Source organism: Crocodylus siamensis, chromosome 7 (genome assembly GCF_052110815.1).
Source record: "Crocodylus siamensis isolate JL-2025a chromosome 7, ASM5211081v1, whole genome shotgun sequence".
In the NCBI taxonomy this organism is placed as follows: Eukaryota; Metazoa; Chordata; order Crocodylia; family Crocodylidae; genus Crocodylus; species Crocodylus siamensis.
Window position 1 is genome coordinate 4,408,009 of NC_143401.1, and position 68,368 is coordinate 4,476,376.

Consider the following 68,368-nt stretch of genomic DNA (forward strand, 5'->3'; position numbering starts at 1 on the left):
CAAAGTTGAAGTCATTCACCAACACCCTTATTTGTGCAGTTCTGGGTTAAAGGCTGGACATCAGCCCCCATTCATTCCAGTGCTCAGTACCTACAGAATCCTGCATTACTATCCAGGGGCACTGACAAGGGGATCTTGCATGGAGTACTGCTCAACAGTCACCTGCCCTGACAGCTGTGCTCAACCTTCCTGCCCCATGGGCTGGATGAGTGGCATGGGGCCGCATTCAATCCTGTGTGTGGAACTATAGCACTACCCACCACAGGCCTGAGTATTTGGTGTGAGGGATCGGTGGCAAGTACTGCCACTGCTCCCCCACCACTTTTCTGAACGGGTAGGGAGCCCTGCCAGCCAGATGACACAGCCCAATGGGCAGGAAGCTGAGCACCACTCTGGTGTAAGTGCCTTAAGTTAGCACAGCTGTGTCGAGCAAGTACAACCATGAGGCATTCCTCTTCAGGTAAGTAAAGCTGCTACCAGTTATCATAACCTTTTTTCTACTTTCCCATCAACAGCTTTCAGTAACTAAGCACACATTTTAAATGGAGTCACAGAACTGCCCATACCGTGTCCCAGATCACAGGCAGGCACAGCCGTGCAGGGAGTTACAGCAGGGAAGGATATAAGAACGATCAATGATATCTGCCATAGGTTTATTAAGAAAAAAAAAATTGCCAGAGTTAGAAAGTTGTGCCTAGAACAATACTAGGTCTCCAGCTTTCTGGCTTCTGACATGGAGAAGAGGTTCCAGAGAAGCCAATAAAACTCTGTTTACAAACACAGTGCTTTGAATACTTTCCACCAACCCCAACTACATAATCATGGATCTTCACATTTACTTAGGTATTAAAGAATCCAGCATCACCCACACACCCTTATTAGCTTTTCTCAGACGTTAGGTTTTCTGGGAATTCAGGGAGAAGCAGATTCTCAAGAGGCAGTCTTTAGCTTGCCATTCCCTTATCCTCAGTACAGTCGAATACCACATCAAGTCATTATTAGGCTCAAACTCCACCCCCCACACACCCTTGTAAAGTAGCAGGGACAGGTAACGGGGCTGTTCCACTGCTGACGAATCTTGAAGATTAGGCCATTATAGCAAGAGCCTCAAAATATTCTTTGGACAATCAGAAGAGCAAGTAATATCAGGCCACTAGATCGCCCCTCTGCCTAAGTGCCAAGATCCAAGGCCAGATCCTAGTCAGGTTCTTCAAGACACTGCATATGGTTGCCCTTATCAACTAACTCTCTGCAGAGACTCCATTCTGCTCTCCAAGACAGACACCACAAAATAAAGCTATTTCAACTCTCAAGAGCCCCCCCAAGAATCTGTTTTCTTCCGACTCAGTCCATCAACTCTATATATGGATACCCACAGCCTTTGGGAGGGTTGACAATGCTGTTAGGAAATGAAGTGGGTCTGTGGCATGATCTGTTCAAGTTTGTGATCAGCTGGGTTGGCTGATGCTTCATAATTGCAGATGGTCACTTCATGGCGATGGGCCTGAAATCAAGAGATACTATTTGTTGAATCAAGAGCTCAGCAAAACTCAGTTGCCTTCAAAACAGGCTGATTAAGATCTTATTAACCTCTCCCATTTCACTTCTAGACAAGTAAACAAACACCCCAACCCTTTCCACAAGCCACCCACACCAAATTCAGAGCCAGCTGCTGAGGCACCAGGCTTCGGTCCCAGCTCAAGCTCTGGATTAGACGGCTTCCTTCCACTAATCTATCTGCAAGGGTGCAGGATTCTTCTATGCATACCCAGGTGTTAACAGAACCCTGCCCGTAACAAAATATAGTTCTCAGAGAAACTCAACACAGCACTGCCACTAGCTTCCCACTGGGTGGGTATACAAGAAAGGGAGCTGACAGTTTAGGTTCCTATTCAGTTCTACAGGTTAACTAGGCAAGTGTTTCTCAACTGGTGGGTCATGCCCCAAAAGTGGGTTGCAAGAACATTTGAAAGGCTTGCGATCAGGTCCCCAGAAAACCCATGAAAGTGCAGGTTTCCCCTTGAAAGCTGGCAGTGTTCTAGCTTGCAGGCAGCTGCTTGGGATAATTGGAGGCAGCAAGTGCATGTGTACAGCATAGAGGCCGGGTCATTGGAGAGGCCCCAGCCACTGGATGCCTGTAACTATGGGGAGCAGGAGAATGTCGTCCAGGAGACTCTCTGAAGGGGCATGTGTGTGTGCATGCGTGCTTGCCTGCCGGCACTGGGGACAGTGGCCTGGTGCAGGGCTGCATCAGGGCAGGGGGAGTGGGGGAAAAGATGCCTGGCCCTTCAGCAGGGGAAGGAGGCAGGCACAGCGCTTTGCAGCAGAGAGCTGTGTGCATGGCATGGTGGCACAGGCCCAGAGCCCATACACACTCCGGCCTACACTCCTTGCTCACACTCCGGCCCAAACAAGATGGGGGCAGCAGCAGCAGCCAGGGTGGTGTGGGTCGAGACAAAGTCAATCTTGGCAAATGGGTCCTGCTACAAAACAGGTGGAGAATTACTGAACTAGGCCACTGCTCCCAACTAAACAGCTTGGAAAAGGGCCATGGAGAAGACAGACAGACCATACACTGTCTTGTTCATTTCTTAGTTCTCACTCACCTCTGTCCACTCTCCCTTTAGACCTATATAAAAGATCTTTGTCATCTCAGCTCCAAAGTTCTTGGAAATGTGGATGGAGAGGTGGTAAACACTTGAGAAACGGGCAATTCTGGAAGAACAAAACAGATTAAGATTAGAACTGAGCAATGCAACCAATCAGCCACAGCCCACCACCGACACAGTGGGAAGTAGCACTTCAGTGCTAACCTGCCAAGGTTAGGCAAGCACTGTTATGCTAGGGAAAAACAAGCGAGCACTCTCATGCAGGACACTTGGGTGTAGTCCCCAGTCTTAGGCATTCGCTCGATGCATTTGGGGTGCTTCACCAAAAGGGTGAAGGAAGCACCTAGCACCCAACCGGCACCCCAATCAATAGGTGTGGGCAGTACAAGGAGGCCCTTCTCATCCTCATCAAGGTATATGGTGAGGAGACAGGGCACTGAGAGGGATCTGAAGACTGGGTGATTCCCCTACCTACAATCAAGGTCTCCCTTCCCCAGGGGAAAAGGATCTCCAAGACCCTTTAGGGACCAGAGGCCTCACCCAATAAGTGCAGGGAAGCATTGCAAGAGACAGATTCCCTTGTCTCAACATGAAGGAAGGACCTGCTCTTCCCCCTCCAACATTTGCTTCAGAGAAGCCAGCCTAGAGGACGTTGAGCACCAGTCACCCAATTCCAGTGCATCCCAATGGAAGCAACATAAGCAAAGAACAGATATTGTACTTAGTGGGATACTCCAGGACCCCCGTGATATCCCGATTCAGGCTGAACATCTGATCTGGTTCCCTGGCTGCATCATCAAACGACATGTGGGGAGTATTTTTGAAGCTGGGAGTGGAGAAAACGACAGCAGTGATTAAAATGCATGTCAGTCTATCTGTTTATACCCCCGACCCCTGATCCTCCCACATTAACGGGCTGAGGAACTGGCTTTGGCCCTAGGAGGATACGCTGGGAAAACAGCGACCACGTTGCATAGATTATGTATAAAACGCAGCACACGGAAAGAATCAGGAACGCAGCTGCAACACCAAGACGGATGCCAGTCTGTGGCGATAACGAAGGCAGTTCAGATACCGGGACATCAGAAAGAGCAAAGGCGGGGGAGGAGCCGCCCCTAGCGGAAAGCCAAGGGACTCGAGGCTGCTCCTCCCTGGGCAATTACGTCTCCTGCCAACATCAGCACCGTTTCTACTCTGGAGAGATGGAGCCGAGGCTCGGGAATAGGCTAGTTCTGTTCCTAATCTGAGCGCTGACAAAGCTGCGGCATGAGGAAGAGGCTGAACAGCTGTCTTCAGTGCCGTTAGCCTACAGAGTGGAGACGTGATGGCTGTACTGGAGGGAGATGAGTTTTTCGCTGCGGGACAGAAACCTGCAGAGCACCGAGCGCCTGCCCGTGAAAGCAAACGGGCAAGGGAGGCGCTCGGCACCGCCCTGGCGCAGCCAAGCCCGAGCACGCCCCGCCACGAGCGAGCCACGCCGGGGGATCTGCGCGCCGCGGGGCCGGATCCCGCCCCACTCACAGCCGCATCTCCGCCGGGTGCGTGTCGGCGTCGTCGCCCATCACCACGATCCCCTTCAGCTTCACGTTGCCGGTGAACCTGCGGAGACAGGCGGGTCAGCGCCGCCCCCCCCCCGGACCCGCTGCCGAGGCCGGCGCAGCGCGGCGGCACTCACGGGACGTTGAACAGCAGCTCCTCGTCCTCGTCGCTCTCCACGAACTGCGGCACACACAGACGGGGTTAGGGGGGCGGCCCGGCCCCGCCCCACCCCGGGGACCCTCCGCCCCGCCCGGGCACCTGGCTGCGGTCGCCGCGCTCCTCCCAGGCGCGGAAGACGGAGGCGCCGCTGCCCTCGCGCCGCTCGTTGAGGCACTGCAGGCGGGCGCGGTCGATGCGCAGGTGCAGCCCCCAGCCCGCGGCCCCCGCGCCCGGCCCCGGCCCCGGCCCCGGCCCCGCGCCGCAGCACCCACCCGCCCCGTGCGAGTGCCCGTGCCCGTGCGCCATAGCTCGCCGCACTGCGCAGACGCCGCCCTGCCCGTCACGTGACTGCGCGGCGACCGTCACGTGGCGACGCCCTCATGTGGACGCGGCACCTGTCACGTGACGCGAGGCTCAACCCGCCTGCGAGGGGGCAGTGGAGGAGGCGGCGGGGCTCCAGCGCCACCTGGCGGACCCGCCTGCACAGGGGAGGGTCTGCGGTACTGCCAACGCTCGCGGCTTTTTGGAGCTGGTCTCAAACGTGAAAAACTGGGCTCTGGCTTTTGCATCTAAAATATAAATGGTAAGTTCATCTAATGGTTAGATAAACCATGTGATCCGTACTGTAGGTCAGCTTCGCTCTTCCTTTGATACATCTTTATATTTAGTTTAGATACAATCTTTAGGTGAAAGGTAGAGGTATCTAAACTAAATATAAAAGGAAGAGCAAAGCTGATCTAAAATACAGATTTTATCTAACTGTTAGATTAACTTAGCTCTTCCTTATATGATCTTCCGATAAAATCTATATTTTAGAGATACATCCTTATAGTGATTTTAGAGCAGCTTAGCTCCTCCTTATCTAACAACTGATATAAAGATTTAGATATAAACATACAGATTTTATCTAAAAGATCACATAAGAAAAAGCTACGTTCATCTAAAATCACTATAAAGACATATAATCTTTACATAGAAGCTAGAGAGAACTCTTCCTTTTATATCTAAAATATAGATGATAAGTTTTTTCACATTCCCGAAGTGGAGACTTTTAAGAACAATGCCAGAAAGTCCCGGGATTTGGCAGTGCTGCGTCCGTACGGTCGCTTCAGCCCGTGCCAGGTGTCCCGTCAGCAACAGCGAGAGAGAGGGCTCCCGGTGCAGGACAGTCCCCAGGGCAGCTCCGCAATGCAGCACGTGCAGAGCCCGCGTCGCTCTTGGGGGTATTTTCACAGCCTCTGGGGCTTGCTCTTGGCACTTTCTTCCTCCAAGTAAAGAAATGCTTCAGTTTTGATGACCCAGTTATGGTCATTTCCCATTTAAGACCTGGCTGCGGTGCCAGGGACCAGGGGAGGCTTCGGCCCCGCACGGGACACGGCAGGGGGGCAAGGGAATGGCCGGGTGCGTGGGCTGAGCCCAGCTTTGCCCACAGCCCTGCCAGCTGCTTCCAGGGGCCTGAAGGTTGAGGCCCAGGGAAGGCAAGGCGGTGGATTGGCACTGCAGAGGGTCACCTGCTTTGCAGGGTGCTTGTGGCCGTGCGGCAAAGAACAGTTTTTCCAATCAAAGATGGCATATTTACCCCAAGAGCCCTGCCCGCTGCAGCCAGACACCCTGCCGGCTCCCTGGGCTGAAGTGCAGGAGGCAAAGCCTATTGGCAGCTGCAAATTGGCCCTTGCCTTCTCCTGAGCTTCAGCCCAACGTGGCGCAGCAAACTCTGCCCCCCTCTGCTCACGGAGGCCTAGAGAACGCAGCTACTGCCTCCTCCCCACCAGCACAGGATCATCGCTTCCTCCCAGCCATCTTCCTCTGCTGACACACCCCCAGCACAGGCCCAGCCAAATTTGGCTGCCTCCTGCTCGAGCAACAAGCTGGGTAGATCTGTGCTTCAGACGAAGCAAAGCAGACAGACGGCCTGCGCTTTCCATAGCAGCGGGCCTACTTCATCACTTACAAAAGCAAGTGCTACCCCTCTCTGGAGTTTATAAGATGCAAATCTGCCGTGGCTTCAGGCTGCCACAGCTAAAGACCTCTCTGTGCCCAAAGCATTACTGATACCCACGGCAACGGGCCAAGCTCCAGCAACAAACAGCATTTTTAGTCAACTCGCTGCATCAGAACAAGTGGAGAAAGGGGCTTGGACAAGCTCATATCAATGCCTTGCAGAAATGTGTGTGCGCCACAAGTGGAGTTACACCACAACTCAGAGGTGGCCAACCTGCAGCTCTTCAGAAGTTAAAGTCTCCTTGAACCTTTGCACAACCACACAGTGACCAGCTTCCATTAACAGGTGCTGCAAACCCTTCAAAGAGACGCATGCTGCCAGGGATACTCGAGGTCACATCTGCCTGCCTCCCCCTCATCTAAAAACTAGGAAGTTATCCCCCATTTTACAGAGATACTGGCAGATGCTCATCCCCTAGAGACAGCCTTCTCCAAGCCTCCTGTCCCAGAGACCTGTGCCCCCCCACTCCAGAGACCCACACATCCATGCCCCCTCCTCTGCTAACTTTCTACCAGTCACAGCCTGGACTTTTTCAAACCCTTTTGTTTCTGGACCACAAAGAAACCTAACAGGATTTCACCTCAGCAGAAGCCAGACAAGGCTCTGAGCTGTGCTGAACTTGGTCATGGTTAATAGGATTGTGAAAATCATTCCAAAATGGGCACATTTGCTGTTCGAAGGCTGATAAGGGCACTATTTTAGGAAGGGCTGGAGCAGCAAAGCTACGCTGGAAGGGAGGGGAGCGCCAGTACAAGCAACGCTGATAAGAGCTTAACAGTTTCTATTGAAGTGTCATTGTGCAGCCAGGAAGGGCAGTGGAGCACCGTCAGGCTACAATGAAGAATTAATACAGGTTAATAAGGATGGGTAATGTGCACAACTGGTTGGTCAAGGGGGAGGGAGGTGGCTGCTGAAGGATCTATGACAAAGCCAAAACTGACAGATCCCCACTGCACAGCCAAATCTTTCCATGCCCAAGCTACAGTTAAAAGAGGTATAAAATAAGCAGACACTTCCTAGGTATAAAAGAGGTCCAGCGACTCCGTATAGCTTCCTTTTAAAAAGGAAAAAAGTTGCAGTGCTTTAGTAAAGCAAAATGGGACTTTTTACCATCCTTCATTTTCCCCAAGCCTGAGGAAGGGCATGTGAGCCTGAAAGCTTGCAGAAAAAAGATAAGGTTTTTGCGATTTCTTAGTTGGTGTAATAAAAGGTATCATCTCTGAATCAAGAGTTCTACAGTTTTGCATTTCTTTATTGGCAAAGCAAGTCATTCCCCTTCCAGGCTGCAACAGCTCTGTAAAATGCTTAGTGCCAGGGATGGGAGAGAGGTCTGTAAGATCATGCCAGGAATACGGAACTGTTATTCCCCAAGTCTCAGAAGACTGGAGCTAGGTGGACCCACTGAAATTAGTAGGAAGCTTGTTAGTTTTAAGCCTGAGAAAGTACTTGGTTTACACAGTGTGCAGTTAAACTTGTGAAACCCGTTGTTGCTGTTGCAGGCAATGGTAGAGGCAGAAAGTATAGCCACGTTCAAAAGAAGGGACTAGACAGGTAGACAATAGATCTATTAACAGGTACTAAACAGATCCCCAACCACTGATGGCAGAAGCTGGGGAGGGTAATGAACAGATCACTCCAGATCAGTAGTTCTCAGGCTATTTGCCATACTGAGCCATGCTTGCAGCTCTCAATGCGTTATGCGGGTCACACCCACACAAATTACTTCTTGAATATCCATTAAAAAAAAATGTTTTAAACAGGATGTCACATGGGCCGCAGCAGTGTGCAAACTGGGCTGCATGCAGCCCGTGGGCTGAGAGCCACTGCTCTAGATAGACCCTGTTCAGTTTAAACCCTCTAAAGCCTGGTGGGTTACATGGACTGGACTGTTGGTTAGACCCAGTACAACACTTCTGTTCAACACCCGGTAAAGGCTTCCTCAAGTGCTGCCCCAGTCACTCAACCAGGACTACTCCTGCAAAGAAGAGACCACAGGAATCAGTTCCTTTGCTCAGCACCAAGAACCTGGGAGACTCTGATCCTCCCTGCCACAGAAGCCAAGTCCCCACGGACCTCAAGAGAACATCACCTTACGTTCCTCTAAAAATAGTATTTGCAATGTCAGCTCCTGACCCTCGTTTCAAGGCCTCTCAAGTAAGGAGGAAAATATCTGAATGTCGTTTATAGCCAGCTGCACAGAAGTTCTGAGACTGACCTGAGAGTTCAGTTTTATTTGCCAAAACGTTCCAGTTTCTAGCTATTTATAGCCTGCAATGGAGGGTGCAAGGAGAGACTCGGGAATGAAAAGTGACAGGAAAAAAAAAAAGCCCGTCAGATAAAAAAAAAAAAAAGGAAAGCAAACATCAGGTCATCAGCAACTGCAGAAAAAAAAAGTCATCCTACTTAATTTGCTGTTTCATCCTTATGCATAGTTATTACTCAGAGACAGAAAGGAATAGACAGACACTGTCCAGTGTTTGGCTTTTATTGAGACATGATTTTCCTCTCTTTTCATATAACTTATCTAATTAAAATATTCATCTCCTTGGTTACCACAAAAAAAAAAAAAGAAAAGAAAAGAAACATAGAAAATTGTATATACACAGTTGGGGACCAAAGTACAAATGCAGGTCAGCATAACTCTCCCTCCTGCCCAGGTCACTCACCCCATCACACCAAGGGGCACACAAGGAAAGGGGTAGTTCTGTTTGGTTCCTTTGCACGTAGTGTAGCACAGAACATTGCACAAGTTTAAAAGACAGTGGGCGCTAAAAGAGACAGGAAATGGAGAAAGCAATTCCACTCTAGAGTCCGCTCAGTTTGTGTCTCAAAAGAAATGCTCTTCCTCCCTCACCTGAAAGTGCCCACCTTCTTTCAGTCTGGTAGATGTAGTGTCTTGACTAAAAGCAACAAAAAGCACCTTCTAGGGAAGAGGAGGTATGTGCTTGATCCTATGCAAACTAGAATTGGCTTCTCCTAGAAGAAAGTAGGCTCAAATATCGTGGAGTTAGAGGCCACAATATTTCTCTTTCCCCACCAAAACCAATGCCAAACTAAGCTAAAATACTAACACAAAATGGCAGAGTCTATAGTGAGAGAGAACTGGATTTAGCGAGAAGATGCACCCAATGCACAGCTAAAAAGTAATACCCATAATGCTTTGAGCAACAGTTAGATGTGCATATCTAGGTCATTGCTAGGTAGCAATGCAGCAGGACCTAAAGACCTCAGACCCTATCCATGGTTTAACTGCGGCTCCACTAGGGCCAAGACATGACAGACTCCTGTTCCCGCCCACCCCCCCCAAAAAAGGAGAAATAAATGGTAGCACAACAGTCAGCAGAATAATATATATTGTTACCTAATTAAAAATACAGCAAATTAAATACAGCAAAAACGCAAGAGCAAGAAGGCATTATTTTTTACAGCACAACACACATTGAAATGCTGCACAGTAACATCATTAAAGCACTGGGGACTTTAACGAGTTTACGGCACACAGGAGTCTGAGAACGCTTTTCCAAGACCTTAAAAATAAAAATAAAGAGAGGGCTTCTGGGATGCTCAGATACCTAATAGAAACCAAAACCAAAGGGAGCTTTCTAAAGCCCTCCATGGAGTATACATCACAGCAGTTTCCCCAGGTCAGCACATACAGCCAAGTCCACTTAGCCAGTATTTTCCAACCAAAAGAAGTACAAATCACATCCTTTGAACCACCACCACCTTCTTCCCTACCAAGAGAACAGAATGTCTGCAGAGTCACCGTTAGAGCAGCTGGATCCGAGAACGATTCAAACAGAGTTTGGAACTGGACAGTTCCCGTGGCTAGAAGTAGTCACAGAGCCAATTACCTGGTCCAACACAATGCTTGCAATACATTCAGGCTACTTTGCTTTTACAACAGATTCAGCCCTTACACTGAACTGCCTACCACAATAAGGCTTTATCATCTACAGTGACTTCTCAGTAGTGTCTCTCACATTACACTGTTAGAAATAGCTACAACCACAGCGAGACCATTAGGTTTACCTGAAATCACACTCACAATGCATCACCTGGACCTTCTAGCATCTTTATCCAAGGTTGCCTCCATGGAGGAGCTGCACTCCAAAGTCACCCTTCTTCCTTTACCACCAAAGAGGCTCTTCAGACAAGTAAAACCTCCCCCTTCCCTTCCAGTGCTATGATTCTTCCCAAATATTGGACGCAATCAAGTGTTCTGAATCCAAGCTAAAAGTTTGCGCTAAAAACAGTTACCTTCCTCCCATCAAGTATTTTATTTTAAAATACAAGGCTAAAAACCACTGCTTTTCCCAGCAATAGCTTACAGGGAAAGGGGTAGATTAAAGTGCCAGCGTTTAGAATCAGACAAGTCCTTTCCAATGCCGTCTGATGCTTGGGGAACTCGATAAAGCTACTTCCTTCTACTAGAAGGAAACTCAACCAGTTCCTTTATTGGTATCTTTAAAACCATGTTGGCTCCTGGAAGCAGAGCCATATCTTAAAAACCAAAAAAAAAAAACCCCACAACTTAGAAAGGAAGAATTAAAATGTCATTTTGTACACAGTTTAGGTTTTCTCCTAAAGAATTCTTATGGTTTTCCAATGACCAACAGGAAAAGACAGCAGAGAGGTCTGAAAGAGCTCTCAGCCACCCTGCAAAGGCAGAAGCATCTGTACAAAGAAATCTACAGTAACATCAGGAGAAAAGAGTCTGAGCGCTGGGATATATTAACATACACGATGAGCAAATGAAACCTCAGGACCAACGCATCCTGCCAAAGGGCTGATGAGTGCACTGGCTTCCAGCATTGCCTGTTCCCCAGAGATTTCAGGTGGGACTTCACATGTCATGGGTAACAACTCAAGATGAAAATCTCCCTTTTCTAACAGTGTTCACCAAGAGAGATGTCATGTCTTTGGGAAGGGGGCTGGGCTTCCTTCTAGGGGAGGAGGGGGGAAGATGACATCAGAAATTACATCATAAATAATATTAGAGTGCATGGGCGGCTGGGGGGAGTTGCGGGAATAGCAATTAAAACTATATTATCATTTATTTGAGAGGTTAAATAGCAACGTCAGTCTCTGGACTTTCCATTCTCAGCAGGTGCCAAGATTTCACATTTTTCTGATGGGTTTAAAAACGCCAAATGCTGGACTTTGGACAAACCAGGGCTAGGACAGGGGGACAGGAAAATGCAGAGGAAGGAACCAGAGGGCTGGCCTGGAAAACACTGTGCTGTCATCTTGTGCAGGTTTGTAAGCCTCTAACAGCTCCATAGAGGTCATTAAGGGAATGACTAGGCTCCTTGGGTGCCTTCCCTCCCCTTCCCCTTCAGGGCCACTCCCCCAAAGCAGAAGGATTCCCAACTCTGTCCCGGGCAGCTTATCTCCGAGAGAACCTGTTTTTGAAAGCTTTGATCGTCTTTGCCATCATGGGTGCAATTTCTGCAACAAAGGAAAAACAGTCCAGCGTCAGCAGCCCTACAAAGAATTGGAGCACCCTCTACCTTGCTCTCCCACAGGGTGCTGTTAACATCCCTGTAGCATGGGTGGACAGTCACAGTCACTAGAGGACAAGAAGAGACTAGGTGAAGACAGAGGCACAGGATGGAGGGGGTTTGCCTTGGCGCCTGCTCTGCCCTGGGCTCCGTGCAGGACTGCAACACGTCACTGCTAAGTCTGAGACTGAAACGCTGTAGCCGTTATCTACAGCACCCCTACTGGTGAATGGGTTGGGCACAATGTACAGGAATTCAGTCAATCCGTATCAGTGGGGTCAATACAATCATGGCTGTGAGGTGATACTGGAGACACAGCAATTAAACCAATTCCTTTCCCTGCTTCCCCCATTTCCCAAGACCCCTAAAAGCCCCCTCACCACCCCTCTAACTCCTTCCCCCCCACACCTTCTCCTCTGCAGCAATCTGAGAAAGGTAGAGGTGGTGAAAAGTGATCAGAGGGGTATTGGGAGGGGAAAGCCGTTGTCAACACCATCGTGAATGACCACAGCTGAATGCACTACTCACTCTTCACTGGGGGTTTCCTGGGGTCGTAGCCAGAAGAGGTGCTGCTCAGAGATGGACCGGAATGGGCACTGCTGGTGCTGGGCCCGTCATATGACTGCTCCTCACTCACGTGGGACTGGCTTTTGCTGGGCGTGTAGAGGACTGGTTTTATCCTGAAACACACAGGCCGTACAATCATTCTAGCGCAGTTCAGACAAGTTCAAGTGGCAACCTCTCTCTCCCCCTATCTCCATCTTGTAGCTTGCATTCAGCAGCCCCACATATGCCCATGTTTAAACAGAGGGTCTGAGGCAGCTGCAAAACTTACTGAGAATGACTGTCCGAGTCTATGCTTTCTGAACTTGTTTTAGACTCGAGGCGCCCCTCAGTAGATGCCCCCTCTTTGTTTTCACTCATTTCTGGACTGTAAAAAGTAACAGGAAGTCTTCCATTGCAAAGAACTCAGAGACCACACCAGGTCAGCATATCTTGAAAACTCTGGGTTTATCTTGTGAATCTTGTTTGCACACCTAACAGTGTTAATAGTGTGGCACTCTGCATCATCATTGAAAGGACTTCAAGGCACCCCAAGGTGTCAGAGCACTCTGATTGAAAAATCACTGGATTAAGGTCTCAAACCATGGGAAAGGTACAGAACGAGGCTTTACAATACAGGTCTGGACTGTTATTATTAGGCAAGAAGCTTAATGTGCGTGCGTCCCCGTGTCCCACAGAGGACTAAAGATGCACAGACTGCCAGAGCATATCTGCATCACACCGCACCACATTCCCCAGAAGACTGCATTCCCCACTGCTGAAATGTAGATCTAAAGCAGAACCTGGCAGCTCTCAAGCTGAGCATGCGTAGCAACATGCTAAAACAGCCACACAAGGTGCTTTACAAACAATATGTCTTCAGGGAACCAGGTATCGTGATCCCTCACGTTACAGATTAAACAGGCTCAGAGGCTAACCAACATGCCCAGAGCAAGTCACTCTTGGAGCTAGGTTAAAACCAGCCCCCAGGCTAGTGCTCAAACAGATCATGTCCTCCACTACAGGCAGCTTGGATCAGATCCTGACACAGTACAGTGTCTAACAAGTAAGGTTCTAATAATAAAAGGCTAACCAGAAAGGCTTTTTGCCTGCCCAGGCCAGTGCTGGGAGCTTCCTATGTTTCTCCTGCCAGAGCTCATAACTCTCTGCCTTGGTTCAGAGCTGGAGAACTTGGTGGGCAAGGAAGATGCTTGCCTCTTGTTTCTGAATGGCTGGAACATTCAGCCTCTGCTGCCCTGGAATCACAGCAGGATCTGTAGGTTGTGGAGATGAGGACATTTTTGCGGGTTCAGAGGCCCCACAGGAATTGGGGTGAAACCTGCTGAGGTTCCCCAGGCAGGCAAGCAGTAAGTTAGGACTTACTTTATCTTCTCTGGCACAACAGCTGCTCCAGTTCCAAACTTTTCCTGTCTTCTCCGCACGTCCCGAGGGGGCTTTGCTGCTGAATTGACGAATGCCATCTTGGCCACCCTGCCTGCATGGAAAAGGGAAATACATCACTTAGGGCCAGCTGTAAGGTGTTTAGTCACAAGACAGCCAGCTCCATCATACCCATGAAGGTCCAAGCTACCTCCTCCCACTATCTTTCCCTTGCATGGGGCAGAGTCCCCCACTTCTAGGCCAGAACCCCTCTAATGTCACATGTAAGAGAGCAAACTCTCCAACCTGGAATGCCCCATCAGCTTTCCTCAGTCCAAAACGCTGGCTATAAAGCGACCAAAACGCTGGCTTGCATCCATAGATGCTTCTCGAGCAAATCCCGGGACGTCATTCTCCCCTTGTACTCGGCCTTGGTGAGACCGCAGCTGGAGTACTGCGTCCAATTTTGGGCTCCACAATTCAAAAAGGATGTGGAGAAGCTTGAGAGATTCACATGCATGATCAGAGGTCAGGAAAACAGATCTTACGATGATAGGCTAAGAGACATGGGACTCTTTAGCCTGGAAAAGCGCAGGCTCAGGAGTGATCTGATGGCCACCTATAAGTTTCTCAGGGGTGACCACCAGGATCTGGGGGAACGTTTGTTCACCAGAGCGCCCCAAGGGATGACTAGGTCGAACGGTCACAAACTCCTGCAAGACCGTTTCAGGCTGGACATAAGGAAGAATTTCTTTACTGTCCGAGCCCCCAAGGTCTGGAACAGTCTGCCAGCGGAGGTGGTTCAAGCACCTACATTGAACACCTTCAGGAGTAAACTGGATGCTTATCTTGCTGGGATCCTATGACCCCAGCTGACTTCCTGCCCTTTGGGCAGGGGGCTGGACTTGATGATCTCTCGAGGTCCCTTCCAGCCCTGATGTCTATGAAATCTATGAAACTGAAGGACATGGTCCAGGAATGCAGGGAAAAGCTCAGCCTCTACAGCCCTCTGTGCCCCTGCAGAGAGGCCAGCCAGACATGCAGTTGCAGAAGCTCATCTCCAAGAGGAGCCAAAGCCCAAAGTCATTCATCCAAGGCCACCACCCAGACAGCAATCATGTGGTAGCTCCCAATCCTGGGCTGGATTTGAACTGGCTGCAGAGAGGGAGTTGTGCCTCTTCCCTCAGCTCAGCCCAAAGAATCATGCCTTCTACCCCCCCTCAACCTCTGAAAGCTTTCACAGGTTCATCCCTCTGCAGCCTTGGCTCTACCTTTGGGTTTGTTGGCGTGTGCTGAGCGGATATTCTGCGTTAACATGAGCAGCCGCTGCTCACGGGCATCGTGGAGCCGTAGGTACATTTCCCGCCAGGACTCAAACTCTTCCGGCTTCTCTTTCTTGAAGTCCCGGAGGCAGTGATTCTGCCACAGCTGATCCGTGTCTTCAATTAAGACCTGGAAACAGGCCCACAAAATCTCTCAAACATATATTTTTCTGGCATGGTCCCTGGAAATCACAGGCTCAGACTTCTCAACCCATTTCACCTTATCTGCTCACCTCTCTCTACAACACTGCTGCTTGTGTCATCAGGCAGTCAGGAGGGCTGGCATACCCCACCCATCTGATGCCAGCAGTCAAGGACCTGACTTCTCAGAGGTTCAACTCAGATCCTTCCCTTGATCAGGCCCATCCCAGTGTCCAGGCAGGATATGCCTCACATCACAAAGTAGGAGCCTTATGCAAAGGGTCAGCTGTTGCTGTGGCCTCAGTAAAACCCTGCTCATATTCCTGCCAACCCGCATCTCTCATCATGCAGCACTAGTCCCTTGACTAGTCTGGAGTAACAGCCCAGCAGTACCAGGACATCAGCTAGGAACTACACGATAGCAGAGTGACCCAAGTTACCAGAAGGCACTTCTTAAGTGAAAAAGCAGCCATAATGCAGCTGATGTGGAGGGAAGGGTGTTGGGGGCCACATGTGCCATCACTGTGCAACAGGAATCTTAGAAAGCAGCAGGAGGCGAATGCATTCAGCATTCATAAGTTACACTGGGGACAAAAGAGGAGTAACAGCGGCACTGCTCTTTCTTTTGACTTCCACCCCAAGGATCACTTAATGGCAGCTAGGGCCCGACACAACCATGAAGGCAAGGGGCAAGCCATTTCCAAGCCTTAGCAGCCTGTGCTACAGCTGGGCATCAACAGGAGAGAGAGAGTAGATGACAGGCATCGCCCAGGGAGTGGCTGGACCACACAGTTCAGACTCCTTGGAGCTCAAAACTTCCCAGGAACCTTCTCTCACCCCCAGAGGGCTAGAAACACTGAGCAGGCATGACATTCCCTCCATGCCCAGCCTCCCCCTCCAAGCCAGGAGACACTCACATGGTTACACTCCTCAATGCGGTACAGCTGCTCAGGGGTGCACCTCTCCAATACTGGTTCCAGCACTGTAAAAGGGACACCGCCCACTTCATAGATGGCTATGAGCAAAGAGACACACCGGGTTACTTCTCACACTCCTTTTACCTCCCCCAGCAAAATGCCTACTGAGTTTATTATAGACACAGTGTGGCCACAGGCATCTGGAAAGGCAACAGAAGGCAGCAACTGTTAAACAGACTATGGCAATGTTACACAATGCAAGGGGAAGGAAAGAGAGCACCATTTCCTGCAGTCACTGCAGGAAGAAATCCGAGTGGTTTGTTGGAACAACACCCCTATTGCCGTCGAACACTACCATGGCCTCTAATGGTCAAAACTCAGTTACATTCCCAGTCAGGACCTCAGTTTTATGCCTTGTTTCCCCACAGTGCAGCACTTCCTGACTGACAGAAAAAAGCACCAGATACTAGTACCTGCAGCCCCCTGGCTGCTTTGAAGGTCTTCCATCCAACTATTCCAGCTTAGCTTGGTAGATGCATGGGAGCAACACCTGACTCTAGGTATAATAAAGTTAACTGCAGTTTACTACAAAACTCCAATAACCAGCAAATTGCTGGCACTGATATTTAGAACTAGCTCAGAAGGAGCAAAAGAGTTCATCAGGTCAACACCTTTACAGCAGAGCAAGGGTGGTACTCACAGTCAATGTTGTTGCTGAGGACTCTGATGCACTGCTCATACAGAGACATCATTTTTGGGAGGTAGCTGCTTTTAGAGCCTGAATACACTTGCATCTTTGAATTCAGCCTGCGTCCTGTAAACCCGGACTCATTCTCCTCAGTGGGGGAGGACACTGCTGTGGGCACACAGAAAGGACAACACATACGCAGCGTTATGCATTCATCTGAACACTAAGAGCAGCCTCGGCGGATCACAGCAATAAGAGACAGACCATGATGAAATACAACTTGTCTAAAGCGCACTGGAGGCCAACTGAACCAAGCTGGTGAACTGGTGGAAAGGCCTCTACCCATGCCTGAAGGGAGCCATGTAGTCGGGGAAGATCTGTCAAAGCTTGCTTCTCAGAATAAGCCACCTGCTAGAGGCTCATGAAAGGATCTTCCTAATCTCCCTTACCCCAAAGTAAGGGAAAGGATTCTACTCTCCTCTGAGGCATCAGGTGGGACCACTGCCAAAAGCAGAATACTGGATCCAGCAACTGAAGCTGAGTCATGCAGGGCAGTACTGTGTGGACGATATACTAGATACTGCACAGAGAAGTGAAGCCCACACTCAGCCCACCCCCCGCTTCTCCTCCCCTGCCCCACAACTGGCCACAGTCTGTTCCATTCCCATGCTCTAAATGCAACATACCTTTTCTTTTCATCTGGGGACAGGGTATCGATTCAAGAGAGGGAAGGGGGCGATAATTGGCCTGGATCAGGGGCAAGGGGATGTCTGGTAACGTTGGCACCACATCAATGGGGATCTGGAGGATGAGAGAGTGTGTTCACCACTTAAGAGAGACCCCAGAGTTCAATCCTGTCATGCACAGAAGCTAGTAGGGAAGGAGAGGGCCTGGAAGGGGTGGTGGTGGTGGTGTGGGGGGGCATTAACCTTTTTGTTTAAATAAAACCCACAGGAAGAACAGCCTATAAAAGGCAGGAGAACGCCAGGAAGAAGCCATGGCCTCACCGCATTAAGATGTCAGGGTGGAACACAAACAGGCCAACCCTCCTACAGTCTCCCAGCACTTCCCTAACATGCGGCACTCATGACACAGGGTATGGACATACGTACATTTGGAGCCATTTTAAAGGGGGAGTGGGGGAAACCCTTGTCCTCCCATCCACCTGTCAACTGTTGGGTTCTAACAGTTAGGCCTGGACAAACTGAGAATGAAAGAAATGTAGCAGGACTGCTCCCAATTTAAGGCTGGCTGAAGCAATATTAAAAGTTGGGGCAGCTTTACTATGTTTTTATCACATATAACTTAAAACATAACAGCTGCTGTCCACGCTCCAAAACATAGGTGTGCCCATAGCCACAAAGTGCCGTGTCAGGGAATCACAGAGAAGTAGGGCTGGAAGGGACCCCCAGACGTCATCTGTCCAACTGCCTGCCTAAGGCAGGACCATCCCCATCCAATGAGCTAGATGAGAAGCTGAATAAGGACAGACGGTCTTGCAACATAACGGCACCTGGAATTCTGCATTAGAGAATGTGGTCCCATGTGAGGGATCAAAGCCCCAGACACTAGGAGGACACCAGCCAGGAGACTGGCCCCCTGCCCAACAGGGCTACCGCAAAAAAAAGGTGTAAATAAACCCTGGGACTGGCCCCCTGCCCAACAGGGAAGGTGTCACAACAACGCCATACTTGGTTCACATGCAGTCCCTCAGGTCTTACCCTCGGAGGCTTGGAGGCCTCGGATTGCTTCTTCTCTGACTTCTTTCCACTTGCCTGCTTGTGACTCTGGCCCTTTCGACTTGAGTCTGAGCTCTTGGTGCTGGCTTTGGACCCATTCTGTTTGCTGTGTCCTCTGTCTTTCTCTGGAACTGAGCCAGAGGCTTTGACCACTTTTTTCTTCTTTTTCTGGGGCTGGTCGTAGCTGAGGTACGACTCAAAGGACATTGTAGGTTGTTCAAACTCATCCTCCATTTCCCCCTCCCCAAAACTCGAGGAGAAACCTACGGATTTTTTGTCCGAGTTTGAGGCTTTGAGTTTGCCCTCTGCAGTCTTTAAGCTGCTTGAAAGCCCCTTCCCTTTGCTCCTGTTCGAGGAGTCACCCTCAGGTTTCCGTTTCTCCCGGTCCATACCAGATATCTCCAAGTTTGGCTTGGCCTTATCTGTTTTGGCCTTCTCAGAGTCCCGGTGTTTTTGCTTCTTAACATGGTTGTCCAAAGCCTCTTCAAAGTGTGGCTGTGACTTCTCTTTCCTGGAGCTGCTCCCCTCTCTATTCTTCTCCTTCTTGGTCCCATCTGAGGTCCTCTGCTTCTCCTTGCTACCACCTGCTGAGGGAGCCTCTCGAAACTGCTCCTTCAAAGAGGCCTTGTACAGTTTGTCTGGGCTAAAAGTCAAGGTCCTCTCCTCCCCCTTGGCATCAAGGCGCTGCCTCTCTTTGTGAGAAGACTTGTGTTCCTTGCTCCGACTCAGGTTCCCTTTGCTGTGGGATTCCCCAAGGTTTCTCTCAGGGTTCCCCAATGATTTGTCCTGAAAGCTGTGGCCTTTGCTGGCTTTTTGATGAAACACCATCTCCTCCACCTCGTGCTCCTCACTGGCATAATGATCCATGTACAGCTCCTGAGGGCTGTCACTGGGCTCAGGGGACACAGTGTGTCCACAGTCCGAGTACTCCTGATCTGAGGAGTGCACTGGGGAAGCTCTGCCCCAGCTCTTGACCTCCTGGCTGCCATAGCTGATGGTTTGATAGGCTCTCTCAGGCTCAGAATACCTTTTGGACTTTCTCTCTCTATGGTTTGAACCATATGACTGACTGCAGGAAGGCTGGAAGGCTTCTGGATAGTCATGCTCAGCTTCCTCTTCCTCTTTTGGGGAAGGTTCTCGCTGTCTTTTCCTTGAGCTATTCCTCTCGTAGTCACACTCCTCAGAATCTAAATTATTCCTAGGAGGGACAAAGATAACAATTAGACCAGTGGTTCTCAAACCTTGTTAGACTTGAGGCACCACTCAGAAAGGGCCAGCTCTTAAGTTTTTGCTTATTTTTTTGACTACAGAACAACAACAGAGCAATTTTGCAGTTGCAAAGAACACAGAAACGTTCTGCCCTGCTATGGTCTTTCTAACGCTACAGATTCCTATGGGAAATACCTGCATTTAACATATGAATCATATTTGCACACTTAATACTCATAGTGCATGGTACCACACAGCACCCTGGTTGAGAATCAACTGAATTAGACTAAAACCCACAGGCAAAAGACAGCTACTTCCACAAGATGATATGGATGGAGGCAAGAAAAAAACATCTGGAGGTTCAATATAGTAAAGAGTTGCACTGGTGACTCTTCCTTGCACACAGTTCACAGACTTAGTACAAAACTTCCCTGACCCTTCACTTAACTGGGACTGAAGATTTCTCAACTCAATGGGAAAGAGTGTGCGGGGAACATGGGCACATTCCCTCAAACACTGCACATGCCAGACTGCAGCAGCCATTTGAGCCCCCACTCCCAGTACCAGGAGGACTCATTTATTTACTCCAGTCCCCTTCCCCCTAGACCCAATACACAGCTGTTCCTACAGCACATTTGCTAGTGGTAGCTGAAGGGTTAAATTTTCACTGCAACCATTTTTACTCCTGCAAAAAGCCACTTCCTCTGCCTTTTGCCTAGGGCCCCCCTTCCCATTTACAGTATTGGGGAAGTGAGAGGCAAGGGCTGGCCCTCTTTAGCAAAGAGGCTTTTTAGTTATCTACAGTTAATCTCTCCGTTGTGCTGATTTCCTGGACGTCAAACCTTTCCTCTAGCAATAACTGCAGCAGTCAGCACAGCACAGCCCCGCAACCAGCCCCAGTCAGGAAACTTACTTCTCTGAGGCAGCTTTGTGCAAAGCCATCACTTTTGCATACCAAGTTTCTCCAGGGCCTCTGCCTATTTCTAAGGTCACAGATGCTAGCATCTCCATCACCAGATGCAGCTAAGCTCATATAGCAAGACAGAGCCCGGTTGACTTACCGTTCTACTTCCTGGGGGGGTGGCACCAGCTTCTTCCACCTGGCTACTAGGTTCTTGGCAAAGTCTCCAACCAACTCGTGTTTTCGTAAACCATTCACAGTTTTCCCTACACCAGTCTCCTGAAAGAGCGGGGAGAGAGATACAAGACACCAGTTGATCTTTGCAAGCCAAAGTCACCCTCAGCTAGGAGCAGCCTATTTCAGGATGACTCAAGTCAAAACCACCAGATGTACTTAGTTATCCATTCAAGGTTTATGCTCAAAGAAAGTTAGAGACTATATTTAACTACAGTAGGCTGTCTACCATATCAGCTAGGGAGGCAACGCCTCATTATCAGCCTCCAGCTGGATAACCAAAAGACGGCTACTGCAGCAAGAGCTCTCACTAGGACAGGACAGAGTTACTGTAAAACAGCTTCACACAAAATACAAAAATTGGAAGTCCACCATGCTGTTAAAACAGTTTTAGGTAGAGAGGCAAAATGCCCAGATGGGAACCAAGACAGTTTTAAATCAAATACCCTTGAAAAAGGATTAAAGCGATTCTGTTTATGTCAAAGGTAATGTGGGGCCTCTGCAAGGCACGCTAGGAAATCTGGTCTTTGCACCAGATGATAAAGCTAACCTATTTAACAATTTCTTTGCCTCCATTTTTCTGAGCAGGGACCAGGTCACCCCCCACACTGGGACCCCCGCAGATGGGAGGCACACCTAGGCCTTGGGTCAGTGAGGATCTAGTCAGGAAACTTCTGGAGGGACTGGACGTATTTAAATCAGCTAGTCCTGATGATCTCCACCCCAGAGTGCTGAGGAAATTAGCAGAGGTCATTGCAGGACCCCGGCACAGCTTTACGAGCACTCCTGGTGCTCTGGTGTGGTGCCAGAGGACTGGAAAAGGACCAATGTGGTTCCCATCTTCAAAAGAGCGGAGGAAGGAGGATCCGGGAAGCTATAGACTAGTTAGTCTTACCTTGATTGTGGGTAAGCTTTTTGAGAGAATTATCCTGGCGCATGTCCGCGAGGGGCGAGCGGGAGAGATTATGCTCAGGGGCAACCAACACGGGTTCATTAGTGGCAGGTTCTGTCAAACCAACCTGGTGGCCTTCTACGACCAGGTCACCAAATCCTTAGATGCAGGGGTAGCAGTGGACGTAGTCTTTCTGGACTTTAGGAAGGCTTTCGACACTGTCTTTCACCCCGTTCAAAATTAAAAAACTAGGGGACTGTGGCGTTGACACCTACACAGTCAACTGGGTCACTAACTGGCTGGAGGGCTGCACCCAGAGAGCGGTGGTGGACAGGTCATTTTCAACCTGGAGGGATGTGGGCAGTGGGGTCCCCCAGGGCTCGGTCCTTGGGCCTGCACTGTTCAACATCTTCATCAGTGACTTGGATGAGGGGGTAAAAAGCACCCTGTTCAAATTTGCTGATGACACTAAGATGTGGGGGGACGTGGGCACACTAGAAGGGAGGAATAGGCTGCAATCAGACCTGGACAGGTTACAGGGGTGGGCAGATGAGACCAGGACAGGATTCAACACTGACAAGTGCAAGCTGCTGCACCTAGGGAGGAAGAGCCAGCAGCAGACCTACAGGCTGGGGAACTCCCTTCTTGTCAGTGCAGAGGCAGAAAAGGATCTTGGAGTCATTATTGATGCCAAGATGAACATGGGCCGGCAGTGTGGGGACGCGGTCAGGAAGGCCAACCGCACCTTGTCGTGCATCCACAGATGCATCTCCAGCAGGTCCAAGGAGGTGATCCTCCCCCTCTAAGTGACACTGGTCAGGCCGCAGCTGGAGTACTGCGTCCAGTTCTGGGCGCCGCGCTTCAGGAGGGATGTGGACAGCATGGAGAGGGTCCAGAGGAGGCCACTCGCATGATCGGGGGCAGCAGGGCAGGCCCTACAAGGAGAGGCTATGGGACCCGAACCTGTTCAGACTCCACAAGACAAGGCTGAGGAGGGATCTAGTGGCCTGTTACAAATTAGTCTGAGGGGACCAGCAGGCACTGGGGAAGTCCCTGTTCCCCCAAGCACCGCCAGGAGTGACTAGAAATAACGGTCACAAGCTGGCAGAGGTGAGATTCAGACTAGACATCAGGAGGCGTGACTTCACGGTCAGGGCAGCTAGGATCTGGAACCAACTTCCAAGAGAAGTGGTGCTGGCTCCTACCCTGGGGGTGTTTAAGAGGAGGTTAGATGCACATCTTGCTGGGGTCGTTTGACCCCAGTACTCTTTCCTGGCATGGCAGGGGGTCGGACTTGATGATCTGCTCAGGTCTCTTCCGACCCAACCAACTATGAAACTATGAAAGGTCTCCCATGAGGCAATACTGACAAAGAACACCCCATGCAACTCTGGGCATTCAAACTGGCCAAGAAGATCCCCTGATGCCATGACAAAACTGATGCAGTGTTAGAATGAAGGAGCTATGAAGGTCTGCCATATTCAGCAGGTGGTGACTTTTGAACCAGTACTGAGCCAGCATTCGAGTAGGAGCAGATCATCTGCTAGACGAGACATGGAGCAGAGCTCTCAAACCTTTTTAGTTGTTCCTAGATGTGGTCTGAAGGCTCATCTAATCACCTAGTTTGATCTGTATAGCAGAGCTAGAGAACCCAGTCAAGAGTCCTATAACTAACAACTGAACTGGAACTGAACTGGTTCCCTTGGTGGGACACTCCCGAGTGAAAACACCATCACTTTGAAACTGGAAATGAAGTATAAATCTATAAGTCTGATTTGGACTTCATTTATTATTAATGACCCCTCAGCATTTTTTTCACAAGAGCTGTGGAGTTAGTTTTGCCATCCCAATCCATTTTAAATTTGGGGAAACATCTGATCTCCCTAAATCCCTCCAGCTCTTTTCATTTTGATGGCACCTTCCTTCCCTTCCTATATTAAACCAATTCTGGATGCAGACACATCAGGGTTGCGCACTGAGATTATCACGTAGTTCTTACCACAAGGATGTCGACTGTAATGGGCAGTTCAGAAAGTTTCTTCAGACTTTTCAGGAGCTGCAGAGACAAGAAGGAGGGTGCTTAGATTCTCTCCACCACATAACCGAGATAAGAAAGCAAGAACATTCTCCACGGCATGAGAGTTTGCGAGAGGATCCGAGTAGCAAACAGCTGTTATCTTGCCCCGATCAAGCTGGTAAGCTGAACATTAGGACAGCCAATTGCTAACAAGTGGGTATTCTGTTGAAGACAGGGGTACAGTGCTGCCAGGGCATGAAAAGGGGGAACGTCTGCTTCATCTGAGAATGTCAAGATGCACTTGTGCATTTTAAAACTTAATTCCCAGAGGAGTTGAAACAGATCACCAGTCTATAGGTCAGGAACACAGACAGATTACACAATTTGTGAGTCACACAACAAGTCTGTGAAATAGAAGTCCTCTGAAAAGAGGAGAGACAGGATCCTTTGGGCAGGTCTCAAGTCAGGCAAAAAGGGGAGGGAGCACAGGGGAGAAGTCATCAACACCATACTTGAAAAGCAGAGGCTTCAGAACTGACTTCCAGTTCTGTGTTCGACCCACAGCACAATCCCCTCTTCCCCCGCCATGATTTCACTACAACCAAAAAGTCCAGATTGATGCGTCAACCCTTCGCTTGACCTTTATGGCTGATTTAACTCTTCAGCCTCCCACCAATGACACAATTACCTTTTAGCCTATGAAGACACAGGCACCCTTTCTGGAGTGACCTGTCCCTAGCCTCTATTCGCCTGCTGCCTTCTTTTTTAAACATGTGAAGAAGTGCATCATTCAAGCCTCACTAAAGATGTGCTGTCAGGTCCAACAACACACAGCTGCTTGCTGGACTAAGGATGGAAAAGGAGTCCTGGTACAATGCAATTTGCTATGCAAAGCACTGAGAAGGGAGGTTGGGACAGGGAGAACGCTGCCACTTCCACCCCTGTAAAGGCCAAGGAGCCACTTTACCAAGGTGCTTGTGATTCTTGCTGGCGCCAAACCCAGGAAAAAGTACACAGCTGGAATCCTGACCCTCAGCAGGTCATGGCGGCTTCCTGCATTGAAGTGAGAACCACAGCCCAGAACACAGTACTTCTCATGGCACCTACCCGACACTGTGCTGCAGGCCATACAGGACTGGGCCCCAGACCCAAAGAACTTATCTTTCAATCACTATTAATTTCCGTTGACTACTCCCTGTCTGTTGAAACAATGGATAGCCACAGAACAAACAGTGGAGCTTTCTGACACAAAGTTGCTTGGAAAAACAAAGGAGAGGTGTGACTCAGTGGAGTCTTTCTTGCCACTGTGACTGAAGGGTAGCTTTCCTGTTCTGGATCTATTTAAATACTGAGAACAAGTGACTTTTGGTATTTCATCTCAAGAATGCTAAAGACAGAAATTATCCTAACGAGCTCCCACAATATACCAGCTCTGAAATTCCCTTGTCCACTGCCCCCACCCCAGTGCCACTTCCCAGTTAAGGAGCTCCCCTAGGCCCATGAGGGCATTGAATTGAAGCTCTACCACCATAACTAGTCTTTTTGCCTTAATCCTCTTATCACCTGATCTCCCAACAGGTGGACACAAAGCTGACCTGAAGCCCTGTCAGTTTGCTTAGGTAGCTCCTGCTGAGAAATGATGATCTCGCTGCCTTCAGCCCAGCGCTGACAGCACCGCGGCCCCAGCACGCCCCTCAGCAGTGGCTTGGTAGCCTCCTTTCCCTATTCCGGTGCTGCTGCACACAAGGATCCCTGGCAGAATCAGGCCCAACCACACAGTGCTTTGAGTCTGCAGCTCACACTTGAAGGCCTAGATGGAAATGCAACCAAGAACAGTGGCCATCTCAATTCTGGGATGTAATGCTACATCATTCCATCTAATTAGAGGATTCACTTAAAACCCTGCCTCACATCTCAGTTGCTGCTCTCTAGCCTACCTAACTCAATGTGGTGCAGCTGTCCTGCCACAGCAGCACAGAGCTCAGCACAAGCCAACCACCAAGCATTTACCCAGCTTATGCCAAGCTCTGCACTGCCACAGGCAGGCTGCTACCAATACCCAAGCTAGGCAGGCACATCCACGACACCCTGCAATGATGATGGGCACTGTTCTCAGCTGAGGAAACAGACATGCAGCAGGTAGAAAAGATCAGTTGAAGCATCCAGCCCATTGCTTTGACAGGTTATGATCATCCCCCTCTGTCCATCTCCTTGTCCTCTCTCCCACTTCCCCAGGTAACTACTCCACAGCTGAACAGACCCCAGTATGTACCGGCTCCCCTTTATATTTATTTTAATTCCGTCCCAATATGTCATGAGTCCTAGAAAACAGGACTCAAGCTATGCCCCTTTGTAGCATCCCAGATGGTACTTCTCACTCCTTAATTATCTGTAGCCATTTGAGTCATACTTTTACAAACAAGAAGGCAGCTTTCCCTCCCCTCCCCCCCACCAAACCAGTTAGTATTAATGTTTTCCACATGGGGAAAACTGGCTGGAATGGCTATTGCTTTTATTCCACAACAGTGCCCAGGGAGAGCGCTACGCAGGAACAGCTGTTGTGAAATAACTTATTACAAACACTGACTGGACTGGGTCCCAAGGAAAAATCCACACATCTCACGACTGGAGAGCTTCTCAGTCACATCAGGCTAAATCAAACTGAGATAACATTTGATCGTACATATGCATGCACATCTTGCCCGTCAAGACAGAATCTAGGTGCGACTTCAAACTTTTAGGGTGCAGGTACAAGTTGCCTCAAGTTGGAATTCAGCAAGTTTTCCAGACAAGCTGCAAACCTGAAACAGATGTTTTCAGGTTACAAACCTTTTGAGTCCTACATCACCAACAGCATCTTGGACTGTCGGAACAAGACTCTCTGCTTATTATTTACATGGAACAAGTGGAACACACACAAGCCAGTTTCACTCTTCAATCCGGAGCATAAGATTTTTTGGAACATGGAGGGGAGGGAAAGAAAAAAAAATCCACAAGTCCTCAGTGCCCCCAAGGTGCCAGAGTTCAGTGTCCTGGGGCTCATGACCTAGCCCAAACCTGGTCTGTGTCTGTGATGTATGCACACAAACACACTCTAGTAGGCCAAACCTGCATTTTGTGTGTGTATGTGCAAGCATGCACACATGTGCATATGCATGGTGATATATACACACTCCAGTAGCCCAAACTTGCAGTGTGCATGCACGCATGTATTATATATGCATATATACACACTCCAATATAGAGAGCTTTGGGATTTGATCCCCATTTTAACCAATAAATAAATAAATAAATAAATAAAAAGGAAGCTGAGCTTCACCCAACTGACAGCCACCCCTTAACTGGCAGATGTTTGCTGTTTTTAAATCAGGAATGCTTCTTTTAACAATTTTTTCTTTAAATGATGTTTTTGAAGAGCACATTACTATCAAGCAACCACAACATAGCCTGATCCCATTGTCTTAATGAGGATGCTATGTTGCTTACATATCCCATTACCCCCTCCCACAAACACATGCACACACAAAGAAAACAAGCAGGACTGAAGTAACCAGCTAAGATTTTGTACCTCCTCCAATGGAAAATATGAGTTTCCAACCCATGACAGTACATCCAAAGTTTTTCCTCGCAGAGCTCTGTGCCAGCCAGCATAATATTAATACCTAACATTTTCTAGCAGTGGAACCCAATTAATTTTACAAAGGGAGGGGGGGAGGGAGGAAATATTATTATTTCCAGATTTTAGATAAGTTGACCCAGCAGCCAGTAATGAGATGCTTCCAATTCCAAAGAAAGTCCTAAAAACCTTGAGCTGGACATTTGTCTCAGCCTCTACTGCACCCAGTTTCTCTAAAATAGTCATCATGCTTTCTGGAAGGGGTTTGACAATGAATGTTACCAGCATGCTGAAGCTCCAAAGTTTATAACACAAAAGCAGAAACCCACGACATGTCATTTTTTAAACTGACAGCCACATACAAAAGAGCTCTAAGCTCCAGACCACGTGCACTACAGTCTAAATCTGTGCCTAGGAATGCTAGCAGTTCTCCGATTTTCATTCAAAAAGTATTCAAAAATTAAAAAGGTGAAATTGGGACATCTCACTCCTGCAAAAAGGGGGTTTGGATAGAGCTCATAACTTCTTGCACTTCTTTAAATAAAGAAAACAAAGCCCTCCGATATACTTGCACAATCAAACAGCTAGGGGTAATCATAAATAGTTATTAATACTGTACAGCAGCAGTTCCCAATCTGTGGTACAGGTACCACCGGAGTATGTAGATGACCTGCCAGTGGTATGCATTGACAGATTTATTATAATTACTTTATATGACAAAGATTTGCTGGTGGTACTTAAGGTTGTATCATTTTAAATTGGTGGTGTGCAATCTGTCAGATTTTGGGAACCGCTGCTGTATAGTGTCTATAAGATAAGAAACACAGTGTAAAATCCAACCAAGGAGTGACCATATCATTAGGATGCAGGTAGTTAAATATCACCCTGAATTTATGTAGGCGCTAGACTAGAGTTTGGGGGAGAAGGGACTGCATACACTGGTATTGCACACGAAACCCTCCTAGATAATAGACTGGCTAGATGTTCAAAACACCAGATGCACCTTTCTCAAATCCCTGGCCCAAGGGTCGGCAATGTTTTTGGGCAGAGAGCCAAAAACACCTGCAACCTCAATTCGTAAGATGGTGTGCCAGGGGCAGACAGAGGAGCAGCTGCACAGGGCCCGATCCTTGCTGTGGCAGTGCAACCCTGGCCCCTTCTCTGCCGTCTGCCGCAAGGCGTGCGTGCCAAGCAAAATGCCTTCACGTGCCACACTCTGGCAGCCGTGCCAGGGGTGACCTACTCCCCGTCCCTGTAATGTATCCAGAGGCTTCTCATGCTTAGCCTCCTCTCAGGTAATGTCACACATTTCACTCAGCCTCTTGAGCCTAACTCCTGTTTAGGGCACCAACTGTCCCTTGGGGCTCAGCGAGACTCCTTGACTGAGCAGTGAGGACGAACAGGCTGTCCCCTCTGAAGCCTGGGAGGTACCAAAACAAGTAGTCATTCATACTAGATTGAAGAGAGCTCGTAACACAACCCTCCTCCTCCTCCTCCTCCTCCTCCCCTCCTACATGAGCGGATAAGGAGCCCACACTTATTTCAATTGTCAACAGCAGTCGAGCGCCCCAGTTCGCACCCACGGGGCAGTTCACCTGCTCCAGAGTTAAGGCTGCCCCACTGTTTCTCTCACTGATTAGCTGAAATCCAGTCCACTCCACATTGAGCGGACTCATCAGGTGCCTACACGGAGCAGCCAAATTCATCTCAACTACTCTAACAGCTGGAGTTGGAAAACAATAAAAAAAAGATTTAAAACATAGATTTCACGTAGACATGTGGCAGGAGAGACGCACGTCTGCCGTGCAGGCCCCAGCCCCGAATTTACTGGGACAGACCCAGAAACGCGCCTCCATTGGAGGGATGCCGCTGACCTGGCTCTCCCCAGAGCTTGCCCTCCAGCGCGCGCCACCGCCAGCCACACGTGGGGCTGCTCCAGCTGCAACCCACGCCAATGACAGCTGTCAGTCACCTGCCAGTCAGAAAGATTCCCCCAGGCCAACGCGGAACCAGAATTAGATCGGGGCAGCTCTCTCCTGAAAGCAGAGCCCTGCCATGGGCAGAGAAAGCTGTGCGGAGGCACAGGGTATCCCCCGCTGCCGCTGGCTTGGAGAAGGAGCCCCCCGGGGCCCCCCGTGCCAGCCCCACCGTGGGGGGCGCGCTCCCTCCCCAGGGGTCTCGGCCGCAGGGCTGGGGCCAGGCAGGGCGGGCCTGGAGAGCCAGGGGCAGCTCCCCGGGGGCACGGTGGTGCTGTAGGCCGCCCCCCAGGCTCAAGCCCCGCTCCCCCTCGGCCCGGCCTGCTCCTCGGGCGCCCATTTCAGCACGGGGATCCCCCTGGGCCTACCCCTCAAAGCAAGGCCCGGCTCCCCGCCCCTCACGGGCCGCCCAGCGCCGCGATGGCAGTAGGGGGCAGCTGGAACGGGGCCCCCGGCCCGTGCCCCCCGCGCCGCTACCTTCTTCGGCTCCGAATTGCCCGAGAGTCGCGACTGCAGCTTGCCCACAACTTCCAGCACCGATTCCGCCATTTTTACTGCTGGACAGGCCTCCACGCCGGAAGCGGCTTCACCGCCCGTTGGCCAACACTGGGTTCCCCGCAGCTCGGCGCCATCTTGGCTCCTGGCAGGAAACGGAAACCCCTCCTCCTCCTCCCCCGGGGTGGTCAACAACAACGGGGCGCCATCTTGGGTCCTGGCAAGCGGCGAAGGCTGGAAGGACCCTTTCGCCATCTTGGGTGCTGGCAAGAAGCTGCTGGGATTGGACAGTTGCCATCTTCAGTGCTGGCAAGAGGGGTCAGTCAGAGCCAGTGCCCTCTTTTGCTAGACATAGTGAGGCCCCTTCTGTGTCTTCCTTTAAGGCCAGTGAAGACAGGTCCCAGGCCTTAAAGACTCTGGAGTACCAGGGTGCGTGCCACAGCCCTGTGTCCTCAGACCCTGCCCAATACGCCCAGCTGCCGTGCACCAAGGTGCACGTCTTCCCCTTCACGCCCCACACCACGGGGGAGCCTGCGCATATTGGATCTGGGGCTGATGCACTCAGCCAAGCGCAGCAAACACAGCACGCTGATGCACCTGGACGCTGGGCACGGAAATCCACATACCCAGCAACAGAGAACGTGGCGTTTGGGGTCCAATCCCGCAATGCCACGTACCAGACGACTACACCCGCTTGTGTTGCACGGCAGCCCATGAGGTCCGATGCAGCGAATACAGCACACGGATGCACCTGGACGCTGGGCACGGAAATCTGCATACCCGGCAACAGAGAACGTGGCATCTGGGCCCCGATCCCTCAATGCCACCACGTACCAGCCCAGCATGCCTGCTGGCATCACGTGGCAGCCCACGAGGCCTGACGCAGAGGGCGGGGAGGAGAGTACTTCAGGGTGGCAGGCATCGCTGCTCTGGGCCTCCGGTGCCATTCCTAGACAAAGCTTTAAAGGGTGATGAAACAGGGCAGGAACAATGCAGTTATTGCAAAATCATGGATGACAAACACAGGCGGTTCAGACTGTAGGTGATGGTGAAACACCATCAAACCACGCAAAGTAAGAAATGCAAAGTAAGAAGCCCAAACGGCTTCACCGTGGCTCAGCACAACAGCACGATGACAGAGGAGGGTGAGTATAGGACCTTGAAACTGGTGAGTTCATAGCCAGGACCTTGAAACCCTTCTCTCGTAGCCAGGCTGTTCCCAAATGTCATTCATCTGATCAATAGACACCTTCCCCTAGGTCTTTTAATAGTTGGGGTACCAGATGAAACTGAATTTCACAATCGTGTTAGATATTTTTCCTGTATTTTTTCCCCTCTGGGTGTTAATCCTCCTGAGCAGTGCAACTTAATTACAAATGAATCGATGTGGTTATTGTAGCATGTTGAGGAATGTGGTGAGAAAAATAAATTGGAGGCAATTAGAATTAAAATATCCCTGACTCTGAATATTCCCAACAATATTTGCTGCCTTTGATGACAAAGTGAAGGGCTGATCATTGGAAAAAGGGACACCCTGGGCTCTTGTTCTCTGCCAGTGCATCTACTCAAGTCATTCACGTAAAAGGGTGAAAAATCACCACTGTGCATCTGGCCAGCACAATACCTAAGGAGTACTTGAACTCTCTAAATAGGCTCCCGTATGTTGTAAGTGCTGCCTGGATTTCACAGCTGAGCCCAGCACGGGGGTGGAACTCAGCCCGCAGGACTTTCCCAGCTTCAAGTGAGGAACATATTCTCTGATCTAGAGCTGAGAAAAGTGCATGCACACTTTCCAGGGAGCCTCCGTTTGACTTGGGAATCTCGTTTCTCTTTGTGTCTTTTCCCTGTTTGCTCTGAACCTGCTGGAACGTGCTCGGGGGAAAGGTGTGCGCAAAGTGGGGGTTTCACTTAAACAGTTGCCAGAGGCTAATTTCACTCTGACTGCGAGCTCCTAGCGGCGCACAGCACCCCTGTTCTGTGTCGGGTGCCGGGGGGCTGCTGTGCATGTTATTAAGAACAGCGATGCTGGGCACCCGGCAGGTTCAGCCGCACCGCATAGACTATGACGGAGTGGCTGATTGATTTTTCTTCACCCCTTTCGTAATGATCGGGCTATCCCATTCTCCCTCCCAACCTGTCCTCAAACAACCTCTCTCCTGTATCAGGTGCCTTTGGCTGCCTCGCCATTCGCTTGCTCTCATGGTTGGTGGCAGATCAGAGAACGCGCTGCTGTTTATTGCTACCTCGAGATATTGGCAGAAGCGGTACGGATGCATTTGGCCGGTACAGAGCTCCCCCACTCCCTTAGCCTATCCCTTTCCAGGTCTCTCCAGTCTCTGCTGAGGACAGCTGTCCCTGCGTCACCACCAGAAGGTTGATGTAAATGTTGCCGTGATAAGAGCAGTCAGCTGGCCTGACCCGACAAGGGGGAGGATGTTGCATGTGGAAAGTTGAGGGTCTTGCAGTCTGTTCACCAGCAGAGCACACAGGCTCTGTCCTAGCCACAGCCCCCCCGGACTGACCAGTCTTAACATCAAGGTAAGGAGCAAAGAGAGCTTCTGTCTCTAAATTAAACTAAAAACCCAGAGCTGGCCCTTTTGTGCTTCAGTATTTACAGAGAGATCGTCTTGTTCAGGTCACCAGACTGTTTCATTTGATTGCAAATGGAGAATGCTGGCATGGGGAAAGTACCTTTGTTTGTCTTTATTTTGTTAAAGAAGGTGGAACAGAAGACAGTTTACTGAAGGTGAAAGAACCTGGAGATTTAGCTTCCAAATCTTTTTCCAGGAAAGGTCTGTGTTTATTTTTCAGCTCAGACCGTTTTGTGTTTCCACAGCACTTGAAGGGCTCAGTTGTTTTAATACTAATTAAGACTGTTTGATGAGACATCAAAGAAAATAATCCATACCTCAAATACTGATGGGTATAATTTCACCAAGCACAGATTAATCTTTGCTGTTTGCTTGGCACCGCGCTTAGCTCGTCATCATACTGGTGCAGAGATGAGATAAGCAGGACTGAGCCGGGAGGGGAGAATTACTGACTTTTGAAAGTTTACACAGAACAATCCTTGCATCTTACTTTGCTGTCTGCACCCTTTGAAATCTCATCAAACCATTCGAGCTTTGCTTCCTGGGGATTAGTCTGCATGAAAGATATTCCCTTTCATATAGTGGATACTGTGATCAGAAACAGCAAAGCTGCCCCATATTAAATGAGCTGTTTTTAGCAAAGGTCATTTTGCAGTTAGGTACCTTATCGGCATTAACGCACATTTTTCATCTGGGATTTTCCAAAGGGGTCTGACAGAGGAAAGCAGCCGTAGCCATGCATATTCGACAGAAACCAGGGCCCAAGCTTTCCTGAGGTCCCTTTGCAAACCCCAGCCTTAGGCAATCTGCTCCAAGTTTAATGCGCTTCAAACATATCTCATTCCCTCCACACACAATTAGCTCTGGAGGGCTTGGGACTTGGGCATGTTATGCAAGGGGAAGCTGAGAGTGGAACAGCTATAGGTCTCCTGGAATCAGTCCCTGTGTGAACACCTGCAGGGTCTACACCGGCAGGTATTCCACAGTGACTCTAGTGTTTTATATTCATAGCCTCCCTTACCCTAGAATAACTTCCCAGTGCTGATAAGGCCTTAGGTACCTTACCAGCAATGTGTTTCATCAGAGATATGCGGGAACAAGGGAGATTAACTAGCAAAACCAGGCCAGTGAAGGTAGATGGTAAAGTTCATTCTCCCTCTAATTTAAATACAATGCAACAATGGGATAGGATAAATCTGAAGGAAACTGAGCCAAACTAATCTCTGGATATAAATCATGTAAGGCAGTGGAGTCACCCCAGGGATGATATATGGGGCATATATTGCCCCTGGGCCGCAGCCAGCTATGTCTTAGTACAAATTGAATCTGTCAAAGGAGAAGTCGATGCGTGATCCTGATAATGGAGAAGGAGCGAGCAGGTGGGAAGGAATGAACAAGGCTTGTGGGGCTGGAGCTTCCAAAGAGCATGTTGGATGCCACGCTGTCTGGGAAACCTGGCCCAGGGCTGTGAGTCGGCTCTTCTGCTGTGTTTCAAATGCTGGTTGGGAAGAGGCCTGAGTATTGCTCTCATGCGGCTCATCCAGGTGGGTTTGAGCAAAGGTGCATATTCAGTCCCCTGCTCTGCTCCCACGCACTGTGTCAGGGATAACTCCAGCTTCAGCTGTTTTTTTTTAAGAGAATGTTTTGTGTTCCAATTCAAATCAATTCAAAATCCATGAGTCAGTCCAGAACCATAAGTAGTCCTACTACTAGCAAACATCCTCCTCCCGACCTGGGGCTTCAGGTGTTTCCAAACCTTTTGGTAGGCATCCTACGTGCAGGCCCAAACCTGGAGACTTGGGGTGTGGATGCCCCCGAGTTTCATTTGCCCTCAGCCATATGGGCCCCAGGAGCAAGCTAGAGAGCAGTCTTCCTTTTCCATAAAGTGGGCATAAAGCCAAGATCTTCCCACAACTACTACCCTGTGCCAGAAATGTGATTATCCCCTGCCCCTAGGAAAACCACCGTGGTGATCATGGTATTTCCCCTGCCAGGTCATTCATGTGTTTAGCTGGCTTTGCAGCTTTGAGCAATGGGGACTGTACCCACATGGGGGCAGGGATGGCCTGGGAAGGGCAACAGACTCCACAGAAGGTGCTCAGATAGCAGGTGCTACAGAATAGCAGCAGCTTCCCCCACTCCACCGTGTCCATGGGTTTGGCTTCTGATGTAGGGGGGACAGCCTTTGAGGGTGAGAGTCCAGTCCTTGACTCCTTGGCAGAGATGGCCAAACTGGGCTCCCATCTGGGGAGCAGCTGTATTGATTTGTTCAGTGCAGACAAGGGGATAAAACCAAAAGCAGCCCTTGCCCCAAATGATGTATGATGGAAAAGCCAGGCCCAGGAGCATGGGATACTTGAAAGGAACGCTCCGAGCAAGTACTGTGAGCACTGACACCATGTGTGAGCATCATGGGTGGTGCCACTGGGACTCATTCCAAGCCCATTTTGAACCAGAAGCATTTTTCAAGGTTCCTTTACTACAAAGCAGCTTTTAGCTGAAATGACAGGACCACTCCCTCAGCTGGTACTTCTTGGCTTAACCCCATGTCCTTCAGGAGGCTACAATGATTTGTGACAGCTAGGTGAGAGACCCTGGGCTGGGAGTGCGGCACGTTGGGGTACGCTGGAACCATGACTCGGTATGACGTGAGCTGGGATATGCAAGTTGCTGCAGGGTTAAATCTTGATGCTCTTTAATTTCTGCCAACAAGAAAGAGAGGTACACAGCCCACTGCCTCAGTGGGCAGTGTCCAAGGCTCCAGATGCTGGGGGGAGCAGATCAGAACACAGAGCTTCTGGTCCCGAAGTATTTGACGTGTTGGAGAGGCTCCAAAATTGGAATGAAAAGCTAAAATGCCACTGTCCCCCCTAGAACAGAACATCTGGAAAGCATCTATTGGGAACCATCAAACACCTTGTTCTGAGAAGGGAAAGGCATTTCCCTTCCAGATTGGCAGTGGCAACACGTAGGGGGTGCACAGGAGTGCACGTGCACCCACTAAGAGCACTGGTGCACCGCCTGACAGGCCGTGCTCCCTGCTCAGGCAACAGGCAGGGGGGCAGGGGGGAGTGCTGGTGCCCCTCCCTGTGAGTGCTGGCAAGGGAGTGGGAGTGACGCGGCCACTTCTGGGAGTGCTTGGCTGCAGAGGGACCCCCCCAGTTGGCATGATCAACCATGGGGGAGCCCCCCAGTTGCTGACTGGTTGCTGGGGGTGCATGTGTCCCCCCGACTAAGGTGGCACCAGTTGCCCATGCAGACTGAGATAATAAAATGATTCAATGACAGTCCATTGTCTCATGTCTATACATAATACATATCATTATGTATTATAATAAGACCTAATGTGTAACATTATATATATTAATGCATTCTATTTTGTGCATTGTATACAATATAATGCATAATATAGATGTTATATCTAACATTTATATGTAGCATTATATATTACATAATATGCATTACTATATATATATATATATATATAAAACTTCATGTATAACAGTGTTTGTTGCATTACATACATAAACATAATGCAATATTCAACTGAATGATATCACACAGAAGTCCAAACAAAATGGACCAAACCAACAGAGTCTGATCAAAATGTTTTTACTGTGATGAACCAATGTGTGGTGATGACTGAAACCAAACGGGGAAGGGTCAGCCCCCTCACCAGCCTCAGGGTGAGTGGAAAGGCTAACCATCTCAGGACAAGCCCTGGACCAGTAAAAGTTAACAGTAAATCTTCCATGGACTTCATATGGGGATTTTGCTGCCCGGAGGGTGTGCACACAGCAGCTGTGTAGCAGGCTCACTCAGTGGCCCGTGAGTTTGAATTTGGATGCTGTTAAAGTCAGAGCTGCCCAAATGACTTTCTTCTGGGCACTTGGAAGAGGCAAATCTGCTCCCTTCCCTGCAGCCTCAGCTACCAAACCCACCTTACAGCAGCAGGAAGGAGGGCTTACTCACATGGGACCTTCCCCTGCTGCCCTCTGCATCTGCCTTAGGGAACTCAGAAGCAGGTGAGGGGACAGAGGGAGAGCTCCACCTCCTTCACATTTCTGTTCCACCTGCCCCAGATGTGAGCACAGTCCCCACCACTTCCCCACCCTCCCTGCTGTCAGCTCAGCCTTCTCTTTCCCAGCAGAGTTTGTTGCTAGGCTTTCCCCTCTCTAACTGTGCGTTGAATCCTGATCTGCCTGGGGGGGTGGAGTGCCCACCTCTCACCTCCCCCTGCCTCCTTCTAAATAGGAGCTGATGACTCAGCTCTCCAGAAACCCAATCTTTACATGCCAGTGCAATAAACAGCCTGAAGATATGCGAGACAGAGACGCAGCAGCTATTTCTGGCGAGCAGCACATCTGCTACTCAAGCATATGAGTCTCTCCACTGGACAGAAATAGTCAGGGGACAGCCGTGGTGTTTCGAATGAGTGTTCAGGCAACATTTTACTGGGAGAACGATTCCAAGGTGTTTTTGTGGGTGCTGGTCGTGTTTGCTCTTACCCTGGCAGGGGAATGTGGTCTAGCAGCTTGGTCCTGTCACCTACCAGCTGTGGGCTCTCTGTCCTAAGGCAGGTCCCCAACTTGAGAGCCCAGGCACTACTACTAAAGTGGGAAAAAAATAGCTTCCAAATGTTTCTGCAGTATCGACTGTGACGTGTTCAAGTCTGTTCCTGCACTGAATTGGAATAATCAAAACTGCGGTAGTTCTGCAGTGACAGCCCACCAGTGCGTTCAAAGTGAGCTGTAAGCGTTTGCTCCATTTCTCACTGAGTCAGCGAAGGTTGTAAGTGCTACAACCCCCTCATGTAAAAGGAGGCACAGAAAAGTTCAGGCCTCAGTGTCCTGCTGAAGCCACTGATTTGGGGCATCCAGCCTGAGGCACTCTGGACTGGGCACTCAAAACTACTGTCTGTTTGAAGGTGGGTTCCCCTCAATGGAGGGACCCCAAATTAGTTGAAGAGGCAGGTGTAGGTAACTTGCCCTGAATTAGCGAGTGAGTGTCCAGGTCTGGGGTAGAACCAAGGTCTCCTGACTCCCAGCTCTGGGCCTCAATCCACTGGATTTAGGTAAATAAAAAAAAAAGTGAGTGACTTTTGGCAAAGAGCTTCCATTCTGTTCACCAGGCCTGATCCTCAGTGTATTGCCATCAAGGGGAGTCTCTCCACTGACTTCAGCAGCTTTGGGTCAGACTGCAGATCCACCCTGCCATTTCTTGTAGCATATCTGCCATTTAACAGTCACTTGTACACAGCAGCAGGGTATCTATGGTGCCTCTCACTGCAACAGCTCCTAACTATTCCTGTTCTTACAGACCACCACTCCCATCAAGATGGCACCCAAGAAGAAAAACCCCAAGAAGACCAAAACAGAGAGAGGGGAGGCATCCATTGCTCCCGTGGTGGTGGAGGACACGTCACTGGATATCGACCACCTCAACCACCTCAATGATCTCTATGAAAATGGCTCCAATGGCTTCCGCTGCACTGCCACAGAGGTCACAAACCCAAGCCATGGTGCCAGCCTGCTGGAGGAGATGACTCAAATGCGCCAGGAGCGGTTCCTCTGTGACCTCACGATCGTCACCAAAACCAAGTCCTTTGATGTTCATAAACTGGTCATGGTGTCCTGCAGCAAGTACTTCCGCAGCTTGCTGAAGAGAGATGCCAGCCTGCAGCGGGTGGAACTCAACGACATCTCCCCTCTGGGCTTGACCACCATCCTCACATATGCCTACACTGGGAAGCTGAGCCTGTCCCTCTACACCATTGGCAGCACCATCTCCACTGCCAGCCACCTGCAGATGCACGCTCTGCTCAGCATGTGCAGTGACTTCCTCATCCAGGAGATGAATGTGGAGAACTGCATGTACATTGCCAACATCTCGGCCACATACAACCTCAACCAGGCGAAGGACGCCGCCCAGAAATTTATCCGGGAGAACTTCCTGGAGTTCTCAGAGACCGATCAATTCATAAAACTCACCTTCGATCAGCTCAATGAGCTGCTGATGGATGATGGGCTACATATCCCGAGTGAGGTCATCGCCTTCCAGATTGCTATGAAATGGCTTGAGTATGACTCCAAACGAGTCCAGTATGCTGCTGACCTCCTGGGCAACATACGATTTGGCACCATATCAGCTCCTGATTTGGTCAACTGTGTCCAGCCTGTGCCACGTATGATGCAAGATCCTGAGTGCCACAAGCTGCTGGTGGATGCTATGAATTATCATTTGCTCCCTTATCAGCAAAATACCCTTCAGTCCAGAAGAACCAGGATCCGTGGAGGCCAGAGAGTGTTGGTCACTGTTGGAGGCCGCCCGGCCTTGACTGAGAAAGCACTTAGCAAAGAGATTAGCTACAGGGACGCAGAAGGGAACTGGAACAAGCTGACTGAGATGCCAGCCAAAAGTTTCAACCAGTGCGTGGTGGTGATGGACGGGTTCCTCTACGTGGCAGGAGGGGAAGACCAAAATGATGCTAGGAATCAGGCCAAACATGCCGTCAGCAGTCTATGCAGGTAACAAGAGTTTCCAAAAGGTGGGGAAGTTTTTAGGGGACTTTAGTGCCAAAAGAAAAGCACTCTGTTTTCCAAGCCCATGGCTGAATGCAGACCTGTTGCAGGCATCAGCAAAGACTGACTCTGGAATCCGGAGCACAGGCCCCTCTCCCACGAGCTGGAGGAGAAAACTCCTTTTTGATGTGAATGACCTGTAGGGTGTTATAATCCTGAGAGCTAGCTGCCTGGGAGACTACCGAGTAAATCACGGTATCTTCCAGCACAGTGTTCTCCAAGCACATTTTCCATACAGATAAACAAGCAAGAGGAAATTAAGGGATAAACCAGTCAGAAACATGCAGTGACCACCCAGCTAGGGGAGCAGGTAGAGGGAAACGTGGTCACATTTGGGATTGTGCTGTTAGAGAAGCAGAGCTGGCCAGTGGTGATGGCTCTGGACTAGAAGTCAGGAGACCTGGGATCGAATTCCCATCTCTACCACTGACCTGCTGTTTGTCCCTGGCAAGTCACTTTGTTGCTGTTTTCCTTCCTACCCCTTGCCTGTCTTGCCTGGTCCTCAGTTCTGTGGTGCAGTCTCTGACTATGAAGCATGTAGCACAATGCAATCCTGATCTCAGCTGAAGCCTGTACAAATAACACTATTGCCAGTTAGTTAGACAGTGAATTACTCTCTACTTTTGCATGCATGTAGAAGGATAACATTTCTCTTCAGGCTGGAGATTGCTTAGACCTGTCAGAAGAACACAAGCCTCCATGGCTCACCAAAAGCATCTGGGAATATCTCCTTGCTAAAAGGGAGGCGTACACCCAATGGAAAGTCATCCCTGGGACATCACCAGGGATGACTATACTGCAGTCGCTCGGGGATGTAGGGGGGGCAGTCAGGAAGACCTAGGCAGAGATGGAATTAGGACTAGCTTCCCAGATTAAGGACAATAAGAAGTCCTTCTTTAAATACATCAGGGGTAAAAAGAAGGTCCCGGGTAATGTGGGGTCCTTGCAGGATGCATTGGGAAATTTGGTCGTCAAACCAGATGACAAAGCAAACATGTTTAACAATTTCTTTGCCTCCGTTTTCCTAAGCAGGGACCAGAACAGTCACCTCCCTGCTGGGCCCCCCTCGGGCCCCGGGGGAGGCACACCTGGGCCACGGGTTAGTGAGGAACTAGTTAGGGAGCTTCTGGAGGGACTGGACATATTCAAGTCAGCCGGTCCGGGGGATCTCCACCCTAGAGTACTAAAGGAACTGGCCGAGGTCACTGCAAGTCCCCTGGCACGGCTTTACGAGCACTTGTGGTGCTCTGGTGAAGTACTGGAGGACTGGAAGAGGGCCACCATGGTCCCCATCTTCAAAAAGGGGAAGAAGGAGGACCCAGGAAACTATAGGCCAGTTAGTCTGACCTCGATCCTAGGCAAGCTGTTTGAGAAAATTATGCTGGCACACATCCAGGAGGGGCCAGCAGGGGACTGCATGCTCAGGGGCAACCAGCATGGGTTCATCAGTGGCAGGTCCTGTCAGACCAACCTGGTGGCCTTTTACGATCAGATCACCAGATCATTAGATGCAGGGGTAGCAGTGGATATAGTCTTCCTGGACTTCCAGAAGGCTTTTGACACTGTCTCTCACCCCGTTCTCATTAAGAAACTGCGGGACTGTGGTGTCGACACCCACACAGTCAAATGCGTCACCAACTGGTGGGAGGGCCGCACCCAGAGGGTGGTAGTGGATGGGTCCTTCTCAACCTGGAGGGACGTGGGCAGTGGGGTCCCCCAGGGCTTGGTCCTCGGGCCCGCACTGTTCAACATCTTCATCAGTGATTTGGGCGAGGGGGTAAAAAGCACCTGTTCAAATTTGCTGATGACACTAAGATGTGGGGGGACGTGGGCACACTAGAAGGAAGCAACAGGCTACAATCAGACCTAGACAGGTTACAAGGGTGGGCGGACGAGAATAGGATGGGATTCAACACAGACAAGTGCAAGGTGCTGCACCTCGGGAGGAACAACCGGCACCAGACCTACAGGTTAGGGAACTCCCCTCTTGTCAGCACGGAGGCGGAAAAGGATCTTGGAGTCATCATTGATGCCAAGATGAACATGGGCCGGCAGTGTGGGGACGCGGTCAGGAAGGCCGACCGCACCTTGTCATGCATCCACAGATGCATCTCGAGCAGGTCCAGGGAGGTGACCCTCCCCCTCTATGCGGCACTGGTCAGGCCGCAGCTGGAGTCCTGCGTCCAGTTCTGGGCGCCGCACTTCAGGAGGGATGTGGACAGCATGGAGAGGGTCCAGAGGAGGCCACTCGCATGGTCGGGGGGCAGCAGGGCAGGCCCTATGGGGAGAGGCTGTGGGACCTGAACCTGTTCAGCCTCCAAAAGAGAAGGCTGGAGGGGGCGGGGGGGATCTAGTGGCCTGTTATAAACTAGTCAGGGGGGATCAGCATGAATTGGGGGAGTCCCTGTTCCCCCGAGCACCGCCAGGAGTGACCAGGAATAACGGGCACAAGCTGGCAGAGGTGAGATTCAGACTAGACATCAGGAGGCGCAACTTCACAGTCAGGGCGGCTAGGCCCTGGAACCAGCTTCCAAGAGAAGTGGTGCTGGCTCCTACCCTGGGGGGCTTTAAGAGGAGGTTAGATGAACACCCTGCTGGGGTCGTTTGACCCCAGTACTCTTTCCTGCCATGGCAGGGGGTCGGACTAGATGATCTGCTCAGGTCCCTTCCGACCCTAGAAACTATGAAACTTCTCAGTTTGCATTCTGTAGCTGATTTCCAACGGAGCTGAATTAATTAAACACAAGAGAGTTTCACTCTCAGGACAATTGCTATATTTTTCCTCTTCCCTTTTCTTTTCTGCCCTTCCTTTACTTGCCAGATGATGTGGTGGGGTTTGTTGCTCAGAAAGTTCTCATGAAACCTGTGATGGGACCATGCAAACATCATTATTAACAACGGAGGAGACAGGCAGCCATGACAACATTAAAAGTTGCATTTCTTTAGGTGCCCAATTGATACTGCTCTTGCCTTCCAAAATTCCCAGTTAAGGGCTCTGATGCTACAATGGAGAATGAGTGCAGCTAACAAATTAGTTTTTTGTTTCCCTGCAATCTGTGCTTATGGTCCAGAGCAGCATGAGTGGGTTGCTTTCAGCCCAACCCTTGAGGGACTTTTTCCCTCAAATCACAAAACCCTCTGGCAAGAAGGGGCAACCTCCCAATCAGCTTGTGCTGGGAGAGGGGGAGAGAACAAACTCAGGGGGCAGAGATACAGTCCTAGGGGTCATCCAGTCATAGACCCAGCCCTATTATGTGAGGCATATTCACGCAGCACCAAAAGCTGGTCCCTGCCTGGGGATGGTCCCCATCACTCACTGCAGTAATGGTGACAAGGATGATGGGAGAACCCCTCTACAGTGGATGAGGTCAGGAAACCAAATAGGAAGGACTTCTTTTAGGTCAAGGGCAGGGGGTCCTGCTAGGAGGGGCTACAACTCAGGATGGAAAGGGCAGGCTTGTCCCAGGCCCGGTCACAGAGAAAATCCATGCCAGGGCCAGGTGGTCTGAACTTGCCTCACCCAGGTCATTCGGTTCCACTGCCCTCCCAATAGGACCAGGGCTGCCCTGGTCCTTGTGCTGAGAGGCCTCTGGGTCCCCGCTGGCAGACCTCCTCCCATCTGTTTCTAGCCTTTCTACCACAAGCCAGGCTCTGCCCTGGGTTGCTTTCTGGTCCCATCTACTGGGATGGGCTGAGGCTGTCGTGGCAAGAACGTGCCCTGCCACAGCAAGAGGGGATGACCAGGTTCTCAGCTCTGTGCTGCTTGTGGCTGCTCCACCAAGATCCCAGGGGTAGTTTTGATGCTGGGAGACCTGAGTTGTGAGAGATGCCTGAGGGCCACTTATAGTCCAAGCTAATGGCTTGGAAGGGTAAGAGTGAAGTCTTTGGTGTTGCCAGGCTTTGAGCAAGCCTGAGCCTGGGGGCATGCAGACTCAAGGCCCCTCTCCCCCTTCTCTACAGGTACGATCCCCGCTTCAACACTTGGCTGCACCTGGCCAGCATGATGCAAAAGAGGACACACTTCAGCCTCAGTGCCTACAATGGGCTCCTCTATGCCATCGGCGGGCGCAACACAGATGGTGTCCTGGCCTCCATTGAATGCTACGTACCTTCCACCAACAGCTGGCATGGCCAGGCCGGCATGGAGCTGCCTCGCTGCTGCCATGCCAGCACAGTCATCGACAACAAGATCCTTGTCACTGGCGGCTATATCCACCATGCCTATTCCCGCACCGTGTGCAGCTATGAGCCCAGCACTGATGCCTGGAGAGACCAGGCTGGGCTGGGCACACCCAGGGGCTGGCACTGTGCCACCACACTGGCTGACCATGCCTATGTGCTGGGGGGCAGCCAGCTGGGCACCCGTGGGGAGCGTGTGGACGTGATCCCAGTGGAGTGTTACAGCCCCCACACGGGCCAGTGGAGCTACGTGGCACCGGTGCCCATTGGGGTCAGCACAGCAGGGGTGACCATCCTTGATGGGCGCATCTGCCTCGTGGGAGGCTGGAACGAGAGCGGGAAGAAGTACCAGAAGTGCGTGCAATGCTATGACCCAGACCAGGATGAGTGGGCCAATGATGAGGACCTCCCTGAGGCCACCGTGGGTGTGTCCTGCTGCACCATCACCCTCCCATCCCTTGGGAGTAGGGGGTCCCGAGCCAGCTCTGTCGCTTCAGCAGCAGTCAGCATCTAATAGGGCAACTGGGGGGCTGGCACTTCCTGCCTGCAGCCCAGGACAGAGACTAGAGCTCAAGCGTTGCCTCAGATTGCAGGGCAGCTGCGATCGGGGAGCATGAGGACAAGAACTGTCACATGGGGGATGGCACAGTGGGGGCACGGGTGGGGATAGACACAGGGTCCCAGGAGCTGGGAATGCCCAAATTCTCATCCCAGCCGAGCAATTAACCCCGCTTGTGGCCTTTGACAGGTCATTAAACCCTCAGGGAAATGGGGATGACCCATGCCTATGCCTTCAGGGGCATTTGCTAGGAGGAGCACTGAAGGAAATCTCCCCGTGATCATCCCCGTGGCTCCACTCTGCACTCAGTCCCACCCCCGCTGCAAAGCTCTCCCATCCGTGCTCCAGCTAATGGGTGCTGGATCCAAGTGAGGATGTGTGGCCCAGGGGCTAGGACCTCATTTTGCCACATCGGTGACAAGGCTGTAGGCCCCCTTCCAGGAAAAACCCCCTCGATGTGTGACCCTCATGTCATCAAGCCATACATAGGCCTGCAGAATTGGAATGACCCCCAAGGCCCACAATCTGTGATAAAGGCACTGGTTGGGCAACTGGTTGAACAGTCACTCTCTCAGGCTAAGCCATACTTCCTTTCAGTGACATGGGACAGCTCCAGCCCGACTCTAGAGCCCGCTCACAAACCAGCCCATGGCCCAACAAGCAAATCAAACCCCTGGCAAGGCACCGCATGGTGCCACAATGGAGTCACCAAGCACAGGCCAGGGCTACCTAACTCTTTCCATCCCAAGTCCAATTTGTGTCTCCCCTCCAACCCACAGGAGCTGGCAGGGTCTGGGAGCAGGTCAGCAAAACTGACACAAGCACATTCAGATCCTGCTGCCAGGATCAGATGGATAAATATCAGAGCACAGCTCCAGCTGGGGCTGGCAGAGCTTCCAAGCAGCTTTGACGTGAGCTGGAGCATCAGGTTTCCCTGGAACATGCGCTAGCGATTTGCAGCCAGGCAGGTGCTCAGGTTAGAATAGAGGTTTCCCCCAGTCCAGTTGTGTTTAAACCAGATTTGCTCCAACTCTGCTTCTGAATGACCCACCATCCTTTGAGCACAGCCTTTCATTCCCACTTGCCAGAGCTTGGAGACCTCAAGCACTGGCTCCTCTCTGCTTTGGATTCCTCCAGTCACGCTGCAGGGAGGCAATACAGCCCAGCCACCAATCAGGGAATATAGTTGCCATTGCGAGCAGACGCTGACTTATCGTGCAACCTTAGCACAGCACTTCACCCTCCTCTTCTGCTGTTTCCCCTACTGCAGGAGACTAATAAAAGCATTTTCCTTCCCATAAAGTACATTGAGCGCTGGCAGGTGGCATAGTAACAAAGCTACCTTCTTCATCCTTGCTCAGGGTCAGGATGCCACAAAGGCAGAGGCCTGGATGACCTACAGCGGCATGCAACAGCCTAGTATACAGCTAAGAGGAAAAGGGGTTTTTCCTGCTTTAGACTCATTATTTCACTAGGGGTCTTTAGCTTTGCAGGGGTCCAGAGTTAAGGGGGAAAAATACCACACACACATCTAAGCTTGGAGTTATTCTGAGGTCTCTTCAAATGTCAATCAAGGCAAGTCTTGAGCTCTAGGAGAGTATATTTTAGGCTGCCAGTATCCCAGGCTGTGCATCACATTGCGTTTGAATTTCTGATGCTTAGCTTGAAAACAAGTCACCAGGCAGGGCATAAGGCATTGAAAACAGCAGGAAAGGTTTTTGTTTTTTTATTCCCAGGTGGTTTGCACTTGATACTGGTTCTGGAGCTGGGTTTAAAAACAAATAAATTGGAGTAATTCAGAGAGAAATTCAGTCAAAGTGATGTGGTGTTTGTAAAAGTGGCAGTAGATACCTGGGTCACATTTGCTACAAGGAAGACGCTGGAGATGTTTCTTCAGGCATCTCTAAACCAAAAAGGATAGATGTCAGAGAGGGTAACGAACAGGGGATGGATCATTCGATAACCCATTCCATGCTTTCCCTCTTAAAGCCTCCACTCTGACCACTGTCAGTGACAAGATACTGGAATTTCTTACGTTCTTAGAGCTAGAATAGTCACTTCTCCCTTATTACTTGAAACTAGACAAATGCATACTAAAAATAAGACACATTCTTTAAGAGAAGATCATTAACAGCTGGAAGGAGAGTTGCAGTGGATTCACCATTGTTGACGATTTTTAAATCAAGATCATCAGTTTTCCTTTAAGATCTGCCGCAGCTTAAACAGGTTTTAATCCAGGGAAGGCCTCTGGTCAGTGTTACACTGCAGTTAAGGCTAGAGGCTCATAGCGATTCTTCCCGGCTTTCTCTGGGAACCCGTGAAAGGGAATCACTACAGCCCCAAGCAATTAAAATAGTAAAGAAAGAGCTGTATTTACAAGGATAAAAATAAAAACACCCCTTTGCTGCACTGGGAATGAATAGCCGTGATAATTTGAACCAGAAAGTCCAGTTCCAGACTTCATATAGGATAGCTATAGCCTCACACTCACTGCTTATATTTAGCCTCAGTCACTGATCCCATTGCCAGCTTGAAAGCAGGGGGTCGCCAATAGGGAGAGTCCAAGAGCTGTAGGGGAAGAAGAGGCCATGTGAACATTCATAGCATGGACTAAGATTGCCTGTGCATTATGAACACGTGTTATGGGACCCGCCTGAAAGGAGAGGCACATGTACATAATCCATCCCATAACAAGCCCCTGATGGCTCAGGCATGGTTTTGTTCTAGTCAGCCTGAGTTCTGTGATAACCTAGCAGTCTATGAAGACAAGCTGGCTGCCTACCACAAGCAGGAAAGCTGAAGGTCTCCCTGCTTGTATTCTGCAGGAAGCACTAAGGCCCCAGAGCAGAGAACCACAGAGCAAATGTGAACAGCAAGCTGAAACTTCCCACTGTGTACCATTGCACGGCAGGTCTCAAATGGAACTTGGAGTCAGTAGTTAAGGCGTGATGTGCAGCACCGCAACTGCTGCTGTTTTCCTGGTCTCCATCCTAGGACCTGGGCTGTTACCAAACTCTTGTCACATGGCAGAAATTAGGAGTTTTTAATTCCTGCTGTTACTGTGTCAGTGACCCTGGAAAGTGGTTCCAAACTAACTAACTACTCCAACATCGTGGTCCTGCTTATACAACCAGGCACACAGGAGGCACATTCATGCATAAGTCTATCCCTGAGGCAGGGTGAAGCCACAAAGCCCTTTGCAGCTTTGGGACTACTCCAGTGTGACACAGGAAATGCACAGCAGACAGAAGCCTGGCACAAAAAAACCCCTACTTGGGTGTTCTTATTTTCTCCCGGGGCGTGGGAGCCTGAGAGCGTAAAAGGTTTCAACGCAAGTTATGATTCAAGTAAAGGGGTGGAGCATTGCTATCTATAGCTGTGATGGTCCTGGAAGTATGTATGGGACGAGGATTTCCATGCTATCTTTTTGTTGAACCAACCACGTAGATGGGGGAGAAGTTAAACAAGCTTTCAGGCATAAAGTGCCCTTAGTCATAGGCCTTGACAAAAGCTCTTTAATATCTGAAAGCCTGTCTAGCATCTTTCCCAACTGCACAATGGGTCTAAAAGATAATCACCAAAAAAACCTCACCTCAATTTGCTGTCAAGGCACCAATTTCCCCTACCAGATTGTATTACTCTAATCAGAGGTCATTCTTACGAGCATAAATGCATCCAAGGGCAATGGAAACTCCATAGATGGACAATTCACTGAAAAATAGTAAATCCAGTTTTCCTTTGTGTGTTTTACCTCAATGGAACATGCCACTCTATTCCCTTTAGAAAGGACCATCTTCACAAGCTCTGGGGCTCAGGGCACTGGTGGCAGCCACATGCTTTCCAGGGTACATGGAAGAGAGAACCTTCTAAACTTTGTAGGAACTGAGCCATCATGCTAGTCCCCACTTCTGGCATGCAATGGTGTGTCTGGGAGAAAGGGGTTCAATTTGCCACTTGGCTATGAGTTTCCACACTATAGGTATTCTCAAGCTGGGGGCAGGAAAGGATGCTGGAAAAGCTGCAGTCTGGTGTCAGAGCAACTGCTGAACCTTACATGCATGATGGAGTGGTGCCAAGGGGTATTATGTATCTAGGTAAATTGAATAAAAGATTTAGCACTGCTTTGCAAGAGCAACTTACTTGGTTATATTCATCACCACAGAGCTGCTTTCTCCATATCTTCTTGCATTGGGAACCTGCTACCATAGCCATTTGAAATGTTTAGAGCCAAGAGAAAGTTAAGCCATTAACATTTTAAAGGCAACACACAAGCAATTTCTCTACTCCCAAGCATGAAAGAGCTGTCTCAATGCCAGGACAGAGCCAGATACAGGCATGAGAGCTGGACTGTGAGTACCATTCTAGCCATTGGTCCTCACATCAGCTAAGCAGCCTATGCTGGATTCTTAGTCTGGCTGCCATGAGCACTGGCTAGTTCTTTACCTACAACATCAGTACCCTCTAGTGGCAACAGCATCAAAGTTCAGGTCTGGGGAGAGGGGCACATTGCAACAGTTCTAGGATCCTGTCACCACTGTGGGCCTTGAAGCCCACGTTAGGGTTTGGTCAGTAGCAGAACAGGCAGCTGACAAGCTTCTAATGGCTGGGACTCACCAGTAGCAGGCCTCAACCACACAGTTACTTGTATTGGTATCACCAAGTCTTGAACAGATGCAAACCCACACAGTTGAATTTGATCTCCACCATGTCTGCCCTCAGCGTGCCATCTCAATCCACGAGTCAAGAAGCCGCCTAGTACCTCATCTGTAGGAGCAGAGTCCCTCTTTCTTTCTTAAACAAAGACATCTGCCTGCCTGGCTGCACCATACACCATGGGAGCTCTGGAAATTGGAGTACATAGGTTGAGTTTCAGTTTGTCCCTACTTGGGACTACAGCCGAGACCCTAAATGCTTCAAGAAATGTTGCTTAAATTCTGCTGCTAAGCTTTCTGGTTGCCCTTCTTGCATCCAAAGACCTAGCTGTAAGTCTCACCAATCATTCTCGGCTGCCCAGCAGAGGCAGTTGCATTTATACCAGGGTCCCAACACCTGCTCTTTATGGACACCAACTCCCATTTCCAGCGCACAACAATGAGTCATCTCTGCCGCACCAGCACACACAGGCTTCGCATGGGGAGGAGGAGACACCAACCACAAAATCCCCAACAGAAAGTTAGTTAGAAAATTTTATTGGTGTCTTTCTGGTAACAGGAACTGCTCATTTGCCAGGAAGGATGATGCCATCATACTGCAAGAGAAAGAAAAGGGATTGTGAGAACTAGGGTTAAGGAAAGCCAAGGGCACAATAAAGAAAGACTTGGAAGCCACTTCTTTCTGCTTCAGGCCAGAGCATAAAGCAAGTAAGTCTGTTGGCGCAGATTTGCACACATATGGTAGAGTTACAGGTGCCCTGCAAAAGGGCAGTTACATCCAAGTGCCTTTGGCTTCTTCAGGATGGATCAAAACCATCAAAAGATTTCAAGAAAGGCCTCCCAATTGCTCTACATTAGATATCTGTTGCACTTAGGAAGTCAAAAAGTGGGAGAAAAATGGTGTGTGTGTGTGGGGGGGGGGGTGTCACACCTCCACAGAGGGAGAAAGAACAACATTCAGGCTAGCTTTGCTCAAACGTTACTCAGCTCAACTCCTGACAAACAAGCAAGCTGTAGTATTTAACCCGTGATTAGAGATTCCTCCTGCTCCACTCAAAGTTAAGCCCAACAGCTGTTCTAATTCTGGGAGATCCAATACTGATACGGTAAGGTAGCAGCACACCATCAAGCTTTAGACAAAAGCAAGGCAGGCCCCTCTTCCCCCACCCCCAGCATGTCCATTTTGTAGATCATTTTTAAAATCACAAATTCTTATTTGGTTCCTGGAACCAGAAACCAAGACATAATTCAGAGCCAAGGAATGGTCATTCTAGGTCAGCCAACCTGCACATAAATTGTACGTGAAGCTCAGAGAGTCAGGCCTAACCAGAAACAGTACCAGTAAAAAGCTGATGCCTGACATCCTACCCACCCCATTTTGTTCAACTGCTTTAAGAGGTTAAAGAGAAGACAGGTCAGCTAGCAGGACAGACAGTTTGCTGCTCTATACACCTCCTCACTGACCATCAGGCATACCTCATTTTATTGTGCTTCACTTTATTGCGCTTTGCAGATATTGCGCTTTTTACAAATTGAAGGTTTGTGGCAACCCTGCGTCGAACAAGTCTATCGGCGCCATTTTTCCAACAGCATTTGCTCACTTCGTGTCTCTGTGTCACATTTTGGTAATTCTCGCAATATTTCAAACTTCAGCAACCACCACCCTGATCAGTCAGCAGCCATCAACATCAAGGCAAGACCCTCCACCAGCAAAAAGATTACGACTCGCTGAAGGCTCAGATCCAGCGTAAGGTGGCAAAGGGCTGCAGCAAGGCAACAGCCCTAGACTTTAGGAGGGCTGACTTCAACAAGCTAAGGAGGATCATTGGGGAAGCGCTGAGGACCCAGAGGGGAAGGGAGCCAGATATCCAAGGTGAGTGGTTGCTCCTTAAGGAGACGATCCTCCATGCCCAAAGGGAGGTAATCCCAACAAGGGTCAAAGGGAGCAGGAGGGCACATAAACCCCCATGGCTCACTAGGAGCATCCGGGAATGTCTCCTTGCTAAAAGGGAGGCATACACCCAATGGAGGGATGGGGTCATCACCAAGAAGGACTATGTTACAGTCGCCCGTGGATGTAGGGGGGCAGTCAGGAAGGCCAAGGCAGAGATGGAGATAGGACTAGCTTCCTGGATTAAGGACAATAAGAAGTCCTTCTTCAAATACATAGGGGGTAAAAAGAGGGTCCCGGGTAATGTGGGGCCCCTGCAGGACACGATGGGCTTAGTCGTCATGCCAGATGACAAAGCTAACATATTTAACGATTTCTTTGCCTCTGTCTTCCTAAGTAGGGACCAGTTCAGCCACCTCCCTGCTGGGCCCCCCTCGGGCCCCGGGAGAGACACGCCTGGGCCAGGGGTTAGCGAGGAGTTAGGGTACTTCTGGAGAGGCTGGACGTGTTCAAGTCCGCTGGTCCGGACGATCTTCACCCTAGGGTTCTACAGGAACTGGCCGAGGTCATTGCGGGACACCGGCGCGGCTCTATGAGCACTCATGGTGCTCTGGTGAGGTGCCGGAGGACTGGAAGAGGGCCAATGTGGTCCCTATCTTCAAAAAGGGAAAAAAAAGAGGACCCGGGAACTTACAGGCCAGTTAAGTCTTACCTCAATCCCGGGTAAGCTCTTTGAAAAAATTCTCCTGGCACACATCCAGGAGGGCCTTGCGGGGGAATGCATGCTCAGGGGCAACCAACATGGGTTCATCAGTGGCAGGTCTTGTCAGACCAACCTGGTGGCCTTTTACGATCAGGTCACCAAATCATTAGACGCAGGGGTTGCTGTGGATGTAGTCTTTCTGGACTTCCGGAAGGCTTTTGACACTGTCTCTCACCCTGTCCTCATCAAAAAGCTGGGAGACTGTGGTGTTGATGCCCACACAGTCAAATGGGTCGCTAACTGGTTGGAGGGCCACACCCAGAGGGTGGTAGTGGATGGGTTCTTCTCGACCTGGAAGGATGTGGGCAGTGGGGTTCTGCAGGGCTCGGTCCTTGGGCCCGCACTGTTCAACATCTTCATCAGTGACTTGGATGAGGGGGTAGAAAGCACCCTGTTCAAGTTTGCTGATGACACTAAGATGTGGGGGGATGTGGGTGCACTAGAAGGCTACAAGCTGACCTTGACAGGTTGCAACGGTGGGCGGATGAGAATAGGATGGGGTTTAACACTGATAAGTGCAAGGTGTTGCACATGGGGAGGAAGAACCGGCACCACACTTACAGGCTGGGGAACTCCCCTCTTGCCAGCACGGAGACGGAAAAGGATCTTGGAGTCGTCATTGACTCCACGATGAACATGGGCCGGCAGTGTGGGGAGGCAGTCAAGAAGGCCAACCGTACCCTGTCATGCATCCACAGATGCATCTCGAGCAGGTCCAGGGAGGTGATCCTCCCCCTCTATGCGGCACTGGTCAGGCCGCAGCTGGAGTACTGCGTCCAGTTCTGGGCGCCACACTTCAAGAGGGACGTGGACGATATGGAAAGAGTCCAGAGGAGGGCCACTCGTATGATCAGGGGTCAGCAGGGCAGGCCTTATGAGGAGAGGCTATGGGACCTGAACCTGTTTAGCCTCCACAAGAGAAGGTTAAGGGGGGACCTTGTGGCCTGCTACAAACTGGTCAGGGGGGATCAGCAGGTATTGGGGGAGTCCCTGTTCCCCCGTGCACTGCCAGGAGTGACCAGGAATAACGGTCACAAGCTGGCGGAGGGTAGGTTTAGATTAGATATTAGGAGGCGCTACTTCACAGTCAGGGCGGCTAGGGCCTGGAACCGGCTTCCAGGGGAAGTGGTGCAGGCTCCTAGCCTGGGGATTTTTAAAAGGAAGTTAGATGAGCACCTTGCCGGGGTCATCTGACCCCAGTGCTCTTTCCTGCCAAGGCAGGGGGTCGGACTAGACGATCTACCTAGGTCCCTTCCGACTCTAGCTACCATGAAACTATGAGGGTTAGCATTTTTTAACAATAACGTATTTTTTAATTAAGGTATGTACATCGTTTTTTTTTAAAGACATAATGCTATTGCACACTTAATAGACTACAGTATAGTGTAAACATAACTTTTACATGCACTGGGAAACCAAAAAATTCATGCGACTCGCTTTACTGCGATATTCGCTTTATTGCGGTGGTCTGGAACCGAACCCGCAATATCTCCAAGGTATGCCTGTATTACTTCTTTCCTTACTGATCTGATGATACAAGATGGAAGCAGCTGCTCACAAAACTCTGCATAATGGGCCTGATCTACTGCAACCCTCTCACTTGGCCCATTATCGGCTTTCCCAGCTGGATACAAAGGGAAGCTATCAGGGAGTGTTTCCTACCCCCGGGGTCAGGTATTCTGTTACTAGCCCCAGCACATTGGAAACTTCAGGAAGTAGGCAAGGAGATGCTCTTGAATAGAAATACTACTAAAGAATACTATTAGCTCACATAAAACACCCAAAGTGCAGTTAAACCTGCATCAAGGATGATAATCCCTCTAGATGTCCTAGATCTGTTATAGGGGAAGACAATTTTTCAGGTACTTAAGCAGCTAGATTGTGTGGGGGCCTTGGGATTCTACCACAAGAGACTGGGAAACCCAAGTACTGAGTGTTTTTGCCCTCAAGGTCCCTACACATGTCGAGGTGCTCACACTGCAGCTCAGTATGCCAGCACACTTTGCTACGTTACAAGCTGGGTATGCAAGGCTGAGATGTCACTGTGCTGACTGGCAGCCTCATGGGGCTCCCAAATAGCAAAATGGAGACAAGCATCGGATTGGAAATTACCTTCTGCTGGAACCAACGCATCGCCTCCTCCTTCCCGATTCTGTGCTTAGCCCCAATGCTGCCAGTTTTGCGTTTCTTGTCAGCAATGCTGAAGCCCGGCCTGCCCAGAACCTGTGGAGAATGAACAGCACTTTTCCCATCTGACTACACACAGAGAAGCTTTTCCAGGGCTTGCCTCTGGAAAGTTAAAAAGATTCTACATCTTGAGTGATGTTTTGTGTCAGCATTTCAAGGAAGCGGGGGGAGGAGGAGACTGAGTCTCTTGAGGTGTTTATGGCATCTGTAGATTACTGGTTCACTTGCAGATCAGAAGTTTTAAACTGCAAGATGGTCCTGACACTGTTTAAAGCAAGCTGATAGGCCGGTTCCTAGTAAACAGGCAGCTACGTACAACATCTCATGGATATGGTCTCAGCAGAGGCAGACTGACAAAGGCTTAAGTGGCTTCTCCTCCAAGCTTTCTTCTTCCCTAGAGAAAACGCTGGTGGTCAATCAGCATCTAACATGAATTAAATAATATCTTCTCACCAGTAAGGACATAACCAGAGCAGTGGCTGTCCAAATTCAGGGTTGGAGGTGCATTAGGCTGGCAGTGGACATGGGAAAGCAACATGCAGCCCCTATTGCAACTCATCCGTTGCTGTTTGAAGAGGAAAAAAATGTGAAATGCTCCCTGCTGTTGTTAAATGGGTGAGTGCACACATCTTGGCTGTTCTATTCCTTACAGTTTCTTATGGTCATTACAGGATAATCAGTGCTTCCCTTTCAGCAGCTTAAGTGACATGATCAACAACCATCATGTGGGATTCATTCTTGTCCTCTCACCATGGGCAGAAGTATGTAAAGTGGAGCAACTTGTTCTATAGGAATGTTCAGCATACACTACCGAGGAGGCTAGGTCAAGCAAATATGGTTTGCACTGGGAGTGAGCTCAATACCACAAACAAGTCCTGGAGAGACTAGGATGAGGATGGAACCTGAAAGCAGTACTCTGATGAAGAAAAACAGCCTAAAGAACACAAAAGGTAGCTTCCCCATATTCAGGCCACTAGCACTGCAGATTTGCACCTCTGGAAATACCAGAAACCCTCCATTACATGGTTCAAGGTGTAAAAAGAGAGTCTCAGCTCATTATTCTTAGAGCACCTGGTGCACCTCAGCTTCACCCATCTCAGACAGGAGCAGCTAAACATGGTACCAGTGAAATGCCATAGGAGCCCGAGGCGTTTAACATTCTCCAAGCACAGAGCGAAGTGAGGTTGAATCAAAAACTGGTAGTTTTTCCCCGCAGCTTCATATGCTGAAGATGACAACTCCAGCTGGCTGGCCCACATCTTTCTGATGCACTGGGGACAGAGCAGAGCTACGAAAGAAGAGAGTACCTACCACGTAGAAGTCCAGACCATAGATGCCAATGCTCGGGTCATATTTAATTCCCAGGTCAATATGTTCCTGGATCCCAAAGCCAAAGTTTCCGGTGTCAGAAAAGTTGTTTTTCCTCAACTCGTATTCTCGCACCTGGAATGCAAGTACAGCGGGTCAGTTTTCTTGCTAGCCCTGCTTCTTCTTCTGAATCATAGGGAAAAAAAAAAAAAAAGGTTGGGAAGGACCTCCAGAGGTCCCATCTTGTCCAACCCCCTGCTCAAAGAAGGGCCGTCCTCAATTAGATCATCCCAGCCAAAGCTCTGTCTAGCCGGGTTTTGAAAATATGCAAGGACGGAGCTTCTACTGCCTCTCTAAACTGACACAGGATCCTCTTAAACAACCATGTTCTCTTGGGAAGCAAGCGACAGTATTTTTCTAGCACAGTAACCTGTTTGGAGGCCACAGCATCAAGGACAGTAACAAGAGCCATGAGCTGGGTAAGAATCTGAACAGCCAACAAGCACCCAGCACCTTCCAGTGCATAGCAGAGTCCTATCAGGCAACTTGATAACCAGTCAGGAAAAGGCATTTTACACAAATTGCAGGTCACAAAAGCAGCAGAGACCCAAGATATATTTCAGCAGCTGTTCGCATGGGCACTACAGGGCTCATACAGATGCTCTGAAAATCATTAAAACCACCTAAACTCTAACAAACCAAGCAATCCTGGTAGACATGACATTTCATCCACGGACTTCACAAGCCTATTCGGGCCTTGGGCATAAGTCAGTTAACTTGTACCTTTTTAGGGGACATCATAGTAAGCTTCCAAGCGTTGTCAAATGCACAGCCTGCTTCGTATACATGAACTCCACTCCACTAAGTCTCCTTCGGTCCCTGATGCTGTAGCTTCCAGCTACAATGTACACAGTATTTTCAGGCTCAGGTTTTTAAATAACTGATGTAACAGGTGGAAGAGCCAGCTACTCACCTTCAGTCCTTTCTCCAGAATCTCCTCTGCTTTGGCACCACGAACAGTGCAGTGGACAGCAATCTTCTCATTTCTCCTTATGCCAAAGGACCTGACAGTATATCGAGCTACAAGCGACAGAGTCACAGGGTTATTCCAATACTTTCTATTTCTCAGGCAATACGTTCTTGTCTGGGGGACATCTCACTTTAGACAGACTGGAACACAAAAGCTGCAGCACAGATGCATTCTGGGAGGGGAGCGAGGCTGCAGCCCAAGCTGCAATTTGAGAACAAATAAGTTGCCTGCATTGGTCAAAACAGGGCAAATGACCAGCACAGGAGACAGAAGCCTCTGTCACACACCCGGGACAGCACAGGCATCTAATACAGACTTCCCTACAGCAACTGCTTCCTCGCATTTCTCTCTGCCCCACACCAGCCATTTGCACTGATCTGACACCAGCCTTGCATGGCAGGTGATCAGAAATAATTCTTTTAATCACATCAGAAGCCAAAACGACACCCGCTCTCTTCCATCCAACGCCACCTCCAGCTCCTCACACCGAACCACTGAGCTTCACCCCCTCCAACACTGACGTACCCTTGGAGAAGACGGGGGTCTGTCCAGTGAGCTGCTCCAGCACTTTGGCTGCCCGAGTGAGTCTGTCACCGCTTTCCCCAACGCAGATGTTGAGGCAGAGCTTGCGGATGCGCAGCTCACGCATGGGATTCTCCTTTTCACTCTGGTCTTGCTGCAAAGATCAACCATGCCCTGTAAGCACAGGGGCCTGCCCCGGTGGGCACCATCATGGAGCGGCCCCAGGCTGCCGGGTGCAGCTACGGGATAAGCAGCTCTCCAGCACCCAGAGGTGCAGCGCTAACGTTTGCTCCGTGCAAGGCTCTGGGTCTGCTCCGCACCCCCTCCCCCGGGGCGCCGCAAGTTCCCCAGTGCTTCAGCCCAAAGGGAGGGGGCTGCACCGGCACAAAAGCCACCCCCCCGTGCCTATGCAGCACCCATTCCGCCCCTTCCCAGGAGCTGAGCCCAGGTGTCAAAGCCACCAGGGATGCGGGCAGGGCAACCGGGAGCCCCGGGAAGGAAGGGAGGGAGTGACAGCACTGCAGCGCCCAGTTGTGCGGCGGGGACGGAGCCTCCAGCCAGGGGCCTCCCCCGAGGCCCATCCCGGCCCGCCAGAGACCTGCGGCCTCCCGGCCACCCTCCGCGCAGGCGGCCGCCCCGCCCAAGCCCGGCAGGCGGAGGATGGCGACAGATAGAGAAGCCCCGCTGCTGCCGCCAACTCTCATCCACCACTCACCGCCATCTTTGCGGCACGGAAAAGAGCACGAGAGCCCCGGAAGCGGAAGTTATTGCCGCCGCCAGGTGCGGGTCATAGAGAGCGCGGGCAGAGCGGCGCCTAGGCCGCGGCTGCCCCCTGCGGCGGGAGGGCGGCGCTGCACCTGTCGCACCAGCCCGGCTTTTTCCCAGGGCGATGGAGAGGACAGAGAAGCCGGATCCTGGTTTTCTCCGATTAAAAAAGAAAAAAATCCCCAATTTTCGGGTTAAAAAAAGTAACCCCAAATCCACTTTTTTCCACGATTAAAATGGAACACCGTTTTAGATATATTCCTATATACAGTGTCCCCTAAAAAGGCACAAGTGCTGTGTCAAAAGCACAGCCTGCTTTGCATGCGCAAAATATATACCTATAGATTAGTGGCATTTCATTTTAATCCCGGAAAAACGTGCATTTTGGGTTACTTTTTTTAAATAAAAAATGGGGGATTTTTTTTTTTAAAATCAGTGAAAACCAAGATCCCTTATCCCTAACCAAGATAGCTTATTAGGGTTGCTGTAACCTGGGCATCTCCTGCTCAGGTGTTTCAAACCTTCCTCCCCAGAGGGCACTGCAGCCGCACACGTGTGCAATCCCCCTAGAAGCTGGCTGCTGCCTAGGCTCCAGGACCCTTGGCCCAGAGATCACCTCTGGCCCGATCCTAGAGATCACAGGGAAGTCAGGCTGGAGAAGCCCTCCAGAGGTCACATCTAGTACAGCCCCCCGTCCCCCACTGGATGGGGCAGACAAGTCCTCAGCTAACCTCTTCCTAAAATTACTTGCTCAGCCCTGTCACAAGGCTCCTTGCCTAAGGGCATCAAGAGTACCTGAAGCTGCCACATGAGCAGGAGGACAGGGACTGCTAGCTGCAGAGATCCAAGGAAGAGGGCCATGCCCCAGCTACAAAGGAAGGCAAAACCCTTGCCATCCCCACTAGTCTGCTTGGTTCTTCTTTTTCCATCACTGAACTGGGGTTTGTGGCCTCAGATTGCCGGAGCCGTGAAAAGGCCAGATCTTCAATACCAGGATCCTTGCAGCACTTCTAAATGCTGTAGGCTGTACCAGCAGGTGCTTACTCCCAGACTAGCCGGAAGGAGCAGCGGTTAGGCTGTGGCAGGTGCTGGGGTCTGTGTCAGCAAAAGTTTCTTGCCTAGACTTGGCCTTTACACCTCCAAACTAGGAAGAAAGCAGACTAGGTCGTTTCACAGCTGTCAGAGCCACCTGATGGATGATTCATTGCCATCCGCACACACTGGGCCCCAAAACAGCCTTGCCAATGCTCTACTGGCCTTCCTGAAGTTCTGCCAAGGCTGTTTGGGCCCAGACTGGTTTTGCCTCACTCTTGGGTCCTGCAGCTGGCAAGCCCACCAGGCTACCACAAGTGTTCCCCGACAGCCCCCTGAAAGCTTGCTGACAGTCATCGTCCCTCTGCTACCTGCTGCGTGGTTCTGAAGGAACCATTAGCTTGCTTGGAGGCATGCAAGGCTGGAGCCAAATCCGGTTGATGGTTTTCCATACAGGCATAATTCTCAGCAGGGAAGCTACCTGTCCTTCACCATCACACCAGAGAGGAGCAGCCCACTGGCAGTGAGTCCAGGAAACCTGGGCAGCTGGAAAGCCAAAAGGCTGCAGAGCCATGAGATACTTTAACATGAGGATGTGAAGGGAAATTCTACAAGCTGCACCCAGGTCTCCTTGCTAGGAGCAGAGGCTGCCCACACAGACAATGGGCAGTCTGCTGTGCAGAGGCTGTCAGCAATATAGATGAGCCTTAGGTCACTGGTGCGTCAGGTCCCTCTTGGACAAGTGGAGGCTGGGGCAGCTACTCCGCATTGGCTATTAACATGGGGGGGGGGGAAGCAAGACCTAAAGTCAGCTCATGGCCTGGCTGTACCCAGGTTTGGAAGAGTTTGTTCCTTGTTTAGCATTAACTTATAGAGTCTGAGGGTAGAATCCATGGCCTGTCTGCTCCAGCTAGAGAGCACCGATTTCTGCCAGGCAGGGCCTTTCCCCAGAAGTCACTACATTTACTGTCTGTATCCCCCAAATCCAGCAGTGTGTGCTGTAGGAAGTGGCCTGCTGCACCAGGTCACAGCAAGGTCCTGCTCTCTGCCCCAAGACAGAGCTTTCCTGCTCCATCTGGTCTCCTGAAGGGGCCAGAAAGGAGCAGGGTCTATGTCTTCATGCCCACAGCTCCCATTACAATGCAGCAGGCCAGTCTCCCCCCACCCCCACCTTCTTAGTACAAGTCTCACCTAGTGGCAGGGGGCTGGTGAAGGGCTCCTTCTTCAACTCTACAGACTGCAGCTCAATCTCTTTTAGAGAGGAAGGCTCTCCAAAAGGGTCTTGTGCATTGTAGAACAGGGGCAGCAGTTCTGCCTTTGCCACCCTTGATTCTGTTGCTCCTCTACTGTGTTCCCAAACCCAAGCCCAGCAGCTGACCCTAGTATCCAGCCCCATGACATTAACTAATGTCCTTGGTCAGAATAGAGCATAAAGTCAAATCCGTGCTCTAAGAAGGGGACATGGGATGGGAGAGGAGGAGGGTCACTTTGCAGCTAGTGTCTCAGAAGGCTGCTGTCTTCTTCCTACCAGTGGTCTGTAGTAACTGGTTTGTGGGGGTGGAAAGGAGAGAAAAAAAAAAAAAGAAAGAGAGAGACTTCCTGCAGAGGGGAGTTACAGAAATTTACAGCCACACTCTTTTTTCCACTTGCAAAATTTATTCAGGAAATACTGGCCAGGTAGGAGGGGGAAAAACAAAAAGGGGAGTTCAAGTGCAAGTGTCAGACCAACCCATTCCTCCGGTGGTCCCCAGCACCGTGAGGGTACAGCAGCTTGTCTTGTGTGAGCAAGTCCCAACAGCAACCCAGGAGCCAACAGCTCAGGGCATGGCCAGCTGCTCATTTCTTACCAGCCTTCACGGCCGACTTGGTGACTTTGGCTACTACACTAGCCTTCTTCTCCACAGCCTTGATCACACCCACCGCCACCGTCTGCCTCATGTCCCGCACAGCAAAGCGGCCTGTGAAAGGGAGATCGTTAAGGACCGGAGAAGACGGGTGCTTCTCCCCATAGCCCTATGCAGCCTCAGCCCAATCTACTGACTTCCATGAGTGGCTAAAGAGTGGCACCCCCAAAAGAGGGTAGGGCTGTAACAGTGCAGCCAGAGCAAGACCTCACAACAACTAGTAGGCACAGCCCTCTACTAGGGTCACTTGCTAGGAAAGCAATAGCACAGGTCTTCCTACAGAAGAAAAGGAGACTTACCAAGAGGTGGGTACTCAGAGAAGCTCTCCACACACATGGGCTTGCCAGGGATCATCCGAATGATGGCAGCATCCCCAGACTTCAGCGCTGCAGGGTTGTCCTCCAGCTTCTTGCCGGACCGGCGGTCAATCTTCTCCCGCAGCTCAGCAAACTTGCAGGAGATGTGAGCCGTGTGGCAGTCCAGCACTGGGGAGTAGCCAGCAGCAATCTTGCCTGGGTGGTTCAGGATGATGACCTGGGCCGAGAGCAGTGGTTGGAAGACGCAAGCTGGCAACAGATTATTCTTCTGCACCCGTATTCTTGCAGCAGCCCTGGTACAGGGGCCAGCTGCTCAGGAGTCCTGAAGTCTGGTAGAAGAGCCTCCCAATGCTTTTACCCCTCCCGCAAGAGATGGGAGACATGCGGATTTAAAAACTCAACTCTGCCAGCCCCTTCCCTGAGATTGCCTAAATTGCAGGAGCTGGTAGCCAGACAATGGCAGCCCCACCACAGTGGGTACTGTGCTCTCTGTTAAGTTTTCAGCCAACCGTTGCCATCTCCAATTAAACTGGGTTGGGGAGAGTGGCGTTGGAGTAGGGAGCACAAGGCAACAGTAGTCACCATTTACATGGCTCTTGGCTGCCAGGCCAACACCTGCAAAAAAAAGTCACCCCAGACCAGGAGAAAACACTGCAGTGAGGGGCAGCTTCGCACAAGCTAGGCAAGAAATCTTAGTACACCTCAGATTATGCTTCTCAGGCCTAACAGGGGACAGGAAGGACACCAGGAGAATTTCACCAGTAGCCCAGACTAGCAAAGTGCCTTTAAAAAGGAAGGCAAAAAGCAGATGCTGGCAAGTGCTCAGCAGGAAGCCAGCTACTGGAGTGAGATTCTGTGGGACAAGATTTTAGGGTCAGGACAGAAGGGGAAATGTGACAATGGGTTTAGTCAGAGCTCAAGAGCCTGGCACTGGGACTGTCACCCAAAGCTTGTGGCAGGCACTGCCAGCCAACACCTGCTTTGGAGTAGCTGGTTGCTCAGGCACAGTGTGCAAGAGCCTGCCACAGCCCAAAGAACAGCAGTTACTGGAGAGCTCGGCTTAGGTGCCTCCTGATGCTACTGCTTTTTAAGAGTACCTGGAGCCATCGAGTCCATCACATCTCCCCTGCTCACCTGGGAGGTGAAGCTGCCTGCCTCCATAGGTGGGTCATTCTTGCTGTCTCCAGCCACGTTCCCCCGGCGAATATCCTTTCACAGACACGTTCTTTACGTTGAAGCCCACATTGTCCCCAGGCAGGGCTTCAGCCAGCGCCTCATGGTGCATTTCCACCGACTTCACCTCCGTGGTGACATTGCTGGGAGCAAAAGTCACGACCATGCCAGCCTTCAAGGTGCCCGTCTCCACGCGCCCCACAGGGACAGTGCCAATACCTGGGGAGGCAGACAAGCATCAGGGTGTTGGGCCTACTGAAGGACCAGCAATGCTAGGGAAGTCATCTCTCTACTACACTCACCGCCAATCTTGTAGACATCTTGCAGAGGCAGACGGAGGGGCTTTTCCACAGGGCGTGAAGGAGGGACAATAGAGTCCAGAGCCTCCATCAGAGTGGTGCCTGCCACATTGCCTTCCTTCCTAGTTATCTTCCAGCCTTTGAACCAGGGCATCTGCACAGGAAGGAGGCAAGGCTGAGTGTAGCAACTACCTTGGGTCTGCCAAGATGCAACAACCCACCCCTAAACATCCTAAGAGAGCTATTAGTGCTTGCATCCCCCTGCTTTGCGTGTGGCAGGTTAGGCTGGTCTTAAATGTTTTTGTGCGCAGTGTACCTTGCAGTGGTGCTACAGGGTGGTCTTTAGCTTTAGAAATAGCCTGAACAAGCACTTTTTAAGGGGTGGTTTGAACAGGGATAACCCTGACTTGACCAGGTGATTGGACTAGCTGGCCTCCTAAGGTCCCTTCCAGCCCTACTGCTATGATCTGCCAGGACAGCTTTTAGGAGGGAGAGCCCAGAAGTCAAGACCACCTTTCACCTCAGCTCTCAGTCTGCAGTTCCCCCACAGCTCTAGAGCCCGGGCTGTGGCTAGGGCTCCACCCCGGTTCATACACCCCATGTCACAGAAGTCACGCCTTGCCTCCTGCCTGCCTGCTGTGCCTCGCACTTACTTTGGCACTGGCTTCCAGCATGTTGTCCCCATGCCAGCCAGAGATGGGCACAAAGGCCACTGTGGCAGGGTTGTACCCAATCTTCTTGATGTAGGCGCTAACTTCTTTAGTGATCTCCTGGTAGCGCTTCCCGCTGTATGGGGGCTCCGTGGAGTCCATCTTGTTCACCCCCACAATAAGCTGCTTCACCCCCAGCGTGTATGCCAGCAGGGCATGCTCCCGGGTCTGCCCGTTCTTGGAGATGCCGGCCTCAAACTCTCCCACGCCCGCAGCCACGATCAGCACTGCACAGTCAGCCTGGGGTGGGGACAAGAGGGGCAAGAGAGCAGATTCCCCCTGGGAACTAGTCTGGAGGGGATGCAACAAGCCTGTAGACCCCCTTGGCCATCCCCATGTTGAGGCCTTGCGCTGCTGCTGGGATGTTCTGCATAGACCCCCATGCAGCATACCCTCTGCCCCCTACCCCAAGCCTTCACCTGTGAGGTGCCGGTGATCATGTTCTTGATGAAATCACGGTGCCCAGGGGCATCAATGATGGTGATGTAGTATTTGGTGGTCTCAAACTTCCATAGGGAGATGTCAATGGTGATGCCACGCTCCCGCTCTGCCTTCAGCTTGTCCAGCACCCAAGCGTACTTGAACGAGCCCTTGCCCATCTGCCAGGGGGTTTCAGGGAAAGGGGGAAAGAAATCAGATTAACTGACCTCAGTTTAGAAATAGTGGAGAAGAAAAAAAAAAAAAAAAAAAAAAAAAGTTACTAGGAAACACGTTGGGGGTGAGGGCAGAGGCCAGAATTACTCGGGATGCTGCTTGCCAACAGCATTTCAGCGCCCGTGAGCCTCTGTGGCTCCAGATGCACCATGCAATTCCCAGCCAGCGCATTCAGTTAAGCAATATTCTAGCCCAACCTCGGCGGCCTCTTTCTCAAACTTCTCAATTGTCCTCTTGTCGATGCCACCGCACTTGTAGATGAGGTGCCCAGTGGTGGTGGACTTCCCTGAGTCCACATGGCCGATCACCACGATGTTGATGTGAATCTTTTCTTTCCCCATGGCGCCAGTTGGAGGTTTCCTGCAAGTGAAGGGTATTTAGACTGGCTCCACAGCCTCATATTTACCCTTAGGGCCAGACTCGGGTTCACGTGGGAAGCCCCAACAAGGGGAAGGGGAAGGTACAGGGTGCTGCTTGGGAAATCAGAGACATAGTACAGGTAGCTGCAAAGGTTCAGTTCTTCAAGTCTGAAGAGTTATCACTTGAACTTCTGCTAGCCTTGAGACAACAGCATTGCCCTCTACTGTCAAAACCGAGCCATTTCCTTTGAAAATTAGCGTTCCCAGCCAAACCAGCTAAATAGAGTCCAAATCCACAAGTCAGTCCAGAACCATACTTGGTCCTACAACTGGCAAACATCCTCCACCTCCACCCCCGCCAGGGGCTTCAGACATCTCCAGTGTCTTTTGGCAGGTGTCCCACATGCAGGCCCAAGCCCAGAGGCTTGGGGCCACGAAGCCAGCACAGGGCACGCGACAGCAGCTAGCAACACTTTGGGCTCTTGCAACAGAGCAGCAACCTAACCCTCAGCACAGATATCAATAGGCAAGGGTCCCTTTGTAGGCAAGGTCCAGAGAGCAAGGAACAAGCAAGCCCCCAGCCACTTCAGGTGCTGGGACAGTTTGAGAGAGCAGCTATTTTGCTCCAGGCCTGGGAAAGAAGTCAGGTCTCCCTCCCCTTCACAGGACACCCCACCCCACACAGCAGGGGAAGCAGGACTGGGACGGGGAAAAGAAGAACCCAGCAGAGCTCAGAGCTGGGCACTTTGCCTCCTCCTTCAGCAGCCCCCTAAGCTTCCCAGATAAAACCCTCCCAGGCCAGAGCTTACCTAGGTCTACAACCCCAAAAAGGGAAGCAAGTTGCAAAGCAGAGAGAGGCCCCAGCAGCCCCTGGCTCTTTTAAACCTGTCCTGAGTCGGCACCCCCTTATCCCAGGCCCAGCACCAGCACCAATCCCTGGCTCGGATTGATGAGCCACACCCATTCTCAGCCAGGTGGGGAGAAACACCTGGAAGAAATACTGATTGACAGCGTCCTCTTCCTTCTCTGATCCTAGGGGAAGAGTGGGCATGGAGGGGCCCCAGGGGCAGGGAGAGGGGCTGGAAGGCCCCAGCGCCTCCCTTGCAGTCATCATCTGAGAAAGCAATACCAATTAGCAAAGACATAGGTGCTAATGGGGGCTAGGCATAGACTGACTCCTCAATAGCACCAAAGATGCACAGCCAAGGGTGGATACGGAGTGATGCACAGGTCATCTGGGGCAATGCACTGGAATAAACCTGCCTGGGTTGAGCTGGAAGGAGGGAATCCATAAGGGGAGGCAATAATACAGAGATGCTTCCCCGAAGGCTTGGCTCCGGTGGGCTGAGTTGCTCCGTGGCTCTGCTCAGGACTTTCCTGATTTAGTTGGCAGATCTGGATTGCGCCACTCTGCCCTGGCTGGGGGCTAAATGGGCCTCAGCCCCACATGCTCCCTGGCCCCTTTCAGGTAGAAACATGCGCTCACCTCTGGACCATTGCCAGCCAGTGCATAACAGCACTGGGGCCAGCTGTGGAGGGATGCAGCTGGGCTGCATTAGAGGAGCTTGCTAAGATAACCACCATCCGGATGCTTTTGCTCCCCACCCACTGCCCAGCTTCTCGCAGCCTGGCCACAGCTCAACTGCAGAATTGGACTCCCCCTTTCATGCAAGGCAAGCAGAAAAGGGAAGGAGCCTTCCTGACTCATGGCAAGATCATGGTACCCACCAGCCATGCAAGGCTGATGCCACCTTTCTTGGGCCAGTGGAAGCAGCGAGCTGGGATTACAGAGCCCCCCGGTCTCTCCTCAGCTCTGCCAGCTGCTGGCTCCATGCCTCAGTTTCCCCAGCAGGAACTGATCATCTGTCCTAGCTGGGCTGAGGGAAGAGCTCAGAACTGGAGCAGGAGGTAGGACCTGATGCATGAGTCCCTCCATGCGTTTAACCCCAGGACAGGCAAGGATCAGCCACTAGCTGCCTGGGGCTCCCTGGGGGGAAAGGACCCAGGGCGTTATGAGCCTGCTTGGGCACTGCAGGATCTGCCCCCCGCTCCTGGCAGGCCCATGCATACAGCTCCAATCCCAGGGAGGATCAGGGCAGGTGTGAGCAGCCTGGGTGGGCATGCACCTGCCTTGCTGACCATATCCATTCTGCTCTGCAGTATTCCCCCAGCCCTTTAAACCCCGCTGTGTGTGGAGGAGAAAGGGGTGTGGGGTTGTGTGTGACTCTGGGTCAGGGTGTTTATGTGGATTCCCAGGGCTAGTCCACAGAAGCAGGATGTTGGCTGCTGCAGTTCTCTTGCTTTACCTGTGGCAGGTTCGGGTGTGACATCTTGTGTTGTGTCAGGGGTGACGGTAGTCTTATGTAGAGTTGGATGATGGATTTGTATGGGATGGTTTGGACACGGATGACCCTGCATCAGGCAGGGGGGTTGGACCAGGTGTGCCCTGGAGGTCCCTTCCAGCCTGATTTCTCTATGAAGGAGAGGGCAGGGAGGGGGTCTATCCCCAAGATGATGCAGGGTAGGGGCTGTCCCCCAGAGGCACAGTGGAGCATGATCCCCTGCCCGGGGTTTTAACTGGGGTCTCCCCTCCGTGCAGAGGGGCAAGGGCCCTGGGTGCTGGACAAGCTGGAGGTGGAGCAGGAGCGCAGCATCACTGTTGATATCTCCCTGTGGAAGTTTGAAATCACCAAGTACTACATCACCATCAATGCCCCCAGGCACTGCCACATCATCAAAAACATGATCAGCAGCACCTTGCAGGTGAGGCCTGGGGCAGGTAGGTGAAGGCTGTGTTGCGGAGGAGGCTGCTGTATGCTCCAGGGGGATCTATACAGAGTCCCTGTAGAGCCACTGCTATATGTCAATCCAGCCCAGCTGCCCTGCATGGTCTCCAACATGGGGAAGTAACTGTGGGGATGCCCCTGGGGATGGCTGAAAGGGTCCACAGGCCTATCACATCCCCTCCAGACTCCGCTTCCCAGGAGGGACCTGGTATCATGCCTCTCCTGCCCTGCCAGGTTGGCTGCGTGGTGCTGATTGTGGCTGCGGGCATGGGGGAGTTCAAAGCCGACCACTCTAAGAATAGGCAGACCCAAGAGCAGCCCTGCTGGCTTACACACTGGGGGTGAAGCAGCTCGTCGGGGGGGGGGGTGTCAAATAAGATGGAGCCCCCATACAGGAAGAAGCACTACTAAATCACCAAGGTGATGAGTGCCTACATCAAGATTGGCTACAACCCCACCATGGTGGCCTTTGTGCCCATCTCTAGCTGGCATAGGGACATGCTAGAGGCCAGTCCCAACGTGAGCAGTCTGTGCCTGCCTGTTCAATGGGTGTGGGCACACACCTCACTCTATTATTCCCCAACAGACTGGCTCCTAGTAGAGCTACTTGAGGGAGGTGCTTTTCTCCTGCCTGGCCACTAAGTGGGGAGGAAGCCCGTTTGCACTGAGCTAATGGACAATAGTAGTGGGCACATGGTATATATCCCAGGGTATTTTTCCCTGTAGCTGTACCTCTGCTTTCAGCCAAGGTTCTCTAGTGTCAAAGCCATGGAGCTTCCTCCAGAGCAGCTGCTTAGTAGTAATGCAGCACAGCTTCTGCTGCCTGGAGAGATCCGTCACTTAGCACTATGAGCATATGGTGGGTACCACGAGGGTAAAGCAGGGCTGCAGTATCTCCACAAGGGAAGGTGATGCCTCTCGCACCACATGGCTGGAAGCCCTGGATTCAATTATCCTGCCTTCCTGCCCCAGCAACAAACCCCTCTGCCTGCCCCTGCAGGACATCTACAAGATCGGCGGTGAATGGGGGTGACTGAGGCTATGGTGAACTCTTAAAATGGTGCTGTGTGGTGGGGGTGGCCGTTCTGGGAGTGATGAGCTTCAAGGCTGCCAGCAGAATCCAGCTGTCCAGGGGGGAACCAAGCACATGACTTTCCCTTAGCATGTGGGCTGGGGGTCGAGATACATCAACACCACTGGACCCTCATCTTTCAAATACTCTGCGTGCACCAAGGGGCTGTGGGTCGAGTGAGGCTTTATTAAGGCAAGTAAAATCTCACTTATGTAGTGCTTTCCACTAGTCAAGTCCTTTGGATTACAGAGAAGCAAAATTCTCCCCATTTTACAAGTAGTGAACCCGAGGCCTGCAAAGGTGAAGTTGCCTTGCCCAGAGTCAGGCCTGTGTCACTACAGAGCCCTGCTACACCTTCTGGGTGTGTTTGGGATGGGGAGGAAGGGGAAGGTCATTCCCTGAACAGGTGAGATGGCTGTTGTTCACAGAGCTTCCCCTGAAGGAGGATTGCTGGAATGGTCAATTCTGAGTCTGCTCTTAACCCTGGTGGTGCTGCACCACAGAGAACCTTGCAGGAGACCCTTGGCAAGGAACCCACATGCCCCAGCCCCAGCGTGCCCTGCTTTCTGCTCTCCTTCACATCCCTTTTGCTTCTGTCCACACAAGTCATCATCCTGAACTACCCTGGCGAGATCTCTGCTGGCTCCTTCCTGGTGCTAGACTGCCGTACAACTCACATTGCCTGCGAGTTTGCCAAGCTGTGGGAGAAGACTGACTGCAGGTCTGGCAAGAAGCTGGAGGACAGTCCTGCAGAGCTGAAGTCTGGGGATGCTGCCACTGTTCAGATGATCCCTAGCAAGCTCATGTGTGGACAGCTTCTCTGAGTACCCACCTCACACTCTATTAATGCCCCTTGAAAACCCAGTCCTAGTAGCTGGGTGGAGAAGGAGGATAAGGCCTTCTCAATTGGTGTGTGTATGGGTGGGGAACTGCTGCCTTGCTCTATCTACTCCACCAAATCTGCCCCTCTTTCTCTGACAAAGCCAGGGGGCTGCTCCTGTACGAACTGCACCCCGCACAGGACAAGCCTCAACAGCAGGATGGGGTCCTTGGGGTTTGCCATCAAGGAAGACAAGGGGTCCTGACCCTGCCGTGCCTTCTCTAACAAGCTGCTTTGCTGTGCGGAACATGACGCAGGCAGTGGCTGTGAT

General features: G+C 50.8%; 5 protein-coding genes and 1 pseudogene across 11 annotated transcripts in view; 1 reads left to right on the forward strand and 5 right to left on the reverse strand.

Annotated features, from left to right (window-relative positions):
* Window positions 1-636: 636 nt before the first annotated feature.
* Window positions 637-4,613, reverse strand: PITHD1 (PITH domain containing 1). Its single transcript, XM_090057340.1, has 6 exons — window positions 4,407-4,613; window positions 4,285-4,328; window positions 4,131-4,208; window positions 3,331-3,435; window positions 2,607-2,715; window positions 637-1,504 (listed from the first exon to the last, which is right to left on the reverse strand). Exons 1-6 carry the CDS (start codon window positions 4,611-4,613, stop codon window positions 1,403-1,405), a joined length of 645 nt encoding a protein of 214 aa, XP_089913466.1. The 3' UTR covers window positions 637-1,402.
* A 108-nt stretch (window positions 4,614-4,721) lies between these two features.
* Window positions 4,722-30,015, reverse strand: ELOA (elongin A). 5 transcript variants are annotated; one of them, XM_090057328.1, is made up of 12 exons: window positions 29,866-30,015; window positions 23,779-23,835; window positions 20,814-20,932; window positions 18,526-19,741; window positions 17,491-17,605; window positions 16,817-16,969; window positions 16,117-16,214; window positions 15,008-15,188; window positions 13,740-13,851; window positions 12,649-12,744; window positions 12,342-12,493; window positions 4,722-4,876 (listed from the first exon to the last, which is right to left on the reverse strand). In XM_090057328.1, the coding sequence occupies exons 1-12, from the start codon at window positions 29,935-29,937 to the stop codon at window positions 4,722-4,724; spliced, it is 2,526 nt and encodes an 841-aa protein (XP_089913454.1). In that variant the 5' UTR covers window positions 29,938-30,015. The 5 variants fall into 5 exon arrangements, with proteins under 5 accessions (XP_089913454.1, XP_089913453.1, XP_089913456.1 ...); XM_090057327.1 differs by having other exon boundaries at window positions 16,817-16,972; XM_090057329.1 differs by lacking the exon at window positions 4,722-4,876 and adding an exon at window positions 8,779-11,760 and having other exon boundaries at window positions 16,817-16,972.
* Window positions 30,016-32,242: 2,227 nt separating this feature from the next.
* LOC149859348 (kelch-like protein 31) lies at window positions 32,243-45,600 on the forward strand. 2 transcript variants are annotated; one of them, XM_090057257.1, is made up of 3 exons: window positions 32,243-32,421; window positions 37,794-39,001; window positions 43,016-45,600. In XM_090057257.1, the coding sequence occupies exons 2-3, from the start codon at window positions 37,812-37,814 to the stop codon at window positions 43,746-43,748; spliced, it is 1,923 nt and encodes a 640-aa protein (XP_089913383.1). In that variant the 5' UTR covers window positions 32,243-32,421; window positions 37,794-37,811; the 3' UTR covers window positions 43,749-45,600. The 2 variants fall into 2 exon arrangements, with proteins under 2 accessions (XP_089913383.1, XP_089913382.1); XM_090057256.1 differs by lacking the exon at window positions 32,243-32,421 and adding an exon at window positions 33,875-34,018.
* Window positions 45,601-48,966: 3,366 nt separating this feature from the next.
* Window positions 48,967-56,916, reverse strand: RPL11 (ribosomal protein L11). Its single transcript, XM_090057258.1, has 6 exons — window positions 56,862-56,916; window positions 56,150-56,300; window positions 55,568-55,674; window positions 54,598-54,729; window positions 53,212-53,322; window positions 48,967-49,041 (listed from the first exon to the last, which is right to left on the reverse strand). The coding sequence occupies exons 1-6, from the start codon at window positions 56,865-56,867 to the stop codon at window positions 49,012-49,014; spliced, it is 537 nt and encodes a 178-aa protein (XP_089913384.1). The 5' UTR covers window positions 56,868-56,916; the 3' UTR covers window positions 48,967-49,011.
* Window positions 56,917-59,596: 2,680 nt separating this feature from the next.
* On the reverse strand, window positions 59,597-63,341 carry LOC149859350 (elongation factor 1-alpha, oocyte form-like; annotated as a pseudogene). Its single transcript, XR_016443658.1, has 7 exons — window positions 63,198-63,341; window positions 62,766-62,945; window positions 62,290-62,586; window positions 61,640-61,790; window positions 61,299-61,556; window positions 60,147-60,381; window positions 59,597-59,901 (listed from the first exon to the last, which is right to left on the reverse strand). The product of XR_016443658.1 is annotated as an elongation factor 1-alpha, oocyte form-like (transcript).
* Window positions 63,342-67,383: 4,042 nt separating this feature from the next.
* LOC149859351 (sodium-dependent phosphate transport protein 3-like) overlaps window positions 67,384-68,368 on the reverse strand; it is an 8,693-nt gene continuing 7,708 nt past the window's right edge. The window contains exon 11 of the mRNA XM_090058510.1: window positions 67,384-68,368. This exon is cut by the window's right edge and continues 1,514 nt beyond it. The gene's annotated coding sequence lies outside the window, so the exon portion shown is untranslated.

What these genes read in the sequence shown, in the direction of transcription:
- RPL11 (XM_090057258.1), bottom strand. An exon ending in TTCTGGAGAAAGGACTGAAG is followed by an intron (nt 54,730 to 55,567) that starts GTGAGTAGCTGG and finishes CTTGCATTCCAG; the next exon opens with GTGCGAGAATACGAGTTGAG. An exon ending in TGCGTTGGTTCCAGCAGAAG is followed by an intron (nt 49,042 to 53,211) that starts GTAATTTCCAAT and finishes TTTCTCTTGCAG; the next exon opens with TATGATGGCATCATCCTTCC.
- PITHD1 (XM_090057340.1), bottom strand. Translation starts at nt 4,613, where the DNA reads ATGGCGCACGGGCACGGGCACTCGCACGGGGCGGGTGGGTGCTGCGGC. An exon ending in CACCCGGCGGAGATGCGGCT is followed by an intron (nt 3,436 to 4,130) that starts GTGAGTGGGGCG and finishes CTCCACTCCCAG; the next exon opens with CTTCAAAAATACTCCCCACA. An exon ending in GTCCTGGAGTATCCCACTAA is followed by an intron (nt 2,716 to 3,330) that starts GTACAATATCTG and finishes TTGTTCTTCCAG; the next exon opens with AATTGCCCGTTTCTCAAGTG.
- LOC149859348 (XM_090057256.1), top strand. Translation starts at nt 33,908, where the DNA reads ATGCCACGCTGTCTGGGAAACCTGGCCCAGGGCTGTGAGTCGGCTCTT. An exon ending in CTCTCATGCGGCTCATCCAG is followed by an intron (nt 34,019 to 37,793) that starts GTGGGTTTGAGC and finishes CTGTTCTTACAG; the next exon opens with ACCACCACTCCCATCAAGAT. An exon ending in GCCGTCAGCAGTCTATGCAG is followed by an intron (nt 39,002 to 43,015) that starts GTAACAAGAGTT and finishes CCTTCTCTACAG; the next exon opens with GTACGATCCCCGCTTCAACA.
- ELOA (XM_090057327.1), bottom strand. Translation starts at nt 29,937, where the DNA reads ATGGCGGAATCGGTGCTGGAAGTTGTGGGCAAGCTGCAGTCGCGACTC. An exon ending in GTTGTGCCAGAGAAGATAAA is followed by an intron (nt 12,745 to 13,739) that starts GTAAGTCCTAAC and finishes TACTTTTTACAG; the next exon opens with TCCAGAAATGAGTGAAAACA. An exon ending in CAGGAAACCCCCAGTGAAGA is followed by an intron (nt 4,877 to 12,341) that starts GTGAGTAGTGCA and finishes TTTATATTTTAG; the next exon opens with ATGCAAAAGCCAGAGCCCAG.